We start from the raw sequence: 72,089 nt of genomic DNA, 5'->3' as shown, positions 1-72,089 counted from the left end.
GATTGGTTTGTCTCTTGGTTTTAATATCAGCAAAGTCTCTCATCCAGCAAGAAAACAGAAGCTTCGTACTTCTAAATACTGTGTGTATTTAACACCCTCCGATGTGTTAAACAACCTAGTCATAGGCTAATAAACAGTACTACTAAATATCAGTGCATTTGCTTTTAAACAGACATATTAACCATATCTATATTCTTTCTAAATCTGGACATTGCATTTGTTAGGCAAAGGAAGAAAATTAGTTTCACTACTTGAGACAGTGACTGCTAAGACAGCTGAGTTACAGCATATGTTAGCAGTACGGCTGTTCTCATTTAAAAGAGATATTTAAACCTCTAATAATATTCCCCTTTTAAAAGATTTTCTATACTAAAATACACGTAACTACCATGTACCATTGCCATCTAGTGGAAAGGTAAGAACATAGGTTTCCTTCAGTTTAGTAGCTAAGACTTGCCATTCATGACGGTCACTTACAACTCTTAAAAAAACTGGAAACCCTTTAGAAGGCTTACTGAAAAATCCATACATCTCTCAATGCCTGCCCTGCTCTTACAGAAACTGACAGCTTCATGTCCAGTTATCTTTTGGTATGCCTCTAAAAAGAAGTGTTTGACTTCTTAATAAGCTACCTTAGTATATGGAGTTTTTCTTACAACAGAGAAGAAACTTAGCTTGTGTCCTTAACTTTAACCAATCTAATAGTCACTAATTCACTGATCTAAAATGAAATATAGTGTGTTAGTGGATTTACATCGCTATAAGGATGTATTTGGGAGACAATTGCTGTGAAAGGGGAGGGGGCTGTACGGCAGAAATAGAAATCATGCTGTAGTAATGCAGTTTTCCCTTGGCTTGTCTGAAAGAATAAAATTAACACAGCTTTTTGCAATTAAAGGCATATGCAAGAGTTGGGCAGGCTGGCAGATTAAGCATTAAACTGAGAAACTTCTACACAAAAACTGGTCAGACTAAAAGACTTACTTCTTGTAGCCATTTGTTTAATGAGCTTACATCTGCTGTAACTTTCAAAGAAGCCAATAGAGCTCAAGTGTTTGACAGCTGCTCTTAAAAAAAGAATTCATGGAGGATGCACTATCTCATCTTCCTCACAGACTTTAGATAAGGATGAGAAATATTACAGAGATCCCCTGGAAAGCCTCAAAGGCAAAATACACTATATTTTACTAGATTCTTGATCATTTACAGTTCACCCTAAAACTCCCACACATTTGTTTCTTAATGTCCCTCATGCTCCGTTAAACCTCACTGCAGCAATGTTCCCATAGGAATGTGGCCACTTGCCAGACTCTCTCATGAACATTTCATTAATCTTCTTGGCTCTCATACAAGCTACAAAACATTATTTGTTAGCAATTTAACTGTTTTGCTCCCAAATGTGCCAGAAATGTGATCTTTGCTATGCTTTTATTCAAGAAAACATGAGGATAATTATATACTAAATTAAATGGGATTCTTTCATTTAGCAAGATATAGTGCCAAGAAAGGTAAAATGAATATATTTTGCTTCTGAAATTTATTTTCATGGTATCCTGAATATCCAGATTCTCACGTGTTAAGATCTAACTTATTTTTTATATAAAACATCAGTATATTACACTATGAATTCTGACTTTTTTGGTAACCTATATCAATTTACCTGCTTTAGAGAACTTAATAGAAAATACAAAATGTTACTATTTTCTAGAAGTTGGGCCTGACCCAAGTCCAGTGACAATGAGAAAAGACTATCACTGGCTTTGTAATTAATTATAAAGACTCAGTCAGCATGCAAGCTTTGACAGGGGACATGACTTGCTAGAGAGAATGAAAACAGTGTTTTACAGAAAAAGCAGCTCCACAGAGTGGGAAGCACCTAATGCCAGAAACACAGCTATACTTTTATTTTGTAAGAGGGGAAGCTTCAAAAAGGTACTGGTGAATAATGCTGTCTTCAAGAGCAATTAACTTTAAAAAAGCAGATTTTATTACTTGAATTTGACTGGGCTTTAAAAAACAGTAATTTTTATGGAGAAACACTGAGATAAAACTCTGTTTCCTGTGGGAAGTGTAACTTCTTCATTTTCTAACTTTGCAGTACATACAAAATAAGGTTAGGACCTTAAATATGCATCAACTTCATGTTTTTGTCCCTAATCTATGAGAAGTTAATTCCTCAAAATCCCCTATTCAAATTGCAATAATATGACTATTTTGCTTCCGTGGCACTTTATGCAAAGCAGAATGCTCCTGCAATTCAGGGCTGAACTGAACTTAGGAGTGAGTAAAGACTGTAGCAATTTAAAAGGACAGGAGTAAAGAATTAAAACGAGGGGAAGGAACAATAGCATATTTAGAGGTCTTTTTTGTTCTCTTCTGACTTCTGTAAGTGCACACAAGAAACCAAACCCTTTGGGATACATCCAAATTCAGACACTTTTTAGGTTTTCCCAGCACTTTTCTAGCTTAATATTGTTCTGCAGTATAACTGGGCAGAGAAACACAGTCTCCCATATTGTGCAGTCACTAAATCACAGCTTTGATGAAGAGACACATATTTGACCAGCCATGAATGAAGCAACAGCCTCAGGCTATCTGCTGGGTTGGATTTCAGTTTTCTTTTTCCTTAGGAACATCCTTAGGGGAGAAGAAAAAGAGTTTGCAGATTACATTGCAGGATGTGCTAGGTTAGGGCAAGAGAATCCTGATACGTGCTCATTCAATCCTCCCTTTAAAATTTTAGCAAGGGAAGAGTGGGACAGAGTTAAGTGTATGTTTGAGAACGGGAGAGGTGGATGATACAAATAAGCAGCACTATCAACTGTTGTATGCAGCAAGATGAGGTATCAAAGTCTTTAAAGTTCCTTGGAAAAAAGCAGTAGGAATGACACTATGCTTAAGATCAGGCTTTTGGTGCTGCATGATTTCAATAGCTTCAATGCTGGGTCAATCAGCAGTTCTAACTAAGGAGATGGTTAAGCTAAAAGGTGAGGTAGGTCATAAGGTTTGATCAGATGTAGGTGAGTTTGCTAGTTGGGCATTGATAGAGCCTTAAAGTGGGTAGGGAAAAAGTGAGTCTTTGGAAGGGCCCATGGGATTTCAAAAGGGTCAGTCTAGCAGATAACCAATGGAGGGAGAAAGGCACCTAAAAGGTTCTGTTTTCCTTAGATAATGGTGGGAGGCTCTTTCAGCATGGAAGTGAGCATCCTGGTCTGCAGTGTTGAAAGGGTTAAAACTAGCCCAGAGCCAAGCACATATGTAATTTGCCATTTGGAATCAGCAATCCCAATTTAGCTTTCAAGCAGTGGCAAATCCTAGTCATAGTGTAAGATGCCAAATATTAATTTAGGCAAAGCTACATGGCTATAATGCTCTTAGAAGCTGTATGATTAGAAGAAGTCAATAGAGTATAGCTGACCTAATTTCTTATTTCTATTTCATAACTAGAAGCAACTCAAGGGAATCCAGAACAAAGACTTGCTCTACCCACACCATAATTGGGCAGGCTGATTGAACTTGCTTGTTTGCTAAAACAGTATTCTGATTAAACTGTAAGATTTTTTTTTTCCAAATGGCAAAGCACTCCTCCCTCTAATTCTTAAGAGCTCCATCCTGAGAATTACGGAGTAAAGGGAACACAGTGTCAGACAGCCTCTGTTGTTCCCCTCAACAAGTTAAAAATAAATATAGGATACTTACAGGGCTCTGGGCTAGAGAAAGCCAAGATCAAGGCCAAGTGTCAAAATCCTCTCTGAAAAGAATTGCAGCATGCAATATAATCCTGCACACTCCAGCAATATGTTCTCTAAATACAAAGAAACAGGACAGCTCTGGATATGCGGGTGGTGAAACTCTACCAGACCCTGGGAATTTTATGTTAATTAAGAATGCTGATGAATAGAAAAAGGTAAATTTTAATAAGCCAGCAATAAAAGAGAAATTACATTTAAGTAACAGGCGTGTCTTGATTCCCCGGAACAAATACTATGTTTTTTAATCAGGGGAATTCACCTAATGGAAAATTTTGTCTGACTCGAGACGGAATTTTTCTGCTGGTGTTAGTCAGTAGAGTTTAACTCTTTATCCTGGTCTGTCCGGACAACTGGACTATCGGGGAAGAGGTCACAGAAGCAGCAGAAGTTATAGGCTCGATATCTAAACTGTTGGGTGAGGTCATGTCATACTAAAGGACAGGATGGAGGGTCATAAGACTTTCTTAAAATCCAGGTACATGCTAAGGACCCAGCAATGCAAGATAGTTTAGTTTCTTTCCTGAAGGTGCGTAGAAGACTAGTTATGTGTGTGCTAGGAAAGAGAACACTAAAGGTGATGGGACTGTGCTGCCCCAGTAAGACCTGCCCTCTCGTATCAGGCTACAACTGACTCAATTCCTTCCCTTTCTGCTAGTACAGCTTCACATAACTTCCTTAACCACAAAGCAAATGAGAGCTCTGGATCTTTTCTCTGTTGTTAAGAGCACACAGTGACCAGGACATCCTAAGACGTGAGTTTCCTAGCACAATTCCAAAGGGAGATAGAGCTGACTCAGGGAAGCTTGCCCCAAATTATCCTATATTCACATTATGCTCTGCATCCATGGTGGATCATATGGTACTTTCCAGATATAGAAAGGAGCTCTATTCAAGGGGAGGATGTTATTATAAGCATAAAAAAAAAAAAAAAGATCAGGGCAATTTTGATACTCTAACCTTCAGTAACATGAAAATCTACTGTAGCTAAGGAAGAATGAAGGGCAAGGTCAAGTTATCAGCAGGAGAATTTCAGGAACTAACATCCAAAACTTTCAAGTGAGGAATATGCATGTAACAGAAGAGTGGCATAACTGTTCATAATACCAGTAGTCTATGTCCTAAAACTGCTTATTACCAACATAGTAACTTTTCACAGTGAGTGCAAAGTGCTATTTGCAGCAAATTCATCACCTGACTATCTTGCTTATACAGGAGGACAATCTTACTTCAAGACAGAAAATCTCTAAATCCGGACACAGAGCTCTAGCTAAATAAAGCCAAGTCTGATTTGTGCCTATAATTTCTTTGCTTTGATGAACTGTCTAATGTTCAACTTAGGCAAGGTGAAGGACAGTTAGAGCTCTACTAGGACTAACTGGCAGCTGGCAGAGTCAAAGGCAGGCATTGCTTAAACACCCTAAGCAACTGGCGTTAGACCACAGGCCTGTGGGGTCTAGGGAACAATGGTCCATGCGCAAGTTTTCATGCCAGAGCTCCTCAAACTAAGTCCCTATTAAAATCTGGCCTTTTTCCTCCAGCTCTTCTCTTCACGCTACAAGCCCAACATCATCTGCCAAAGTAGAACACTAACTTATTAGTCACAGGGCATTTGGTGGCACACAACATACCTCTGATGAATTTATCTCTCTCTAGGTTATTTTACGGCCAGCTGGCCCACCCTCATGGTATTATACGAGCATGTTGCAAATACAAAGCGTTCACACAAAGCTACATTTCTCTCTCTTGCCCCCACGCTCTGCTCTGACTGACTCCTGACTCTCTTTGCTCTGACTCTTCTGACAGTGGTGTTGTGGGAAGGCGCCACCAAGAACCTCCTATGCCTGCTTCTCATTTGCATTGAGGGTTCCTATAGTGGCACGAAGGAAGTTTAACGTTAAATAAGAAATAAGGCCTTGATTTCTTTGAGGGTCAGAGAGGTTTGTTATTTTTCCTTTAACATTTCTTTGTGACTACTGGTTAAATACAATTAGAACTGCTTCTGTCTGGACAAACTGAACTCAGTAGTAGCTCAGATTACCCTCTCTGCAACTTACATTTCAGAAGTTTACTGCAGTGCGATACTGCTTCATTAAGAGAAGCCAGTGTAACTCACCTAAAAACAGTGATAGGGATCCTAATTCTTTTTTTTTTTTTTTCATTTTGTCCTAGAAGGGGAAAAAAAATACTTCCCAGGCACCAAAGTATGAAAAACACAAAGATAAATGCCATCTATGACTACACTTTTTGACTCCGCTGAAAATGCAGCCATCACAAACTTAGTTTTTACCTATTTGAATCAAGACTGAAATTTCTCAGTACGTTAAAATTATTTCCACTTGTTCTTTTTTCATAATTTTCTATCTTACAGCACAAACTAGTGGACTTATTACAATTTTAGCTGTCTGTTAAATAAGGCAATTTTTCATTTGTACTTTTTTAAGTTAATGTATTCTTCAGATTGTTAGCATTATCTCATAAAAATACATATGAAAGTTTAGCACAATCCATTGCATTGAAGACTAATCTGGTATCTTTGATTTTTAAGGAGGATTGGCCTTGGATTCAGGCCAAGTTAATTAAAACCAGCAAAGAAATGTGTTCGATTCATAGGAGTCATATACCTCTGACTCACAATAGAGTCTGTGCAGCTAATGGGTTAATCTGTGCTGATAATACTGGAAAAAAAAAAAAAAGAAGCTACAAATTATGACACTGTTTGAAGTGAGTGCTGATTTCAGACAGTAGAAGATTTTTAAGCAATTAAAAATAAAGATCTGCTGCTAATTAGGTTCAGGCAAGTGCTACTGCAAACAGTTAAGATGTGGAGGTTCAGAAAACTTGGAAATCCTGCACTGACACCTTTACCACTCTTCATTAAAACAGTATGCATATTAAATTGTTTGAGCTACCACCACGTAGATGAATGCCTAAGTTACACACATCTACCTTGCAATGCTGGCAAGGTCCTCCCAGCCAACAGCCTTGCATCTCTTCAGACTTCAACAGTCGAAGTTCGTTCCCAGGCACTCTACCAAATCCACACCCTTGCTGCAGTGGTTTGGTGCTGAGCACCCATGTATTTTTATTTCAGGCAGTGTGATAAAAACAGGACAAGAGCCTTTGCAACTCCTCCAGGCCCTTTTCCCCTGAGGAATGTCATTCCACGCAAGCCTCATCAGTCAGGCCCTTCGTAACTCCCCATTTTGCACCACAACAGTAGGAAAGACCTAAGCAGGGTACAGAAAGGGGAACCTGGGGCCGAATTCCTACCTGCCATCATCACCTGGGTAAAGTTAAAGCAGCTCACTCGCAGCCTTCCTCCTCCCACATTCCTGCAAGACTGCGAGCCTTTCGGGACAAGGGCTCTCTCACACCATGCATTCATGGAGCTGCTAGTGCACCAGACCCTGTAGGCTTGGCTATAAGGCAAAGAGCAAAAATAAGTGCACTGGAGTTATAGCTGCTGACAGGCTGGGCCAAGGCTGGAAGCAGACAACAACATTCTGCTGCTCTGCAGTTGATTCAGTTATCTGATCTCCAAGGGCCTCACATGAGAAGACAAATTATCTCGCTCTTTCAACCCTCATGCAGGTGAAACTCTTACTGAATACAAGAGTGGATGAGAAGCATATATCTTTTATGAGCTAATTTACAAAGCAACTGCAAGGGATCTTTTGAGAAAAGTAGGCCTTAAAAGTAATGGTTTTGCGGGTGTCATTTAGAGGGACATGTTAGGATGTGAAGACAACACAATGCAGGCCCCAGTGTAAAAGTTACAGAGGCTTCCCACAGCAATATGGATGTTTACCCATTTCTGGGTAGAACAAAGAAACCACATGGACCATTATCACATATATAAGTTAATCCAGGGTTTTGCTGGTTAGTTTCTAGTCCTCAGAACCTTGGAGGTTTCAGGCTGTGCGCAAGAATATGTGTACACACACACACACACACACACACACACACTCCTTGCTTTGGAGCATGATATTGGTATCCAACAAAGAAAATAAGGAAGATTATGTTAAAGAAAAAAAAATACTGGTCATAATTTTCCCTCTTTCCTCTCATAAATTAATAGCTCTCATGTGTTCCTCTAATATAACACTTATAAACTCAGCATATGATCCAATTGACTAATCTTTCGGAGACACAACTACAGTCAACACCACTGCTTCCTCTCAGCATCAAAAACTCTAAGCAGTGAATGGTGATGGTTCGTCACAGCTGAAGCGTATAGAGCTCCAACATAACAGTTAGTTCCACCTAACTGGAAGACTGCAAACATCCACGAGAGGGAGGAATTCTTAAAGGACATTGTCAGCTTTATTTTTCATAAAATTAAACTGAACCAAGTAGAAAACAGCCCATACGCCGTGCCAAAAGGCAGAGATCTCAGATCGGAAGCTGTGGATGCTCTTCCTGTCTTCCTTCCCCAGCGGCTGCAAAGTGCAGCACCCAACAAGGCTGACTCTAGCTCTTCACACAGAATAGAACCACCAAAGTTGTGAGGCTGCAAAACCTCTGTTGGAACTTCACCTCTCTCCTAAAGGAAGATCTCACCCTTGCTTTTTATATGGAAATTCCTTAGCATTTTATATCTGTATGTGTTCAGAACTGATCCAGTCTCAATAGGACTGAATCATTCTAGCGTTAATCTGATTGGGATCCAAAAATGAGATGTACTAGTATTCAGTTCAATACTCATGCTCAGAGAAAGCCCAAGAAACCTCAGCCAGATTCAAAGACAAAATGCAGTCGTGGCTGCCATTTTCTTTCAGTACAGCCTGCAGCTGAGGGGCTGCTCACCTTCCAAAGGGAGTTCACTCAGCCCCAAGTGCATTTGCTTTTCTGGAGGAAATATGTACCTAACAGAGGTTGTGCAGGGTTGGAATGCCTTCTCCTAAGGCTGTTGTGCATAGAAGGGAACTGCTGAGCAGTGGGAGATAGGAGTCAAAATGTGAACAAAGATCAGCATATACCTTGTACTGGAACAGGAGTCCTGCAGGTTCTTGTCCCTCTTCCAGTCTTCTGTACTTTATCACCTTACTAGATTAAAATGTAGAAATTTGCCTTAGAGGAGACCTAGAACATAGGTTCTTCCAGATAGCCCTTTTCTACCTTCCACAGTCTAACCACCAGTTATCCCCCCTCTCCTGTCATCTTTCAGTTACTGAATTTACACACAGAAGTGCAACTTCAGTGCATGGAGTGCCCCTCCAACAACATGAAAAAAGCTTATGACCTTAAAAGTCACGACAGGTGAAGACACTCTCCTAAGAAGGAGAAAAAAAGAACAACCCCACAGGCACAGTAGCTCATCAAATTTAGGCCTTGCATTTTCTGGATGAATGAGGAGAGAGAAATTGAGACAGACGGATCATCACCTTTGTGTGATGATCCTTCCTGCCGTGTTTGAAGAAAAGTAATTCTACTCGCTTATTTGGAACAAAAGTGGTAGGTGCTTACAGTGGGACTTAAGGCTGTAAGCTGATGGAGGTACCTTTTTTTTTTTTTTTCCCAGCTCCAAGTAACACATAGGGCTGTGATTGAAGAACGGCACTATAACTCACCCTGTCCTTAGCATTTCCTGCGGATCAGGTAGCTCTGGCTTGGTAGTTTCCACTTTACAAGGAAACTGAAAAGATCAAACGCTGACTTCTCAATTCATTCCAGTCCTGCAGTGGCTATAGGCTACAGAGTTTAGATGCCTGCACTTTTGACTGTTTCGAAGTCCTGCACTGAAACTCCTGCATTAAAGGATTATAACAAAAATAAGATTATAACATTGATCTCAAAAGCTTCCCAAATGCAGGCTTTTTTTTTTTTTTTTTTTTTTGTAATTAAGAGTTTAATTTCAATCATTTTAACTAACTTTTTTAGATATTAATTTAATCTAATATTGTTGAAAATTATATTACTGAAAAATCATCATGAAAGTTTTTCAGCAAAACACTACTAAGTGAAGGTACACTTTGCCATTTTGAGTTAGGTACAGCATTTCCCTAACCCACTGCTGTTAATCATTTCAAGTGTATGTTTACACGGCTGTTTTTGCCAACCCACTTTCAGCTGTCACCAGCCTCCACAGAAAAAATAATAAACACTGAGTACACCCACAAGGAGGTAACAGAGTGGGTTAGATGCACAGAGATGTCTGAAGTTCCAAGATCATAAAACCATATAGCCTTCCTAATTTTTCCCAAACATATCATAATGTAGTCCAACAGAAACATACAGTGTCGATTTTCAGGTGCAAATTTTATTGTGGGTCATAACAAAAGTTTCACGAAAAAGCACAAGAAAAAAAAAATCAGTGATGGAGTGTCTCTTATTTACACAGTACATAAAATTCTGTGAAAGCTATCAACTCTGCAGCTAAAGGCAAGGCAGGCTAATTTTGATTAAGCAGTATTTTCAGATATGTACTTTAAGTAATTTTGCAAATCTTTATTGTGTTGGGGGTTTTTAATGAGTTTGATCTTGAAATTTAGAATCAAATATTTAAATGACACAGTGTTTTAATGTGTAATATAATAAAAACCCTCTTAGTTTTTAAATAGAAATAGACGCTAAGATTGTGTCATCAAAATACAAAAGATTAGCCCTAGTAAATGGTTAATGAATCAAAATTTCTTTAGAAAAATCTGTGGATGCTAAGGTATGTATAATTTTGGTGCCACTCTACTTGTAACAGACTATGTGATACTTAAAATTAGTTTAAAATAGTATTTTTTAAGCTTCTAAAAAGGATTTCTTCTACCTTTAAGCATACATCAGGTGTAAAGAGAAAATCCACACTAATCCTCATAGTAAAATGACAGAAGTCTGCTTGGTTACAGGGAGGAAAATCTTGCACGAGGCCTCCAAGGCACTGTTGTTTTTTGAGTTCTTGTCAAACACACAGGCAACGCATGAAGACCGATTTGATAGGACAAGAATTAAAAAAGTAAATCTAAAGTTAATATATAGTATATTAAATATAATATCTTTCTCTCTAATGAAAAAAACATTTTTAGAAGCCACTCTGATTTACAGCTTTGCATTTTGGCAAAAAGTGTTTGCTAAATTAGAAATACAAGTTTTAAAGCATATTTTTTGAAAATGAGTATAAAAAAAGGTCAACCAAGTAGTATTTCTCTCAGTTCGTGTAGTTTGCTTGAATGTAAACCATACACAAATACCGTAAGCCTCTGTAAAAAAGAAGGGACCAAATGCTCTGTTGATGACATGCTATTGGTTTACATGGAGATATGCCAACAAGCAACTTGGTCCAGAGTCAACAGACATAGATTAGGACCTTATCCAGCATTTGTCAGTCCATTCAAGTCTCTGAACTTTGTGACTGCAAGGGCTCTTGTTTCCCCTGTAACTGGGAGATATCTCCAGACAATGAAATAGCTCAGACTAGGTATTCTGTGCTCATCTGTTTCAGTAACAGACAAGTGGAGTCCATAACTCCCTCTGAATTACAGAGTAAAAGAATTACGTGCTTGATGTGTGTGTGTCAGGTGAAACCATGCAAGGATTCCTTTGGCACCTTTTCCTGTTCTTTAAGGCAACTAAATGCCAGTGAGCTGGGAAAGAAATTTGAAAGGAGCTGACCTTAAGTTACTAGGATTTTAGATAACTATTTTGACAATCTCTGTTTGACATACTACAAAAAATTGTAGCTCCTCTTTGGAAAAAAAAATGCATGTGGTTGACAATCTCCTGGGTTCTGTCACCAGAGAGAAGATGCCTGTGTCCACCAGAGTTTGATACCACACAGCTACTACAGCAAATGGATGGACTGGAAGTCACAGAAGCAGAGAACACTCTGTTTGTTTAAAAGTTTCATAATGCCCTGATGGCAGAAATGTTTTTTGTCACTTTGCCTTTCATGCCAAGCCTCTGCCAGGCTTCTGTGGGCTCAGCAACCTGTGGGCCTCCATGAGACGGAACACCCCATAGAAACATATTGTTTTGTTGGGTCATACCCTGAGATCATCATGAGATCTTAAGGCAGTGGCCTGGGTTTGTGTCATTTGGCTTTAGGAACCAGGCAAAGCATAAAGAGAGCAGCCTCAAGATTAGAGGCTGCCTCTGCAGCCAGAGAAGGAACAGGCCTCTCCAGGTAGTGTTCAGATCTAATTTTGCGGGCTAAATCCATTGATTTTGATATTATTTACAGTAATTATAAATAAGACCAAGATTGACCTGAAACATAAACAATTTCTACCCTAATAGAAACAGGGAGGCAAATTCTGCATTCAGCCATACATTCATATACACTGTTGTGTATATGATAAAAGCATCCTATGTGTCAGCAGAATTTGCCCCAGCTAAGATTACATTTCATTTCCCTGAAGGAAGCCAACGGCCTATATGGAGTATTGAAGAGCAAACTTTCTACAGTATTATTCTATATTTCTATAATATTCTATATCAAAGCAATAAATATAAGATAGAATCTGTATATTAGTTTTTGTATTTATCTGATAGCTTGTTAAATCTGTACTGTCAAAAATATAAGCAGTGATCCATTCCTACATGGCAGGATATACTACTGTTTGTGTGTAGGTGTTAAAACTAAACTATGACATGGGTTTATATTTAGATATAATGCTTTTGTTTTTATAGCAGATTTGAATTTACATTAATTCCACGGGGCACTGCACTTTAGCACAAGTATTTCATTATTCTGTCTCATCTTTATGTTTTTTAAAGATGGAAAATGGAGCCTGACAGACTTCAGTAATTCTGTAGCTGTAGTAGTAATTCTGTACAGAATTCAGTAACTTCCGATAATGTCAGATTCATTTAGTACAGGCATATGTACTTTCAGGCCCAAGCAAAAACCCAGTTTCACTGTTCCTAACCATTTTCCTTTACCTGAATAACTCTCTTTAAGAAAAGCACACTCCTGAATAGGACATTCAAAATATCTTGGCACTGCTGATGAGATGTGAAAAAGCATTTCAGCTGAGTATGATCTGCAGAAAAATTACCACACATTTGTTAATGAACTATTACAATTACTGAAGTTTAGGTTTGCAAATGATCAGCTTAAAAGCAAAATGTTAGAACAATCTGATATTGTTGCTGGGATATACACAAGAAGTTTTGTCTCACAATTTGCTTAAAAAATGCTTGGTGAATTCCTAATATTTAGCTTCTCGAAAACATCAATAATATAATAGACTAATGAAAAATATGCTTATTTTCACTGAGATCAAAATGTCCAGTCATTTAGCTAAGGTAAGTAACTGTTCTTTTGTGCACCCCTAACTTGAGAAGTTCAGTTAAAAATATAGAGGAATCCAACATTTTAATGAAGGTATTTAGAACATATATAATAATACAAATATTGATTTCTGGATTCAGTGGACATTCAGGTTTATTGTCTTTTGAATTAATATTGACCTTTCTTTTGCTAAGGCTGATATTTATTTCTCAGGAGAATAATTACTATAGCCCCCTCCAGCAGAAGTCATTATCTACTTATTTCACATCAGTTAGTGTTCAAAGACAGAATGTAATTACTTGCCTTCACTCTACTTATGTTTTACTCAATATTTATACATTAAAAATTTACAACTGAAAAAAAAAAACCTGAACATTTGAAAAAATATATAAGCAAGGTCAAGACAGATGCTGACAGACTGCTTTCTCGTTCATCTATCATAATCAGAAGACTATTCAAAATTCTCTTTCCTGCACTAAACAGCCAAAAGATTTCTAAATAATCCCCTAATTTCTTCCTAATGACTTTTTCCCTTACTCTAACTCAGGAGCCCAAGAATCTGTGGCTGGAATAAAAACTTCTTTTAGAAAGCTATCTAACAGTAGCATCAAGACCTCTAGCAAATGATTAACTTACTCCTCAACTTATGCCACTGTAGTGTCTGATGATTTACACTCGTGCCAGACAGCCTCTATCAGGCTTCTTTATGGAAGCATGACTGGTGCTTGGTATTTGTCTGACGCAGAATCAGTTCCCAGTTCTGTTGTGTGGCTTTGTTAAAACTGAAACCAAAAAGATCACAGCTTTTACTTGGTCAAGATAAGCACAAAAGTTCTCCTCTTAGATCATAAAATGATCAAAGAAGCTTAAACTTTAACCGAGTCTTTACAGATGGGAGTAGCTTTGACCTAAAAGCAGTGTATATGAAATGCTAAAGGATATTTTTCTGAAAAATCTCTTTTTTTTAGTGTTGGATATTATACAGAAATATACATTCATCATAAAACCAAAGTGACAGACTCGAAATCCCATTTAGTAATGAATCTAAACTGGCATCTTGCCAATAAACTACTAATAAGGAAAAGAGGCTACTCTCTTGCTTTCTAATACTATGCCAATAATACAAACATTATAAGGAAACTGCATTATAGAGTTTTTGAGATATGTACTTTGCAGAAAATATCTCTTCATTGGACAAAACTAAGTGAACAATCTTAAAAGTGTGCTTATGGTGAATGCTCAAAAATATATATTTAAAGCACAGCATCACATAATAGTAAGTCTGAAGAACTAAATAGTCTCTTCAGTTTGTACCCATAAAATTCCAGTCTAACAGCACTGGAAATACAAAATAATCAGGCTAAGTGCTTGAGAAAGTCCTTTCTCATTAGGTGTGATGTGAACAAGAGTATTGAACTGCTTCTCTTCTGTTCTCACAAACAGAAAATAATCTTCCTCTCCCTAGATTAGAAAAAAAATACATGTAAAATATTAAAATAGACATTCAAAACAGAAGTTTCCTATGGTTGATTTCAAAGTCTGATATAAATTAAAGCGATTAAATCTTTTTGATTGCTTTTCTTTTCACATACTGCAGAACAGCATGAAGACTGAGAGATTATTGAGACAGCGATTCTTGCCGAAAATACCCAGGTAGATTCCTCTAAACCTCTTTCTTCATATTTTAGATCAGTTTTACACAGCCTTAATTGTAAATTTACTATGAAAATACTAGTGCAAGAATAATCAATTAAAAATTCTTCAGATAAATGCTTCAGTTCCTTTTAGGTTAAAGATGCACAGGAATACCGACGAAAAATATGCTATGATGATGCTTTCTTTGTTAACTCTCCTTTGGTGTCCCAAATCAATTCTTCACTCCACATTCCTGTACTTGGTGAATAAATTGTACAGTACTCTCAGTGTAGACTTCAAATCACAATTTACAATATCTAGGAAAAAAAAATGTAAAAACCTATTAGTAACTCCATAGGCCCAATACATTTGCAGATAAAGTGTCCATTTTTCTCTCCCTTTCATTGCTCAGATGCAGATTCATAAGCATTACAACCACAGATAGTAATAAAGAGTAGAAATAAAGAGGACAGTTTTTAAACTCAATCAACTCAACCATATGTTTTTCAAAGACTTGTAGTTAAGGATACAAATTACTGTTGGTACTGAAGTAGAAATGTAACCAATGTAACCAAGGTTTAGATCCCTACAGGGGATAAATTGTACACAGGGTCACATATATTTACAAAACTGAATCTTCAGGTGATTGTGGCTGAAAACTAACGGTTTTGAAAAATCAGCTGGCAGCAACTAGTGAAATTCTTCTCCTGTGTAAGGACTGCGGCGCATGGCCCATTCTGAGCTACAACTTCCTTTTCTAGGCGTAATTTCAGCAAGATATTTGCTAAGCCAAGCTTACTTTTTCTAAAGGATCTAAAAATGTGCAGATGGCCCAGAAGATATTTCTGAAAATTATTTTAGTTAGCTGATGTACATGGCTGAGTCCTTAGACAGTCAATATCTCAAGTAAAGGATTTCTGAGTAAGAAAAAGCTAACGAATACCTGCTGTTTCCAAGAGAAGTTGTAGAGAAAGTCAATATTATTTTACAAGAAATCTTTAAAACAAATTGACATGAAATACTGCAGGAGTATATGTTAGTGCATCAGAGAATATTCACACCACTTCAAGCAGCGCCTTTGCATTGCCCATCAGAAAGGCTCCATTTCTCTCTCTCTCTCTCTCTCGACTGTACAGGAACTTAATCTCATATTTTGGTCTTTGGAATTGAGCATGAAGAAGTGAAGCAGATGGTGTGCAAGTGCTCTTATCATCTTCAGATACAAGTAAACCTAGCAAATTGTATAATTACCAAGTAGTTTTGCCATTATATTTATCTACACTAACGTCTTAGTTTACTGTGTCTAAGTGGAAAAGCTACAGGAAGGGCATATTGCCCCACACCATTTTCCTGTACCTTGCAAATCTGTTGCATAAGTCTAAGCAAGTTTCCTCTTTCTTGTCAGTAGCGAGTCACACATCTCCCTCATTTCCAAATAGATAAATTTGATAGTCTTTGCAAGGTTATTGTAAGATGCCACTATGAAAACAGAACTCAAGAGAAAGCACTATACTAAAAAGAGGCATAATTCCAAAGAAAGAAGAGACATTTCCTTTGCTATATTATGTTCAATTAACATGTATAAAGTTTTACTATTTGCAATTTTGAAAAAGAGAAACTTCATTCTGTTTTGATGTACGTGTTTCAAGAAGTTATTTGAAAGAGCTCAAACTGCAAATGAATTCATTATAGACTTAGTAGATTCATGTTCTGGACACTTAAAGTAAAAGGTCATAGAAAGCTTTTTAAAACATTTTCAATTATATTGTAAATAATCCAAATAAACTGTTGACCTCATAAAAACCATTAGTTTTCATATTTATTTAACCACATTTTCTTTTGCATTAAATATGTTTTTCATATTCTGAAACACTTTTCAGTGTTTTTTTCCTCAAGAACATCAAAGAAATAGCACAGGAATTTAAAGAGTATTTAGCATACACATTTAGAGTAAGATCCTTTTCAATACTCTTTTGCTCACTGGAAATTTTAAGTATGGGCATTGTGCCCAATGTAACAACACATAAACCAGATGTGTTTTTCCATTCACATTGAGCAGGAAGTTTCATATTAAGTATTTCAATAATTGCACAAGAAATGTCTTATATATGCTGAAATATCCTTATGGCTTGATTTATACTGGAAAAATTAGCTGTCCCCTTGAGCAATAAATACCTGAAAAATTAAATGCCATAAGAATTTTAAACCTCCATGGGGAGTAAGGGGTCACAGATATTCTCTGTTTTACTTGGATCCCTAGATTTCAGTATTTCCCCGTTCTCTCTTTGACTACTTCAAACACAAAAGTTAGTGATAGAAATACCATTGATGTAGTTAACACAGGGCTGTGGATAAAAGCTCAAGCCACCAAAAGTAGTAAAAAAGGAGGTTGACTAAATCCAAATTAAAGACACAGGCAGTGTAGGTTGAGTCCTGAGACCTGTGGTCCCACCAGGCCTGGGTTTCTCATTTTTGTTTTGCTTTTGAAGTATATCTGTTGCCGTTATGATTTGGAGGTTCGGAGGGATGGAAAAGGAACAGAACAGTGCAAAACTTGACTCAAAGATGTGAGCCTGAATCTCCAGAGAAACTAATCCAGAGGATTAGGAGTAATGTTCTAAGCATTAGCTTCATATTGACAGCATATTTCCTCCAAGTCCTCAGGAGGAGGACAATCCTTGACAATCAAGTCAGTATTATGGTGGGAAAGGTCTGTGATTCTGCAATCAGTCTTGGAAACTCAAATAGATTGATTATTATGGTGGGTAATATATGATGGGTAATAAGGCGAAGCCCAGCTACTAATTCTGCTGGGAAGAAGCTGTAAATCCAGTTGCTGCATGGTGAGCAGCAGTAACCTCTCATGAGAGGAATCACAAGAGCGACCCATGAACAGCATGGTGAATCAATGTCTTGTAACCAGTGTTTAATCAAACAAACTCTTCTATGGCTATGCAAGTCAGGAAGCTTCACAACATTTGAAGCAGTCTATCAATCTTGCCAAACACAGAGTATCTAAGCACTTCCAAATGTATCTTGTCTTTCTGTGTTGGATTGCCCTTCAACCTTCATCTTATTCTGCCTAGATCTCAATAAACCCTAAAGTTTTCAGGAGATAGAAAAAAAGTGAAATATATACCTTCTGGTCTTGGCTTTGGTTTTTCCAATCCACCATCTTGCATTAGCTCAAATGCAAAGGATACATTAAGGACCTAGTAATATAATAAAGACAGTCATTATCAACTATATGCAATACAGCATAAGTTGTCAGAACAACTTGTGGTTAAAGCTACAGACTCAGAAACTTAGAAGAAGAACGTAAATAGAGCTCTGTCTATAAAGGGAAGATCTAGTCCATGGAATCTAGACAATCCATTGCGGATTGTCATCTTTTTTCCTGGGTGGTGAAGGTGGTACTGCTGGACATTTTTGTTTATTTGTTTTCAAGAGAAAAATTAAATCCAATTACCTTTTGCTCAAAACTATCAGGAGTCAAAAAAAAGCTGTGTAGAGGAACAAAATAGCCTTCAAGGAGACCCATCAGCAGGACTAAGTACACACCATCTGCAAACTGTAAAAAAGACATTTTTCACTACACTGTCTGAATGAAAACTCATTGCTGTATTGAGCAAAACACATATTGTCTAATGCAAAACAGTCAATAAACTATCAATACAAATATTTTAAACTGCATCCATACATTTTATTTAGTTAGTACGCTGTGTTGTGCCCTAACCAAAACTAACCTCATGCTAAAATACACACGCAGAATAAAGTTCCTGGAAAGACAGGTGGACTGAAAGCACCCTTGCTTTTATTTATATCTGCTTAGTTGTAGGGAATCAGAACAGGCACCTTTCCAGTCATCAACATCTTTTACTCCCAGAGGTGAGAAAAGCAGAATGATGGTGCAATTTTGCAACTGCACTATAATTCAGCATGTTGAAAGAAATAAAGGAACAAGGAGTTCCTTTGTTCCATGGTCTCCCATGTTCCACAAGTCTGTGTCAGTCTAAATTTCAGTATATGCGATCACAAATGGAAGATAACTAATCGCTATGATGCATGCATAGTTCAGTCTGAAAAACAGCAACATACACGGATATTTTGTAAATAGTGTCTCACTCATTTCTATGGCATCAGGTCTCTCAGCGCACTGATAGACCTCACAGGCCCACTCTGTTCATCCATTTCTTTGGGTTATCTGAAGCAACTCATCATCTCTTTGAAGTAGCTCATTTTCTCTCTACCAATAAATACAACTAATCTATCATCTTAGCAAATGCTGTTTTGGATAAATGATTAAGTACTTTCTAGCCACATTTAAACATGTGGATTTTTTTTTAAGTAAACAATGTAGTAAGTGTCTAAGTCTTAATTTTACCTTTGAAAAAATCTCTTTATATTGGCTGCATAGCTACTCAAATAACCCAAAGTTATACACTTGAGTACTATACACTTGAGTAGCTTTAGTCTCATGGACCTCTCTCACTGAAAAAGTCATTGGAATCCCATGAGAATATTGTTTCTGTAAAAGTAGGCAGGAAACAACTATTTAACTTGAAGCTGGACCAAACCAAGTGCACAGTTCTTTCCTGACAAAGACTGGCACAAAGTCTTCTTACAGCACTTAGTAACATAAAGAAGTAGCATCAGTTAATTATGCCAATGAAAGTACACAAGTCTTCTAGAGAAATGCAATCGCCCTTTTGATATCTTTGCTTAACAGGTGAAGTTTTCTTCTAATGAACCTAGTTAGAATCAAAGGGTTTTCAGCTGAAATAGCAACGTAACCAACCTAACTGATCATTGCTACTAATTCCATTGTATTTCTGGAAAAATGTGGGACCATAGCGTTTAACACAGTACAGCTATTTAAGCCCTTTAAGCAAGGCTATAAAACTCTACCTGGGTCTCCAGTTCAGTGACCTCCAAATTCAATTTGTTGAGATGCTTGTTCACAAATGTGATGAGAGTCTGAAACATGAGAACAAGTTAGTCCATATAGTATAAACTCCAGTCAGAAGAGAATCTGCACAAGAGTCTGCATACTACTCTTAAAACTGGAATGTGACATTTTAAAAATTCCTGTTTTTTAGAATGAAGAACAGAAATACAATAAGCATGATGCAAATACATAAAAAAATGTTAAAAACAATAATTCTTTTTAAAAAAGCTAGTAGCAGACTGTAGAGAACTAGGTAATTGGACTCTGCTCAAATCTGACAGCAGCCAGAATACTCAAGGTGTAATACCCTTGGCAGTAGTCAAATCGATACCTCTTTGATATGAATAAACTAAATCTACCAGTTCAGTTCTATTCAGCATATATTATATGAGAACTTCTTTATGATGGAAATTATGACAATTACATCTTGTTCTGTGTTCCAAAGTTAAGTTCATGCTGGTAACCATAAAAAAGTAACATTATCATGGATAGGGTATTTTAAAAATAAAAACCTTCTAACCTTTTTCACAACATTGAGCTTGTCAGGAGCATGGTCAAATAAAGTGTCAAATGCATCTCGTTCTGAAAAACCATTTGGAGATGTTAATATACTGCGCAGCAGTTTTCTGACTGCATAATAAACACTTATTAAAGACACAGTTGTTGAAGACAGAGTCAGCAAAAGGTTTCAGTATATTCTTTTCCAAGTACTGTATATTTTGCACTTTTTTTTTCTTGTCATAAGCTGTTATTATTCTCTATTTAATTTGCAGAAAGCATCATTTTCCATAGGATTCAGAGTAACTCTGCTTTTCAAAAAAATAGCAAATAAACAATAACAAATAAAAAATAACAAATACAAGTATTTCAGTACATAAAACTTTAAACAGTCAGATACAGAGAGCTAGGAAACCAAATAATTTTTTCTGCACAAGAACATGAATTTACCTCTACAAAAATTTTCCCCGTGGGCCACAGTATGCATGTAATGATGAGCTGACAGCATTTATAGTTAGCTATACTGTAACTAGCAGTGGTAAGACCTCTACATTAGTACTATCTTCTAAAGAGAAGAAAAAAAAACAAAATAAAACAAAAAACACTCTAGCTCCAAATTTCCATTTGAAAATTGCTCAGAGTGATACAGAGTCTCCTGAGTGCTACAGAGTGATTCCACAAAAAGCCATGCTTATATTCATCAATAAAAATTGTTGATGTAGATTCAAGGGCATTTGTAGAAGACCTATTACACAAAGCAAGACTCTGCTCATCAGGTGTAAGACAATTATTCCAATTAAATTATTAGCAAATGCTCAATTCTTGGTAGGATCCTGCCCAAGTTCCTCAGGCCAATGTTTTCTGTTGGCCAGGCATTTAGCCTGGCTCAGTATTGGACAATAAGCAGTAACTAGCCATGGGAACTTGCATTGAAACTGGAACTGCTTAAAAATGACCCAAATTCAATATGGTGTAAGCAGGCAATGTATGCAAAAATGGCAACAAGTTTATCAGCTGATTTATCATAATACATGATTTTGTATTATAGAGGGAACTGCTGACCGTTAATGCTATTACAGTAATGTTCTGGAGGTTAAACAAAACAAGGGCCTGCAACTTAACACGTACTGAAAAGCACTGACAAACGTTTTAGAGATGGCAAGACTGATTTGATGCTTTCCTCCTTGTGTTAAGTACCATAAGAGTCTGCTGTAGACATATTTTATACATGTGTACATGTATATTTTTTCATATACTTTTTTTCATATGAACACACACTATATTTATGTATATGCCAGGAAAAATAAAAATCTTCTCTTTCCTTGCAGTGTGATCAAAGTGTCTAGCCATACAAGAACTGATGTATACTTCGGCTGCCTGAAGAAAAAGATAATAAGCAAATGAACTTACCATGCCTTCCTGATAATGCCCTATAAAACAACAACAACAAAAAAAAAAAAAAAAAAAAAAAAAAAAAAAAAAAAGGAAAACCAGTTATATGTAATTCACTTACATACATTGTGCTGCTAAAGAAAACAGCATATGTGGCCAGATCTTTGGCTTGGTGAAAACTGGACTAGACCCATGGAATTAAAAGAACATTCAGCAAGTTGTTCTAACTGAGAATCTGAATTAGTCTCGACTCAGTCAGCATAATATCTCTTGGCTTCACTGAAGTCTCATGGTGAGATCACATCTCAAATTTCCTACTGTTGAACCAAATCAACATACCTTGCCTGTGGAAAAAGGGCTTTTTCATGTTTATTTTATGAAAACTTTTTCCATTTGTAGTTTCCACATCAACTGCAAAACAATTCCAGTCAAAACAATGCTTGGACTAAGTTCTGAAAAATTGCAGTGCTTTGCTCCGCTTGATACCTCATATAAATGTTACATATAAGTAAATCCATAAAGACTAATAAGTCAATCATCCAAACTCTCTAGAATATTCCACTTTTGCTTTCTGTTGGTTTTGAAATAACTTTTCCTTTATAAATTGCCCAGTAAGATGGTATGTACAAGGCTTAACTACTGTCACTTTCCATCTCCAAAATCCAAATGGCTAACAAAATACTAGTTGTATTGTATTCCCTTCTGAAATAATCTAGTTGTTATCAAATAAATTTCAACATAAAAGAGTAGGACATATCATTCTGGTTTGTTTAAAGGACTTTTGAATACAATATAGTGTGTATGTTACTTGAAATGTTGCAAAATAAATTTCGTTACAGAAAACATTTGTTTTCTATGTTTCATGTTTTCTATGTTTCAAAAACATAGAAAATTTTCTATGTTTTTCATGTCTTCTCATTTATCCTGTTGGTCTCCTGCTTTTAGTTTCTCAGTTCCGCATTTCCTAAACCTCTTTTTTTTTATTATTTTTAGAAGCATGTTTGCAGCTCTTGCAAATGCTAAAATATAATCACTGACTGATGCATCATTTTCCCTGGAACCCCAATACCAAAAATCTAAATATCAGCAAATGGTTGAATTTCTGAGATGCATCTGTGTTCAATTATTGAACTGCTGGCAGGAGTGGTGTTGACATACTCAGTGTTACCAGTTATTTCCTCTTGGATTTGTCGAGACTGGAGGATTCCTTCTCGTTTCTGGAAAAAATAAAAAGTGACATTTTTCTCAGTAAAGTTCACTATGGTATGATCATGGTAAAATTTTTGATCTACACATTTAATAAGATTATGTATGTTTTACTGTATGTTTTACTGTAACATACTTTTTCACCACGCAAACATTTTAGAAAGCTCTACTGTATAATAACAAGAAACATGAAACTCCACCTGTACAAGGAAGTATTTCTTTCTATTGTTCTTGACTGACTTGTCTTTCAAAAGGCCCATTTCAGCAAGACATTTGAAACACCTAAGCACATATGTAAGTGTTTTAGTAGAGGTATGTCTTGGTGGGTCAAACTAAGCCTTGTATTTCAATGAACAGCAACGCTGATGGTGCCAAGGTTTCATCTTTGGCAAATCTGTCCTTCTCCCACCCTGGCTAGCTGTTCTGTCTGTACTGTTCATGCACATCGTTTTCTGCCTCAGCCATTCTGGTTTTCTTTTTGCTTCTCTCCACATAGAGGGCTAAATTGATTGTGAAGGAAAACAGAAAAGGAAGATAATCCATTCACAGTCTGATCCAGACTCCAGCCCTGTTGCTGGTTATATATCAATTGACGCCAATGTCCTCTTGATACAAGAAATCTCTTGTATGTGAAGGTTAGTGGCCTGTGCCTAGAAGCAGTACATAAAATGGCAGGAGCCAACTCAAATGGTCACCACTTGAGTCAGCTGGGTAATAAAAAAGCAGAAGCAGCTGCTTCCAGCATGCAGATCACAGTCATCTGCTGGTGGTGTGCGTTCTGCACATGTTTTGACTCTCTCTGTGTTCTCTCTGCTAATTCTGTTCACTGGGATTAGTGAAATTTTGCAATACAGACAGGAAAGTAAGGCAAATGCTGATGACTGCATGTAAAGTCTAGACAGTAGACAATTATTCAAGACTTTCATTCCTTGTTATATAAGAAAATGAAAAAGATATATTCATGCTGGTCTTAGACGTGCCTTCTACATGGGAGAGAGAAAAGTAACTTTTTGGAAGAGTCCTTAATGCAAACAACTTTTTCAATTTTTTCTATAAAAAGGAAGGTTAAAGACCAGATGGCTCCTGCCCCGGTGATGAGGCCCATGAACTGGGCTGCTGTATTTTCCTGCCTTGAAAAAGATTACACATCTCCTTGAGCAGATGCAGGCCTGGGTTTAGAGGTGCATGATGGTCTGACAATTTGTCTTGGCTAAAACTATTCTATACTACATCAATAAAATATGAGGATCAAACTTACTTTCTATAGGAAAGCCACAAGGAACCTTCTGAGTCACTCCAGTCTGGCACTGGATTTATCCAAGACCTTCCTTTCAGCTAAATGATAATCGGGATGAGGCATGGGAGATATTCCTCTACATTTGTTACAAACCTGTTACTAAATACCTTGCATATTGCTAAACATTTGTTAATTTCCTAACTTTTTTTTACAGCAGTAGTGCACCCAAGAAAGACTGTTCCAATGCTCAAAAATTCTAAATCCATCCTGGCCACTCTGCAAATGCACATAAATTATTATGTGCTCTCACTCCTAGCTCTAGTACACAAGCAATTTATCATTTAACTGTTTTTGTACAGTACCAAACAAAAAAGAGGTAAAATGATGGCCAGATCCAGCTCTCCACAAAAGCTCATTGATTTCAGTACAAATTATCAAATAGAGCACAAGCTTTGTTTAAGGTTATTTAATCTGTCAGTATGGAAGAAAAGCAAAGTCACATAACAAAGTAACCACAAAAGGTCCAAGTATCTCAAATCCTCCCAACTCAGCTTATAACCCAGACTTCATACGACTCCCATCATTAACTGCCAAAGGCAACATAAGCTTTCATGAGAAGCATGTTGGTTACTTGCTGGGGATGACAAATGTTTTATCAATATCTTTGCTCAATAAACTCTACATAACCAACACTGCAACCCTCACATATTTCATGTGTTTTTAACCCTAACAAAATTCTGCAACATATTAAGGTAGTCTTCCTGTACTTCATGCTTTGATTTTTCTCTCCCCTATTACTACTTCTCTCTCTAACAAATCCTACGCAGGAGAATGTAAAGGTAGATACCACATAAGTCTATTGAGCCTCTCTAGGCATGGTGTTACTGTATAGAGTCTATCAGGCAGGGTTTGAAATACCAGCCTTGCAAGCTTAAGCACTAAACTAGGCTTTTGGTTCTGCTGATTGCCGATTAAAACTTGCTTTGAGTTCAAAGAGTACATGATGAATAATACAGAAACAGTCCCACAGGATATCAAAGACTGATTTATTTATGTATTTTAGGAGGGAAAAAAAAAAGCTCTATAAAATAAAAATAAAAATGTCTTAAATACAATTACAGTAAGAATACCAGCCCCTACTCTCAGTTAATGGGAATCAGCATAGTCGTGGAGTTCCACTGATTGGCTTTCAGCAAGGATTTGAGTCTGCAGAGCGAAATCTTCTGCAACATTACTTAGATTTTCTTCTGGTGCAACTGCTTTCCCTGCACTATACTGGCGCCTGAGCTACAGCTGTGTAGCTAAGAGGCAAAACAGTGAGCCAGATTCTCCCACTACTTATTGTTTTTAAATTGGTTTATCTTTACCGACTTCAGTGGATTTGCTGTTGAACTACATTAGCCTATTAAATGAGAATTATGTCCATTGACTTCAATGGGAATTCTGTCTGAATGTAGAGAGAGACAGCAGAATGCAAGATGTGGGGTTTTTTTTAATGTACACATTCCTCTTTTTTGTTTAACTATTTTTTCTTTCTTTCTTTTCTCCCCAAAGGTGCCCTGACTGCTGCAGTTTTGACTTTTTAGGCTGATTTTGGTAGAGCTTTGAGGAAAAAATGAGCATGATTAATATATTTCTATTATCGAAAAGAAATTGCTTGGAAATAAATTTTGTCTGAAGCCCTAGGCAAGTTAAGTACAGACCCGCTGGGGTTCTCTTTCATCTCTATCCCATGTGCACAAACCCACCAAGGGAAATTTGAGAGTCAAGGAATTGGATATCAGGCTTTGGAGATGCATCTAGGAGACTGAGACTCTCCTTCAAATTTCTCTCACAACAAGTTACCTAAGTCCCACACTTGTCTGATGTGAACACTAGAAAAGAGTGGTTAGTTTCTGAGATCTGCCTCACAGATTTTCAATCATATACAACCTGAGTAACAGCTCTTACCAGCAGATACTTCAGGGCTGCTTTGGTTAAAAGACAAAAATAGACAAGAAAAAAAAGAGAACTGCAGTGTGAAAAATAAAAGCTGAGTTAGTTACAGTGTGAAAAATGAAGGCAGAGTTTGTTGGAGAGAAAGAAAAACAAATTAAATGGGAGGAGAATAAACAAGATAAAGCAAACAAATCCAACTGAAAGAAAAACAACAAACAGAATAGCATGAAAAACTTAGATAGATGAGACTCTAAAAAGGACACTGGCAAAAAAAATTTTTTTTTTTGCATGCTTATGAGAAAGCCAACACTGTAATCTAAATTAGCACGCATAAGGCTGAAAGAACATTTAGTCACCTAACGTGAATGTGAACACAATAAGCAGTGACAATTCATTACTCAGTGCCAAGGATGACTTGAATCTACACAAGTGAGAAGATCGTGAAAAATAATCATTTTAGAGATTATACTGGCTGTTAAATAAATACATTACAATAATAACAATGCTTCAAATATTATAACAATATGCTTCACATATTTTTAATGTTAATCTGCCCACTTCTCTATCAAAGTAGGACAGTCAGCTCAAACTACGAGAGCACTTCTGCCTTTTTCAGGTTGACGTGTACATGTGTGTTACTGGTGAGCCAAAAAGAGAGACATATGCATGAGCAAACACCAACTCTGTCAGGAGCTGTTCAACACCTCTTACCTGCACAACGACAACCTGAATGGACACATGATCTGGGAGTCTGATTGGAGCTCGAAAATACTGTGACAGTGCAACCAGAAGATGAAGTATTGCCACAAGACTTTTAGCATGAATAGCTGAAATAGATAGCAAAAGCACAGGTTACAAAATGCAAATTAACTGGAGAAAATATTTTTGATTTTCAGGATACAGAGGGTTATAGGACTTTTATCCTCTTGCTGACAGAAGCCAGAGGGCATTTTCAGGCACTTTTCCTTTATGTGTCTTCTCCTGCTTAGCAGCTCATGTGAATGTAGCTCATTAAATAATGGGTGTCAGTACCACAATGTTAGGTTTTGCAACATGTCTGGATGCCTTAGGTTTGCGCAGATGGAAAGCTAAACCTAATGCAAAAGCCAGATTTCACGTACAGCAGCTTGAAGTCTAGGCACTCTCCTTGCTGTTCCCTTATTTCTTTTATTTCAATAAGGATTTATGGACTATCAGAAAGATATTTTTGTATTCATAACATGCACTTATTCATTTTTAAGTGTCACAATGTCTGCAGGATGATAAACGAGCCTATTTTGGCAGAAGCCTTAAGCAATAACTTACTAAACTCAATGACTCAAACATTCCTCATCAACTTGTTATAGTTCTTGTTATTGAAGCTTTTTCACAGACGGATTCATATGGGTATTTAACACTAACACGACTTACAAGATATCAAAAACCATTCTGTGGGAAATATTTAATCAAATATCAACTCCCTAGCATAAAAGTAAATCTTATTTCTGATTTTTAGCAATTCCTTTCTTCCTCCTGTTCCTACCCTCTATAACTGGTAGAGCAGCAGCATATTCACTAAAATATTATTTTCCTTTATTTTTCCAGTCCAAATCTCAACTACGCAGTGGAGGTTTTTCCACCTACCTATACCCATAAAATGCAGCATTGCTTGCAAATTTTGCTGGGGAGAGCTAGGGGTCAGGGACGAGGTGCTTCAAAAGAACACTACAGAAAAGTTTGTCTGCCTTGCATCGATATGTACTACAGCTGGCTGCAGCTGCTGCTGTTTCTCTCTTTAGCTTTGGTTAAATTTCAGTTCTCAAGCACATGTAAAATTTAAATTTAAGCTAGAAACTAAATTGCCAGGCCCCTCCAAATACCCCACATCCAGCTGCATAACAGAATGGAAAAAAATGGGAGACTGGGGAGAGAGAAGGGGACAGGAAACTCAGTGGGAACCTATAAAGGGTAAAGTCAGCCATGCCTGAAGTTCGCTCTTCCATCCTGGAGCTATTTCTCTCCTTGTTACAGATAGGTTGTGAATGACGTATCTGATGCAAAACTGCCCAAGTCAAGACAGGTAGACAAGACAGGAAATACTGTTACATTTTGGTTGAAATATTCACTGGTATCAAATGATCCTGAAGTAGACTGAAAAGGCTAATTTTCTGAAAGGGTTGACAACCTACTGCCTGCAACACGTTTCCACTAAGATAACTCCTGCTGTGCTCCTGGTGGCCCTTCTATGTAGACATTGCTATATTCACCATTAATGAAACAAGAATGCCTGAAGTCCTGACCTTGATGAGACTTTTGTAAGCAACATTAGTGGTTTAGCTTTTATCTATAGCAATCAGAAATACCATCCATATGTACATTCCACATTTTATACGAAAGAGAAGCCTCTGGACTCTTCCTTCAGCCTACTTTTTACATTCAGACAAACAAACTTACTAATAGAAAACTTCATCTGTTATGCATACAGACTTAAGAACAAAAATACTGGATTTTAATAGTTCCTAAAAAGGCATCGTTTTGTTCAAATTGGAGGTCGAGCAGCAGTAGAAGTAGATTATGTTGCATCTGTTCTCATTCCTTTTATCTCCCTCTCTCTACTGTAGAGTATCTTCTATTATAAATACCAGGTTTCTGTCTACCCTTAACACCAGATATTCAAGAGTTCCAGATAGAACCTATAACCTCTTGGCTGTCAACAAATGAGAACAACATTGGGAACATGCAACTTACAGTCAACATTCCACTTGATGCTTCTTGGTGGGAGTTTAAGTGTTTCATTGATCTTTTCAAGAACTGTCTGTAGCTTCTGTTTCTGAGCAATTTCAGACTGTGTAACTTCAGCAACATTCAGCTTTTCACTTTCAAGTTTCTCTGAGTGATTGTAGAAGAAAAAAAAAAGCAGTCAGTTAACTCTATGAGAAATGCGAAGACATTCCACGCACACAGACATACGTTCAGGAGATATGAGACATTTTGGTTTTAAAACAGCTGGTTCTCCCAGCCTTTCCTTCCAGAGCCACTTTCTTCTGCACTTCCTCTACAGATACAGTCCACATTTTCCCTTTATCTCCCCATTGCCAGGGGAAAAGCAAAGTATTAATAGAAGCCACGGTACCAAACAGTAAAGACCTATTGCAACTCCCTTTAGTACGTATTAAACTAGAAGGTAAGTGCCTTTACTTCTGTTACTACTGGATGAAGTGAATTCTCCACGCTAGCTGGCTGAAAACGACTTGTTTCACCACTTCCACTCTTACTGCTTCTCCCTCAGTCTCTAGAGATTTACAGACAGTACTTGGTTCACTTGTGATAAAAGTGAAGTGATATCACATTTACATAGGTGAAAGATGCACCCTACATGCAAACAAGTATCTTTAGAGGCTTAAAAGCAACTAAAACCATGGACAATTCTTATCTATTAAACAATAAGCCCTCTTCTGCACTCAAAATTTAGAACAAATTTTAAAACATTTTATGAACTAGTTTATTAAAAATGGGTACAGATTGCTGGGCTTATATAAACATGACTTTGCTTGTTTGAACCGTATTTAATCAAAATCAGTAAAAGTCTGGTATGAACTGTGTCCACACGTTACTTTTCTTGTTTAGACATATCATTCAAGAGGAAATGAGTTTGTTAAATAACTGAGAGCATGAACGTTTCAGTTAACTGAGGACAGATTAAGATGTGCAAGACGAAATTGGGTAACCTGCCTGGAACATGAAAAACACCTAAAAGTAAGTGATGTTTGTCCTAATTCAAGAGTAGCAGCTCCATGGATTTAACGGATATCTGAGTGAAAAGATAAACAACGTTCATTATTATTACCTAGAAAGCCAATGTTTGCTAATGCTTTTGTGTAACTGTCGGGAATCTCACAACCATTAACAGTAAGTGAAGAAAATTTAGCAATAAAGCCTCCCTGACAACAACACAGAAATAAAACACTGTTCTCCTATGAATGTGCTTCTACAAAAGAATATATTATTAAGCTTTGTAAGAGTTGATCTTGTTCTCAGATCAGCTGAATATCTTCCCAAACATAGTGAGGCTGAACTACTAGCATATGAATGCTGCCTAGAAGGTCTTTTAGGGTTTCTTTTTTCAGCTTTGTGTGAAGTCACTGGAGGTCTGCCCATGAGAATCAATTTGCCCAGTCTGGGCTCTATCCATTCTACTGCAATGTATGTATTCAATAGCACAGTCATTCATAGAGGCAAACAGTCTATATAGCCTTTATTGGAAGTGCTCACATGATGTTTCAAGATTGTTTTAAGACACTGAAAAGAAATTTACTAGACACTTTGTGAGCTGTAATAACTAAGAAAGTGGCTTCCAAGCCAAAAGCTAAAAATCACATGCCAGCTCTGCAGTAACGGCCTCTTTTTGCTATCTCTCTCTTAGCTGAAGCTCAGTTTGCAGTCCACTGAGCATCATTACTTAGTAACATTAAGGGCCAGACATCAAATTAGAAAAAATCCAGCTTTCCAGAGGAACTTCAAGGTGTGAATATACTAGTGTGGAAGTAAATAGTATGGAACCAGCACAGATTAAAAACATCCACCATTGTACTTAAAATATCCTTACTTCCAAACTTACTTTCCACTTGTAATATGGTAATGCTTGTACAGCACATATGCAGAAAATAAATATAATTGGAGTGAATTCTGCTGCCAAGACCAGAACCCTCCCCTCTCTAGCCCCGCAGGTAGGATTTACACTGTTCTCACCAACTAGAGAGCACCACACATCGCACTGTAGCTATGAGGATCGTGCTTCCTCTGTACTGCAGCTTGCAGCTTATTGCTCAAGAGTCTCATAATACACTGCTATTTTTACATCACTTAGAACTCTTGGTATCATCTTACATTTATCCCACTAAGTAGGAACAAGTGATCCACTTACTGACAAAGTACCCCAACAGCATGCATATATATTTTTTCTTACCAAATAATTTCTGCAATACTTGTCCGTCATACAAGTCTTCAGCCAAGTCTTTCACAATAATCCTCTCTCCTACCAACACATCATTAATCCAGTCAATTAATACCTATATGGGAAACAAATTTGGCAGAATTATACACTATTCATTTGCAATTTAAAACACATGTCATTTTGTACAACGATGAACAAACTTAGCAAAAAGAATACCAAAGCTGCAATGATTCAAAACACAGGCAGTCTGAAATGCCATCAGATAAAATCAGTAAGGATTTAGGTTTATAAGGTGGTAAGAAGTATGTGCTGTTTACACCAACAGTTTTGTCTGCAACAAAGGTATATGACCAAATTTCTACACCTGAATACAATATTGATGCAGTAGTTTAAGTGAAATTTGTACTTTTAGTTCAGTAGTATGTTAATATTTCATTGGGAGGTCAAATAAATTGAAGTCATTTCTAATGAAGGTTCTTGCAGAAGTCCCAAAAGCAAAGAAGCCCCGAAAAGCAAAAAGAAGATGGCATGAATTTAGATGGCATGAACGGGATACGTTCCCAATGTTCCCAAAAAAATGACTTTGAAGTGCTCAGTGAAACAGGCAATGACTCCATTAAAAAGTGTTTCACTTTCTTGAAAGTTTTTACATGCTTTTCATTACCTTCATTAGTTCTTGTAATTTTGGGTCATTTCTGGAATTTGGATCAACCATTGTTCGGACTTCATTTTCCTCTGTAAGGTTTAAAAGATAGATATTAGAAACTATTACAGGCATAACGCTTTATTTTACATCAAGCCTTTACGTAGAGATGTAAAATTGTTATGAATTACCTAGCATAGTGTCCTCAGGGTCTAGTTCGAATGGAATTGGACTCAGAGGTAAGTTAATGGCATTCATTCCTTCTTCCTGTAATTCAGATACTAGCGGAAAAAAAAAAAAAAAAAAAAAGCTTGGTCAAATTTCACTTCAACTTTACTTACTATTTCACTCTTGCTAAAAATAGCATTAATTGCGATAATTTCTCTAATAGAAACATGACTATTAGATAAGCTAGTAAGTATAATTACAGCAATAAAATATAGCTAATATGGGAGACCCAGTCAAACAAATCTTTACCTCTAAAAGTAGCTTCTACATGGGAAATGGTACAGAAGTCAATACAATTTCTTTCAAGTCTTTTCAGGATAAGCTCCATTGCTCCTCAAATCTTAAAATATTCACATTTTAATGATCTCATCACTTAAAAACCAAACCATTTTAGATGAAACAATTACTCCTCTCAGCTATGTCACCAATGTTCTTAAGACGCCTCAAGCTTCACTGTTTAAGATGGCCTGGGTTTAGCTGTGCATCTGCAAGGGACCAGTCAGAGTGACTATTTCAGCCTGTAGGTGCAGCCATAGCTCACACTACTCTGGGAGACTGCTCCCTCCTTCACTCAGGTCAGAGACCTCAGAGCAGACTACAGATTGTTGTCAGTGGGAGTTTTTGAGTTTTCTTGGGCAGAAACCATGGCAGTGGGACATTGGGAAGATAATGAATCCTCAAAAGTCCTGCCTCTGCATGCACTCCAGACATCAGCCACAAAAGAACTTGCACATGGGAACAGGGAAATAATCCAAAATCCCACCATTTGAACATGTCCACAGTTGTCACAAATTATCACCCTAATTCCCCTAATGCTGCAAAAAGCAACATCCTAATGATGCAGGCTCCGTGAGCAGTAGGAATGGAGAAATCCAGAAGTGGTCTAAAATAATCCTGCCACTAGTTCTGCACTGCACAGCTTCTCTACCTCCTACGGTTTGCAGCAGTTCCGTTCATGCCACCAGATGACCCCATTTTTTTACAAGCCGCAAAGACGGAGCGATGCCTGCCCTGCCCAAGCAGCTTTCTCTAACAGGAGAGAATCAACACAAGCACCACGGCTACGGACACTACTGCACATTGTGCACTGCACAGGGAGAGTATGGGCTTCAGTGACTGGGCAGATTTGCAACTGCTTTGTAACCAAGGAGTCAGTATAAACCTGATACACAGAACCCGAAAAGAGGCTCCACTGTCTTCTGAATGATAAACAATTTGGTCTGTAGCATTCACCTTCCAGCATACAGATTTTCAAAATAACTGGTGGTTAGCACACCTATTATTTAAACTTAAATAACTTAATGAATCAAAATACATGGTTTACAGGACATACATGCATTTCAGATTCACTATCTGAAAATGACCAGCCTTTCTCCATTTATTTTGGGGGGGAAAAAAAAAAGTAAAAAGTAGAAAGTGACAGCAGAGATTCTGTGTTTTGCTCCCAGCCCTATGACTGCCTTGTAATTTAGCTCTCTCCCTTAGCTTCATGTGTGCAATAAAAATAGCTCAATTTCACATGGTAATGATCATTAGTTAGTGTGATAACAGTACTTAAAACTTCCCAGATATTTCCTATGCTTTGTGAAAACGCTCTGCCAGATGAAATGCCTATACACATCTTAAGAGTCTGTGTAGCAGTTCTCATCTCATCTATGCAACATTCTTAGCAATAATTAATGCCTGTTAGAATGCTTACTGTTTTTAATTGCATAAAACAACTTTGAAAAGTCCACTACCTTCCATACTAACCTTGTTCCATACACTCATCCTGCTTATGTATCTCTAAAGCACAATTACTGAGCAGCTGTAAAGAGCAATAAAATAATGTTGACAATAATAGTTCCCTGGATTGTTATATATCCTCTAGAACTGAAGGCTGAAAGCAATGGACCAAATTAATCCCTCATGTAACTCCCTCAAGTTCTGAGGAGTTACAGCAAGAATGAATTTGGTCTAGCATGCACAATCTCAGGAACTGTTTACACTTAATGGCAAATTTTTGAACTGCTAGCACTCCCTAGAGAAAATTATTGTTGGTTTTATTATCCTCTTTGATTCTTTATTTATTTATTTTTAGGAGGGTTCAAAATTGTTATGGACATAAAAAAACATAGTGGACAGAAAACTTCCTTATGGGGGTCTTTCTGTTCTGAAATCTTATAGAAGAAAGATTCCTAAGCAAAAAAAACTTTTTAACATCAGTCCCAGGAGGGAGTATAGTAAATAAAATCTGTTCAAGCTAGATGGCTCCACTGTGGTCTGCTGTCCCAAAGGGCTGGATGCTCAGCTTGGGCAGGACCCACCGGAGGAAAGGGTCAGCTCATTGTCCTAGTGAAGGATAGTCACGGAAAGCTTTTGGCTCCTATCTCCAGGAGGAGACCTGATGGCAGAGCTTGCCAAGACTTCTCCAGGGAGACTGAGTGGACATTACAAAGATGAGTTCTTTATAAGGCCTTCTTTACAAGGCAGGTGCCCATTGAAATTCTCTATTTTTGTCTTCTAATGCACATGGCAACTAAATATCACTTTTAAAAACAGCACCATCACTGTATTTATCACATTCCTGTGAAAAGGGGAAACAAACAAAGAATATGTGATCAAAGAAACACATACATTCTCCCCAATCCCCGATTTTTAATCACATTATCAAGTAAACAATTCATATTTTTGGGTGTGAAACAAAAACATTAAATCTAAACAAAACTCCATTAAAATACATCAATTCAATATAATCAATCTGTTCTGGCACATGCTGTATCTGTGCAGTACAAGTTGCTCCCCGCTTTTGGTAGGCAGGCAGTGATGTTGTTGGCCCGAGCTCCTGCTCTAGCCACGTGCAGATTCCACCCAATCCAGAGCACAGCTCTCAAGGACTGAGGAGCCCAGGTGGACCCCAGCTGCCAGACAGAGAGGTCAGAAAAGCTCCCTGCTCTCTGCCCTCAATGCAGAATTCTGCAGCGCGCAAAATTCTCCAGGTTGATGCTAGTCCTGCCACAGACTCCTTCTGCCCTGTCCCCAGCATGCTGGGGAAACCCTGAGCCCGAGAGCATCTTTTGCATTTCTTTCCCAGAACAGAAAAGGAAAGATTTTGCCACCAACTAATAACCTATTAAGTGCACCAGGTATATCAAGCTCTATACAAGGAGAAAGAAAATATATTATGTAATATCGCCAGAGATTTCTAAGAATTTCCATGACAAACCACTACACTTAGCTTTTTACAGGGGAACCACAAAAGCGTGATTGACGTTATGAGTTTGCATACCAGTTTCAGCAGAAGAATCCATTTTTCAACTGCTTTTCATTCATTTTAATTAATTTTCTAAAACTCAAATCTTGTACTTTACTAAAAACAAAGTACACAGGTTTTGGGAGACCTTTTGCAGCTGCTGAAATTAAAAGAACATCCTCTCATGTCTCGAAGGACTTTGAAGAATGACTTACAACATCAGCAGGTGTCTTAAGAGTATAAAAACTCAGGAAGAGAAGAGGGTATGTGCCTATGGCAGGTATGTCCAGGAGGAAGAGTTACCCTGTGAGACCTGCAAAAGGATAGCCAAAGGAGCATGTCCCCAAGGATGTCTGCTCCTTGCCAGGGCTCCCCAGCCACAGGACGCCCCCTGCAGCAGAGAAAGGCATCTTCCTTCTCTGCGGCTGCAGCCAAGATGCAACCAGTGTATGGAGTACCATGAGGCCAGTTATCCTTTGTGCTTAATCTGGCTTAATCAGGGGCTTTATACCTTCAGACCTGAGACAAAAACTCAGCCCTAAAGTTTTTTACAACCACTAGGCTGAGTGGAATTGAGGGTTGAATGTACTTTTAATGCAAGATCCTTAAAAGCAGTGGGAGTTGCACACAGCACTAACAAGTCTTTGTGCACTGGCAATGTGGAAATCCTAATTTTAACTCTGGCTAAGGAACAGATACTTTCCCTGTCAGACTTCTGATTAATCTCCATTTGCCAAATTTGTTATGATGTGATCAAGTGCAACTCCATTGACATCAGCTGTCAACAGACTTCCTCGTATCATGCCAGCACTAGATTTGGCCCCGGAGCTGGGGAGTCCACAAACTTATCAGTAGCTACTTTATGCTGGACATAGTAGCTACTTTATGCTGGACAGGGTTCTTACTCTTTCCTATAATCTAGGACTGCAAGGTCATAAACCTACACTATCAAATGAATGTGGGTGCTAGGAGCCAAACTTTATCCTTCGATGGTGGCATCCAACTATCCAACAACTATCAATGCTGTTGGAAGTTGAGCACATCTGAAAGGCGACTGCTGCCCATACTATTTAAATTGGCTTAATTCCTCTAGTACATGCAGCCTGTTGCTCCACATTGTATTTATTAGACAGTTTCATTTGGGTTTTTTACTTGTTTATTTTTTCTGTTGAAAGCTTTGTCCTGCCCTGTTTAGTATTCAGGGCTTAATAACATTCTGATTTGAGTAAAAACACATCTTCTAGTTTAACTGAGTCCAGAAATACCACATCAACCAATGTACTCTGTGGCTTATATGTATTTTATCATATCTGTCTAAATAATAGTTAGACAGATTAGGCAAGATGCAGTGTTAAATGGTCTCCTTGAGAATTACACCGTGTATTTCTACATCACTGATTCTGTAATTAAAATTAAACCACTCGTGCTACAATTCCAATAGGTCAATTCTGTAAATTTGTGATTATATAGAAGGTTGAACATTAATGCTGGAAGAGCACAGTGATACAATATTTTTAAGTCCAGTCTTTTACTGTCACTTATTTTTTAACTTCAGTTAAAAATTTAAATACACACACACTCACACACATATATACATACTTAAGTATACTTATGTATATACACACTTTTGCATTTCTTTAAATATGCCTTATATAAATCCATTCAAGATCTCCATTTTTAAGTCTACAAATACTTTCTTTTCCTTGTAGAAGTTGATAGTTGGAGATATCCTCAAGACTCCAGAAATTTGAGCTTTACATAAAAAATTAAAAGAAAAACTACCTGTTATTGTAAACTACCTAGCAGACAAAATCTTTATGCAGTGTCTCCATTGAAGCTACTTTTCCTGGAACAAGCACAACTAGGAAAGCCAGCTGCAGACAACATATTGCCAGAGTTACACTGGATATTTTTACATACACCACCCATGTTCAAACATGCATGCATATGCTACATACATTTATAAAGCCAGAAATTACAGTCTGTTTAGAAAACGTTGATTTCCAATAGGAAATGTCTTTGCCGCTCTTGTACAGACAGCAATATCCACTCAATTACAGCAGAGCCAAATTTAGATTAATTGTTTCGGATTTCATATTCTCCTTACTAGGAATAAGTTTCTGACAAATGCTTGTGACCTTGATGGCTTGCTTTTGTAACCACTCATGCACAAGAGTAGCTTTACACAGCTTTACTTCTTTCATTGACTCGAGAGTTTGCAATGCAGAGTATAAATAACTGTAGCTACATATATTTCAGCATATTTATCCTGATTTATACCAGCTCACTGGCTCAGTATGATTTCAGTTCTCCCTCACAAACTCCACTTTTATATTCTGAATATCATTCTAGTGGAGTAATTCCAAATTTGTACTAGTAAACATGAGAAGAGATCCAGACTACCTAACATGGTCAGGGAGAGAGAGAGAGTGTGAGTGCGCAAAAACATTTTCAAAAATTCCAAGTTTAAGTTTTCACAAAATGATATTGTTTATTCAAGCAAACTTATGCAATTGCTTTCTGGACCACATCCAGAATGTTATTTTCTAATGCTAATGTGTGTGCATCTTGTGAGTCCACAAAGAGAAAAGAAAATATTAATCTAAAATGGTACTGCCTAATTTTCTTGAATACATAATTCATCCAATGTGCATTTTGGCAGCTCAGCTTTAACTCTGAAACAAAAGAAATCTGCACAAGAGACAATAAATCTGCATTACACATGGTACTAAAATGATCCAATGGATTTATAGATGTTTACAAGTTTGCAGAGTGTGACACAGCGTCCACCAGAAATTCGATATTCACAGCACAAAACATCATAAACATATGTCTGCAACTACAAAAGGGCCTTTTTATGTGGGGATCATTGTTAAAATTGTCTTCAGAACATAAACCTTAAGTTGTAAATGCTACTCCCCATTTATTCTCCAACACATAACAAATGAGGAAAGAAAAGCAGAGATATGTTTGTAATTGAAAATGTTTCTCAGGAAATGATCTGTACAGGAACATCATTCTCATTCCATTAACTGCTGACTCCAAGCCAGCCATTTGTAAAAGTAAATAAATATGCAAACAGGCTGACAACAATGTGCCTCCCTTTAATGTTACTGCATTAGTAGCCAGTCTCCAAAAAAGATTCTATTTTCTTGTCTCATTTTTCCATTAAACTAAACATGGCACATAGGACAAAAAGGACAAAAAGGACAAAAATACTATGCACAAAAAAGGGAGAAATGTTATAATTTCATTTTAATGTATTCAGTACAAATTAAATGTTCATCACCTTGAACTTTCTTGAAAGTCCAAAGCTGCTCAAGTACATCATTGTTCTACCTAGTATTCTCTTTCTTCTTTCCAATAAATTGGAAAAAAATATTCCATAGATTGACAAATCCTTGGTCTAAGTAGGTAAAAAAAAAAAAAAAAAAAAAAAAAAACACACAGGAGCAAAAACAATGTTTTTGAATTATACATGCGATTTCTCATTAAACCTTACATGCTTTCACATTTCATTTGGGAAGAAGGCCCTTCTTCAGAATTTTCCGGTAGTTTCTACAAGGTAACAAGTGGTGTCAAGCTTAAGTAGATGCCTATCATTCCATTCATTCCTTCACCATATTCTCTCAACACATCTTTTATAAAACATAAGCAGTATCTGCAGATATTTTGTAAAGCCTGTGACCTTACAGAAGTACTTCAAAGATCACTCAAAAAAAAAAAAAAAAAAAAAAAAAAAAAAAAGAAAAAAAAAGCACACACACACACACACAAAGAAAATCCACACGACTGCATTAGGAACAAAAGCAGTTCAAACTACTCTGATCTTCCCCCACACTGAAAACCTAACTATGTATGCACCAGATCTCATGTCCATTCCTGGACCTTATGAGAGTTTGCTATGGCAAGTCTAATCACAGCTTGAAACTCCTGAAATGGTCTCAAATGCCATGGCAAGAGCCTTGTGCAGAAGTTAACTGCTCTGCACATGGTATCCTGACATGCAAATTACTTAATTACAACAAATGCTTTGACAGTTAAGAGTTCTGATTTATTAAGGTGCCACACATCTCAAATACACAGATTGCTCAGGGTTACATGGAGACAAGGGGAGAGAGTTTGTATCCTCCACACCAACAGCCTCTATTTCTTGAGTTATAAGGAATTTAGAGGTAGCAAAATGTGCAAGAAAGTCAGATTGTTTGGTGCAGTCCTGACCCTAACCAAGGGGAGGCAATGGTTCTTCTTACATGTTCACCAACTGCCTACAAGAGTTTGTTTCCAAATACTGTGGAGAAGCTGATTTTACAGGACTGACTTCTGCCTCATGTTCTCTGAATCACCAACCAGCCAACAGTAGCTCTTCCAACATCAACAAGGGGCGCTCATGCAGAAAAGACAAAACCAACGATCTGTTCCAAAAAGTCTTTCCCAGCTCCACAAGTTCTAGCTTTTCCTAAGGGAAAACCCCAAAATAGTTTTTAGGAATGTAAGGGCACACTAGTAGCAAGCTGACAATTTCCTGAATTTCTTTTTCATTTCTTCTTGTATATATAAGCCTTGTTTTTGAAGGAAGAAAAAATTAAGTGCCGGATCCATTGCATCACAAAAATCTAAATAACTTCTTCTCAGAGGCGTTAGAAAAATGACTACATTCTTTGGGAAGCTAACATTTCTGTTCAAAGACAGAGTAATAGCTTACATATCACATACAGCCAGAGTTTTCAAACTGCAGCTTACATAAAAACATCTGGGGGTGACAAAGGATTAAAAGCCCTCTGGTAGGCAGCCAGGTATTTTTTTCAACCCAGAGAGAAGGAAAAGAAAACAAAGAAAAAAAGAAAGAGACTTTTGTTTATTCTGAGGAATCTTCGTGCTTCAAGTTCTTTCTTAGGTATCAAAGTCAACCAAGGGAAAGTTTGAGTATGACACCAAATCTGGACTAGTAGCAAACACAAGATAACAGCCTGAAGAGATAAAAAGAATAGTGGCTACAAAATGTAGATTTATGACTTATGTGCAGAACTGAATGTGACTGGTGAAAGAATTGCTCTTGTGCTCAGCAGTCCAGACTGAAGAGTCATTTCAGGGACAAAGAGGAATACACAGTTGCTGCAGCAATTCCTAACTTTGCGGTAGCCCTTTGAGGCCTTTGGTCGGCTGGCATGGAAAAGCACAGCGTGGTGTGCCCAATCATATGACTGGGGGAGCCTCCTAAAACGCATTTGCACAAAAGCCTAAGACGATGATGCAAGACAGGGCATTGGTAGCACAGGCTAGAAATTATGTTTGGCTTAAGAAAGCACAGTAAGCTCTCAATCTGCCTAAGAATGTCTCCATTTTACAGAAAGAGACGGAATTTGAGATTAAGGGATACATTTATACATTTTCTCTCTACTGACACAATCTCAGTTGTAAAAGGGAAACTAGGTACTTAAAAACTGAGCCTTGATAACTTGTCTGTGATGTTACAGTAAGTCTGAAGTAGAATGGACAGTAGCACCCATACTCTTCATTCCCAAACACATGTCACAACGATGAGGTCGCCCGTCCTCTCGTGATAATCAGCAGTAAAAATTTTTAACTAGCCTGTTCACTGTCCTTCAAGGACACTTGCCTAGTACCCTACTGTGCACTTCTGATCTTGCTCTTTTCCTTATAAATCTCAAACAGATGCCCCAACTTCCAAATGCCCTGTCTCAGAAAAATTACCTGACTGAATCATTCATCTGATTATGGTGAAATTTATTAGGAAATAAAGGGCAAGTGCTATCAGCAGCAGCATTGTAAGGCTAAACCCACAGTTTACTGCAAACAAGCAGTAAGTTCAGAGCAGCATTTGCTACCATCTGTCAAACACTGTCAGCCCCGGAAACACCTCGGCATAATATTCCTGTTAAATGTCTTCCACGGGTTTTTGTCACTACCAAGTTATCAAGTTCAGCATCCAAAACACTGATAGTAAGCGTAGCTGCAGCACAGGCTTTCCCATTTTGGAAGTGAATACATCAAAAATTACAATTCAAGCATCCAAATAAACAAACCTTCAATATGTGTGGATTTTTTTTTATTTTTCAAAAACAGTACTCATGCATTCAGAATTTCCCCAGAAACAAGCTGCAACCAGCAGTTCTTGGAAGAACTGCTTTGAATATATCTGTTAAGAAGCATTTAATAAAATGAAAATGATGTAATACTAAATATAAATATTGAACTTGTTTGCTGCATGATACACAGCTGACTTGAGAATGCCTATCTAAAGCATGCTTTTCATCACAAATGACAATTTTCCCTAGGTGGAGATTCAAATGGCAAAAAGCACTGCTTATCATATCAGATCTAGCATTACTTAGGGGCTGAATCTATACCAAACTGATGTTAAAAGCATCACATATTCATCTGAAATACCCTCTGGGATGAAATTCTTAATTTAATCTCATTGATATTGCAGAAGTTATTTTCATGGAGCAGCATTTGTAATGAACGGGCTACAGTGTTATCTTCTGTTAATCACGTAAAGCAACCTCTAAGAATAGCAAGATGAAAATAACTTCCTATTCTTCAAAATACTAGAAAACAAACAAACAACAACAACGAGCAGAAAGTAATACTCCTAAGAGTATTACTCATAGAAATCACAGAAAAAAAAATAATGAGAATGATCTAGTCTCCTACCTTTAGGGCAAAATGCTCCACAGCCCATCATATGGTCGCCAGGCCACCTTCATAGTGTATCTCAGGCAGAACTGTGGTCTTTAAGGTGTGCCAAGGCCCCGGCTCTGCAGGCCCCTGTGCTCTGCCCTTCTCAGAAGCTGTGTTAGCTTTGGAGGCTGTTTTCCGACAGAATGGTCCAAGCACATCACAACTCTCAGCTCACAGCATCGCTTCAGAACAAGTGACTGACTGCCTATATAATTTAATATGATGCCACATGAGACTCATAGACCATCTGCAAAAGAAACTAAATCTGCTTTTTGCAGCTTGGTAAGTTGCATTCTAAAAGCTGAGATGCAGTTTTAACTGTGTGCTTTTGTTATCTGTCATATAACTGAGTGAAAGGCTCAAATGGCATGTGTAAAACACATGTTTTTACCAATCTCCCAGGCAATTTCTGCTGTATATAACTTTCATTTTCCCCCTGCACAGCTGACAAGGTCACCATTCCTTTTAAAGTATAGGAAAGGTCTGGGCATGGACATGGCAATATTGAAAATGTTTGGGGTTTGTTTGTTTTGTTTTGTTTTTGGAAAAACAAAGTTTATTAAAGACCTAAGTCAATGTGAACCACAAAATTCTTCAAAGACTGTTGCCAGAACTGAGATACAGGTATACTGGGATCAAATTCAAGTTGTAGTCACTGTACTTCTTCCTCTGTAAACACTTCTTCCACTAAAACAATTAGCAGAACTCACATGGAAAAAGGATTAAACTCTAAAACAGAGAAAAGTATGTACAAAACTAATAAACAGAGGAAAGGAGAGTCATGAGCCATCAAAAAAGTAATAAACCACTAGTAATAGATGAACTAGTGTTACAGGCTGTGGACCCTTCCAAAGAAGGAGGTAATCTAGAGCAGTTGCTCAGGATAAAAATCAAACTGCTAGGAAGTTTCCTACAAACTAAAACTTTTCAAAAATTGTAAAACTTTTAAGAGTCTGTTTCAAATCGGATCAGAATGAGGGAAATGACACATCCCTGGCTCACTCCTAAGTGCAGGAAAATGGTTACACTTCTTGTTTCCAGTTCAGCTTCACTTAAATAGGAGTGCCAAAAAGCAACTATGGAGAACTAAGATCGTTATTTAAGCTACATGGCATTCCTCCTCCAGGTTTTGTTTCAGATGTGAACCTTTGCAAAAAAAAGTCACCATTTCATCATTTTTCTGAAACCACATTCTCTGCCAGTCCTTGAGTCTCTGATACACATTGGTCTGCAGTTAATGGGTCACTCCTAGAAGTAGTTTTCCCCTGCCAGAAGTGCTATTCTGTGTTGTATTTGCTCTCAGCAATGGGGCTCCCCAGTCTGACTTCTGGATTCCCATTGCTTTCTGGAAACTGTAATGCTGAACTGCTGAATAACAGCATTCAATTATAGGACAAAACTGAGCTGCAAGTTGGTAACCAAACCTTCATTTTCTTAATTTCTGAATGGAACAGTGAGTGTCCCAGATATCTCCAAAGCAGAATGGTCCTAATGAAATAAATACTGCTAAAGAAATATCAGTTTCCACTTGGAGCATTAAGGAGGATGTTGAAGATGTTTGTATCTGTCCTATCAAAATTCACAGATGGAAGCCATAGCAATCTGCAACATCTATAACATCTACTGTATATGTGATTCCTTTCATATATTTTTTCCATGTGCACACAACTAGTTATTCTTCAAAAATAGTGAAAGTTGGGGGGAGTTTTTTGTCATGAACTTTTATATTACAGTAGCACCCAAAAGATAATGTCCATGTAAACTGTTTTAATGACTGTAGTTACAGTACTAACTGCTAAAGCACAGCTGCTTTCTCAAAGGGCCTAACAAATCAAGAAGCTGACAGTACACAGTCTGAAGAGCATAGTTTGGGGACAGAAACATCAAGGAGATAAATTTCTAAACATACTTTGTGCAACCCATTTTCATTTCTCACAAGCATAAATTCAAGTGGGACTTAGCTTCCAATTCCTGTAATCTAACAGCAGTAAAAACAACAAAATTGTCACTAAAAAAACCCCAAGCGCCTCCCCCTTTCTTCTGTAGAAATCACCGCAAGGAAAAACAGTGCAGTGGTACGATGCTCTGGGCCTAGCACTTCCCAAACTGTTCCTAAGGATTCCAGCCCCACAATTTTCAGCTTTGCAAAACCAGAAGTATAGCTAGGGAGGAGTGAAGTATTTTTCAAGAGGTTTTGGCCAACAATACAGGAAACAATTCAAAGGCAACATGACACTGATATCTTAATTTGTGAAAATGGATAAATACCATATCTGCCACATAGCACATTAACCCATGCAACAATAAATATAGAAATAGCACTGCAATGCTTGGTTAAAAGGTTTTGGTTCACAGAGGAGGAAATTTAATTAAAGTATGTAATGTCAATTACTGTCATTTGTAATTGTATTTTGCTTCCCTAGAAATAATACAGATGCAGGATTCTAAAGTTACCTGCATGCTTGATGCAAATAGGATAAAATTATCTAGGTTCTGAGAAAATCCAGAGAGTCGTAGGCAAAAAAAAAAATGCATTTTTATCTAACCTCATTCTATGATCTTCTTCGAAGTGTCGATTACATGAAGACTGACATGCTTTCAATTTAAACCTATAAACCAACAACCCAGATCTGGAATGAAACTTTTATATTTAAAAAATTGCGTTAAATCATCAGAACGGGATCAACAGCCTAACTCTCAGCTACTGTAAATGCGTGCAGCCTTATTGAAGCCAGCAGAAAAGCCCTAATTGATATCAGAAGAGATTCTGGCCTAGTGTTTATACTGATTGATTTTAATAAGAAAATTATAGGGCCAAGTCTTTAATACTTCTGTTTCCTTCACTTTGTTCTATACAAAACGGACAGAGACCTGTGGGCTATGCATAAGACAATAACCACCAGAGCAGTGAACATTTTCAAATCTCTTCCACTCCTTTTCTTCCTATTCTTTTCTTCCAGTATCAGCACCTACTTCTGTTTTCACACATGCTGCTTTTCACTGGTAAAGCTCAGGGCTGCACAGAAGTATCCTACCCACATCCTATTCTACTGAAGTCCAGAAACAATTCCAGAAAGAGTGAATAAAACACACTGTCAGGGAAACGGAAGTCAGATTTATCTCTACCTTGCAACCTGTCTTCTCAGCAGCCACTAATAGTAGCAGGAAAAAATCTGTTGGAAAGATTCCCCCCAAGCCATTTTCCTTTAAGTACCACGGTTTCTAAATATGGCAAGCACGCTGCCCTTAAAAAGCATACCTTCCTTAACAGTGCAGCACTACAATACAATACTGAGTAGAATTACAGCGCAAAAAAAAAAAAAAAAAAAANAAAAAAAAAAAAAAAAAAAAAAAAGGAGGAAACCAATCAAAAGCTTTCTTATTTCTCTAAGTGATGTACCTAAATTGCATCTATCAGGTTCCCCCAGGCAATTTAATGAGTATGTGGAACAAAAAATGATGCAGATTCATTACAAAAAGTCTAAATCTAATCTACTTAGATTTAAAATGCCAGGAATCGCATAAATGGAAACAGAAACAAGGGACTTTCAAACTGGGAGTCATAGGAAATGCTTGGTTATCAAAAAATTGCAGGTCAGATCAATGGCAATGCCAAACACCATTGGCATGTGACTGCAGTAACAGAAAGGTCTCTTTCCTCACATGGTAGACAGAATACTGATATAGTTTTTAAAAAGTGCTTTAAGAGGCTGAGTAACACTATTTTTTTTTTCACCAAAGGACTCAGAAGTGCATTACACCTACTCAAGTCCACCACTTCAACTCTTTGAAAAGTTCTTTGCTTTTCACAGTCATGAAAACACACATGTAACCTTTTGCAATCTGGGTCTAGACTTCATGATGCTGAGGGAATACTGAGCTCTTCCAACAGATCTGGTTTAAAGCCTCTCTACATCATTTTCACAACCAGCGCAAAGGCCTATGAAGTACAGCCAGGAAGCTGCCTTGGAAGACATTGTTAGCACTAGCTAACAATTTACTTCAACATTTGAACGTGAAGATTTAATTGCAAATTTCAAAAGCACTTGCTTTTGGCTTAACTTTGCTTTCCTGGAAATCATTAAAAAGGCATAGATTTTAATCTATATGCTTACCCCAAAGCTTACGTAAACTTACCCTGCCAACTCCCCCTCCTCCCCAACATTTACCAGGAATCTTAACAAAGGCTAAACATTGCAAGTAAATCATTCCAAAACAGACTGTAATGCTAAGGGAGGGGGTAAATATCAGTTATATTTTTAAATGTGCAAAATTATCAAACTGTGTCCCTCCCAAAAAGCATAGATGAATGTTGGCAAATGTAATTCAAATGGGGGCAACTCCAGATAGAGCTAAGCAACAATCAGAAAAAATTACTGTTGACAAAAATGCAAATATAATTGACATGGCACAGTTCACCTGTACTATAGCTGACAAATTGCTCAAAAGATGCTGACAAGATTCCTAAACGTTTAGTGCTCCCAAGATGTTACTATTATTTGTCGTGCATCTTGTAAGGTCTAGGTGTTATTGAGGTCAGCCTCTATCTTTTTTTTTTTCTTTTTCCTAGCAGGAGAGAGTATAACATTCCAACTCTAAATATATGTGCTTCTTGATGCCTTATACCATAAACAAAACTGGAAACATACACATGCAAAAATTAGATTATTTGGAATGCGCAGAAATACTAAGCTCCCTCTCCTGATGAATACTAACTTCCATTCCCTGCCATTAAATTAGGGCATACTCAGCTTCAAAACTTTCGCTCAGAAGCAAACCTGTTAAATGCTGACTTGAATTAATTGAATACTGTAATTTTTCTCTTCATTTTCTGAAGAAGTTATGGTGGTTCTGAATCTACACTACAGAAAATAGAGAAATGGCATTAAAGCCGCCAGAGTTACAGTATGTAAGTCAGACCTAAATTGCAACTCTCTTGTGGCACAGAATTATTACTCAGCAAGAGTAAAACTGATTACTGAATAGTTTGCTCAGTGTCATGATCACACTTCTCAAGTGAAAAACTATCGAGTACTGGTTTACATCAAGGTCCAAAATTGGCTCAATGCTTGTGCTAAAGGCATGAGGAAAATCCTCTTGATTCACACAGAGGCCGGCATATTAACAAACCCCTCTTTCTTGTTACTCTGTCACTGCCTTCCATTTAGTCTTCGTGTTACTTGAGTTGGATTTCCTTCAGGTTTGGGTCTCAGTCACAAAATTGCATTAATACGTCAGTTCCAACTTGTGCTCTCTTTTTCCAGAATATTGCCAAGCTGGCAATATGGTTCCTAAGAGACTACTTTCCCTTACCTGCAGTAAACTATTTACTGACACCCCACCGTTCCCATGTAGTTTTGCACCTAAGCAGTGAACTGGATAGCAGTTCCATATGCTGCAGTTGTTACACTCTGGAAAATTGTATTACCTTGGGTAAATAAAAAACTATCAGCAGCAGGAAAAAAAAATACCATAAAAATGCAGCTGCATTTGTTTCATCCTGCATCCATCAGCAAATTTGGTCTATGGCCTCTGCAGATGAGTCATGAAAGTGCTTTAAAAGTTGCACTGGTTTATATTTTCAGGATAGGAAGTTGAAAGCTTAAATTTCAATTTCCCAGCCATATATTATTTTTCTCCATACACAATTTCTTGATGATTATCTATGAACTAAAATACATAGGCATCTCTTTTTTTCTGCTTTGTGGTGCATATTAACCAAAACCATTCATCTCAAAATCCAGTCTCTGTATTCTTGGCAGATTTTAGCAGATGTGTAGGTTATTCCTGGAATCATTACTAGGTAGAGACTCTCATCATGGCTTTAGTCATGGAAACTGGCTTCTACCAAAAGAGGCCTTGTTTGTGAAAAAAAAACAAAAAAGAAAATTCCCAGCATATCTACCAGGAACAAGGGACACTATGGTACACCACTTTAAAAATAAAAGCACCTAATTCTTACATAGTGCTAGTCATCAGTAGACCTCACTGTTTCACAATGCAACTGTCACTTGTTAGATTTTAGGGGTCTGGCCTCACTGAAAATGTGCTCTCTGTCCTGACAATGCTACTGCAGCAGGACTTCACTCCTGGAGCCCTATGTTTATAAACAGAGGAAGAGCAGCAACAAGTCAAAACACCACAAAGCCACCACCAAAACACAGATCTTCTTTTCCATCATATGCACACAGACTATTTTTGATTCCACTTGCAATAACCTAACTTTCCATTAGATTTTTAGGTAAAGCATCAATACATACACTACTGCTTTGCTCCTTAACAGAGCCAGCAACTAACTCCCACTGAAGCAAATTTAAAGCGAGCAGGATTACTTATGGACTTCCACAGGCCTTCACAGAATTGCACAAAGACTGCAGGGGTCTGCACTACCTCTTTGCAAGAGCCTACAGCACATCTATTGTGTGGGCATACTGCGGAATGGAGAGAGAACAAAGTAACTCTGCAACTCACATTGCAAACCCTGTGCTTATCCTACATAATTGCAATCTGAATTTTAATCCAGAAATGTTAGTGCCACTGTTCAAAGCTCATAGTACATTCAATCCAGAGCAATTCAACAGTCAGTAATTGAGTGACCTAACACTTCACTGTGTGGTCTTATTAAGATCCTATTTGAATTCACAGTCTGTTTGGAAGAAAGTTAGCTGAAGAGGCTACATTTCAGCTTTTCTGCATATTACCTGGGGTCTTGGTGCCACAAACCTGATCTTTGTATTTTTTTGACCTCCATGCAATGGTTGAATAGAAGAGATGAAGTAGAAGGTCTTATCCCTCAGGGTATTTTTTTTTTCCAACATTTAATATGGTTCGAACTCTAAAACCTGGTTTATTTAAACTGCCAAAGTCTAGCATAAGGTTCTGAAACAAATCATCCATTGACTTTAAAGAGATTATTTATTTTCTTCATGATGCAAGCTTATGAGAATGCGAAATACAGGGATAAAGATTAAGCAATTGCCACCACAATGCTTCTACCATGCTGATTTTTATCTCCTCTTTTGAATTATTTTATAGAAACCAGGTTAGGAATTACTATTTCAGTTAGTTGCAACTGTTCTTTGCACTCTTCCTATAAAGCTTAATATATAACTCTTACAATGCATAAAAGTATAAAAATCTATCCAAGTGAATTCTGTAGGGGGCTCTATGTCCTGAGCATATATGTCTAATTTTGCTGTTGCAAAATAACTTACAAAGTGTCTAGGATGTGAGAATCTTAACTAGGTAGGGTGGAATCGCCGGTCTTCCCTTGCTCTCTCTTCAGCTGGTCCTACCCCGATAATGAGAACTTTCCTCTCTTCTCTGGAAAACTAACAGTAATCAATATTTTTACTTTATATAATGGGACATCTGTACCGTCTCATGGATGATGTGTTGGCAACTAACCTGGACAGAAATCTGCGTTCATCCTTGGAAAACCTCGCTTTAAAATTCTCTTTTGAAACACTGACTTTAAGTGATCTTAATATTTATTTCCAGTTTGAATGACTTAAAATGCAGATGAGAATTCTCTGCTGAATGAAGGAGAAGCCCTGTATTAAATGCAATCACAGTGCCAGATCAATCCATTTTTACAACTCTGCTGCAAAATGTTAGATTTCTGAGCTATATTTGTTTCCAAATACAAATGGGGATCTGAAAGATTATGGTTTTTTTTTTGTTTTGTTTTTAATATCTCCACATTCATTGATACTACAATGCATGACAGGCAAATTCTGTCCTTTGTTATGCTTGCTCAGCCCAATTGCAATTCAGCTAACAGCTGAGGTTGTTAAAAATTCCTAGAGGTCTTTTCTATAGCAGACAGAATCGTGCCCAAATTCTCTTTCTACAGCTGCCATTGATCCATAACATGAACAGGAAGAAGAAAGTAAAACCTGACATTTGTCACTGAGCATCTTGGACATCTACGCATCTTGGATACAAATAAAGAACCACAAGTCTCTGCTGTGAAGGGGTTACTGTGGTACCTTAAGCCTCGTGATTCCACTTTGGTATAGATAAAGTTCATCAAACAGACAACAGCAACAAAAGGAAGAAATTGCCTGCAGTTTGGTAACCGCCTCTGGGCTTGCCCACCTTGCCCACCTGTCCCCCCAGGCCGCACTGTGGTCCCCTCCCCACTTTCCCACCCTCACGCTATTAGTGCAGCTACTTCCTCCCCACCGGCACTTTCATGGCTCCCCCCTTCTTCACCCTGCCACTGGGCCAAAGCTGCTATGCCCAACACACATGGACTTCCAGACTGGAACTGCTGTGCCCTTCCACCCATACACTGCAGAGAGAACACCTTGAAGTTACGTATCAAAAGGCAGTGCTCCTTGCTGCCAAGTCAATCTATCGTATTAGTAATCAATGCTTGAATACAGGCACTAAAAATACTTTAAAAGCACTTAACTCTTGCCCCACTTAACAGCATCTTAAATTGACTGCATGAATTTTCTACCTTAGAAGTTGGTTTTCTCTTCAAAAGCAGAATGTATTAACTGCTGACTTTACACTAGTAGCTCCCTAGATTGGGTAGTAATCTCAGCACAATCTCCAACCTCCTGCGATTCCTGTAAGACACAGATACTTTCTCATTACTTTTTTTTGGTGTTGTTGTTAAGTCTTTGGAAAATGTTAGAGATACAATTTGTGCTTTCAGAGACCAATGCTGTCAGAATTAAGTACAAAAGCACTACACAGACAGAAGCAAATACCTCCTGGATCAATCAAGACTTTAATCAAGGCTCAGTGTAAGAGGAGGATGTTGCCATTAAGAGCCACAGGAATCTACCATCCTGTTTTCAGCCACATGTCAGAGTACAAACTAATCCATTTCGATGAACAAACAGGAGATTTTCAGATTGTGGGCCCTCACATGATAAACCTATTGGTTTATAATTATAACTCTCTTTGCTTTGTCAGGGCAGGGGAAGAGGGCAGGCAAGTGAGGCTGCTGTCGACCACAGTAGCACCTGCATGCAAATGCTGTGATATCAGCTTAGGGGCTCTGAGGGGAACCACTTGCCCTAAGTAAATGCGGTTTGACAGCAGCTCCTAATAAGAGGAAGGAAATGAGAGAGAGAGAAAGAAAAGTGATAGGAAACAAAAGGACTTTACAAAACAGAGCTTTATTGCTTTCATTTATAGCATTCTCTCTTTGTTCTGTTTAAGCGCTGAGCCTTCCAATTCCAGATACCACACAAAAGAGCTACCTGTCTAAAAAAGTTTATTTCAATCTGGAACTGTCTTGTAAGATGCTTCACAGACTCAGCAGTCCATTATTACAAGTAACAATAGACTACCTCTAATTAATTTGGCACAGCCTTTGCTTCTGATACCAATCAAATCAATATTAATGGGGAGTTTGCATTCTCTTGTTACAGCGCGAAATGGGTACCAATCTTCTCATGAAGATTTTTGGACTATAAGCTCTTTGAGGGCAGTGTAGTTGGCTTCTCCCCCACCCACCCCCAACCCCCTTTTGTTTTAAACAATGGAAAAACTACATAATGATGTGCTATTTAGTACCTGGATAAAAACTCAGAGTGCCTACACTGAAAGACTGAAACCAGTTCAATGTGAGGAAATCTCAGTTTAGGAAAATAAAGATTTTAGTAACTCACAGTGCTCAAATTAAACACTTAAATAGGTAACACTAGATATTTCTCATACTGCCTCACATTTCTCTACTTATTTTTATCTTCAGGATCAGGCGTGTTAGAGAGGGAGGCCTGGTAAGAATTGCCTCAGCCATCATTCTTGGTTACTTACATCTGTGGTCAATTTTCCACACTTTCTTCCATAAAAGGTAAACGAGGCACTGTACTTGCAACAGGATAATCTAAACAATATGAACAATGTTACTGTTAAAGACCATCTGGCTCATCAAGCACAGCTCCAGACTTTTAACTCCTTGAAGAAAGTGTGGAACCCTGCAGTACTGCAGCATATGTTTTTAACCCCAAACTCATTTTTAAAATGAAAAAAAAAAGAAAAAAGTAGGACTCGGGAAGGCACAAGGGATCCAGAGAGCAACAAAGTCAATTTTCTATTTTTATCCTGCAATCTAGGCTAGAATTAACATGTACATCTTACATTTTTCTACAAAGAAAAAAGTCCAATAGAATTTTCTTTGAGAAGCCTCTGTGACTAGGTGGTCTATGTGAGGTTGGTGTTTCAGTGAGTAGAGAAGGTTTGAGTATTTCATAATTCACTTCAACTTAACAGCCTGATCCTGCTACTTCTTGAAAGGTAATAAAAGTCAAAGCAGGGTCACTAAAAACTTGAAAAAAAAAAAAAAAAACCCACGGGGCGGGGGAACACAACCAAAGGCGGCTTTTGTTAAGATCATGTACAACTTCTTAGTTGATACATAAATTAATAAGTGGTCGGTTTCCCACAAGAAAAGCCTTAAAGCAACACAGGAACAAAAACCCTTGAAAGTAAACAAAAATTAGAAGGGAGAAAAAAAGAGTCACTGAACAAGTCAAAAGGCAGTGTATGGTCAAGAGGACTAAGAACCTGCAGCACGAAGTCTTGGGCTTGGCTGCTCTCAGGGCACCACGCAGCTGTATCATGGCTCCATGCCTTCATTTCCCCACCTAACTGAGAGCACAGTCAAGACCTGGGATCTTGCATTCTCAGATACTAAGCATCAAAACAAAACAGACCCACAGACATGTAGGGGTTAAGTATTCTTATACATTTACAAGTCTACAGACATCAAAATGTGCTGTTTTCAGGCGAACAGCTGGAACTGAATCCTGTGATCAGTCCTCACTCAGATGTCTCTCAGTTTTAACCCTGCAATTGCTGCACAAGGAGTGGGTTAAACACTGCTGTCAGCTCTGCAGCCCTGTCTTGCTGCGCTGTAACAGCTCAGGGTATTGCACAAACTGAAGAGTTTATTTCTCTGAAAAAGTTTTAATGACATTTTAAAAAAGACAGATTTGTTGAAATATTTTAAAGACTTTTTCAGTTAATTTCTAAAAATATTTTTGGAAGGCAGAGGAAGCAAACAGAGCTGGTGCATAGCTGGAGTCTTTTTTGCAGGGTAAACAACACAAAAGCTAATGTTGTATGTTAATGTTGTTGTTAATGTAATTCATTGGTTCCTGCATTTAAATTCTTTATCACAGCTTTGAAGAGAAACATTGCCTTGTGTGTTTTTTTAGGTAGAATTGCACAAATAAGGGAACCTTCCCTTGCACCCACTCCTAAAACCATGTGTCCACAACCTTCTCCTACCCTCTAATGTGGATCTAATTTTCAGTGAAGCTATTATATAATAAACTCACTGCACTATGTACAGACATATACATGCTAAATTCTTAGCTTTCAAAATCTCGTTAAGATGCAAGCAGCTGTTGTGGAGTTTTTCCAATTTTAACAAAATCCCATTTATTGTGTGCTCATGACTCATGAACTAGAATGAAAAGCAGTGTTACAGTAAGCAAGATAGGTCAGGCAGTTTTATGATTAATTAGGCCAAAGAAAGTTAGGAACTACATTTAAAACTCTAGTTGCTCACACTGAAACAATTCATTCTACCTAGTATCAATTTCATATCTCTTTATGTAGCTAAAATATGTAAAACTTAGATGACAAATATTATCACATACAAAAAATAATCATTTTAGTTTGATACAGAAAAACAAAATCTCCTATTTCTCGAAAATTAAGTGCAAATTCTCCAAAAATGGCCGGCTTTTGAAGTGTAAATTGTGTAAAGTGCGTAGATTAGATATGCTCTAATGGCTCTCCTGCAAAAGCATCTTATTTTTTTGTGGTACCTCCTCTACCCTCTCTCTTAATACTAAACCGATAGCATTACTATTTGGGAAAGGAAAATCATTCTATCAACAAGAATGCTCTTGCTGAAAACTCTCCTATATCCACGATAACATCATTACAAAAATGTCTACCAATTACGTTTTAACTCAGAGAAAAATAATTCTTATTTTAAATTTATTTTTCTGCTAGCTTGACCTAGCAAAACTCAAAAAATAAGCATCAAATGCAATGTAAGCAACTAATGGATGTTAATTAAGAGCATTCCACGGGAATAGTACAAACACATGTTGAGTGATAAGTGCATATTCTTGAACACTGTTCTGTAAAGCATTAAATGATAGACTTCAGTCTATCTACTACCCTAGCAGACAGTGGCACCAATTGTTGGGACTACAACTTTCAATTAAGTCTAGAACTAAATCATTCGATTTCAAACCATTTATTTAAACCACACCTGCCCCACAAGCCATTCACCACGTTCACACTTAATAACCCCTAGCACTTCTCATCTAGAAAGCTCAAGTGGTCTTTCAAATTGAATCCTCATTACCAGCCTATTTCACATGCATGGAAATCGAGCCACACAGCAGTTAAGTATCCAAATTTAATGGAGGGACCTACACCATAATCTGACCAGCAGTTTAATCTGACATAAATTGGTGCTGCTTTTGAAAGGGGTAATCATACCTTTTTCCAAACTTGCTGCTCATTCTCATTCTCACAAAATCTTTGTCATGGCACAACCATTCACATGACCTTATGGTAAACCAGACAAGTAAAGTATTTCATAATGAAGGAATCAACACAAAAAGGTTAGTTCTACCCTATGTCAGTTCCTTGATCTCTTTCATTGCACAGCCTCGCACACTGGCTTTGGCACAAGGGAGGGGGCACCAAGCAAGTTACAGACACTTGAGTCTCCATTTTGAAGCTAATTTACAGGACTTACAAACTACAGCATTAGCACAAATACAAGACACAGTATATTCTCAGTACCACATGACTAGGGTACAGAAGGACAACAGAGAATGTGCAGCCAGAAAAGGTGTGAGGGTTTTTTTTGTTTGTTTTTTCCAAAAAACACATCCAAGATTAAGAGATGGAGCTTCAGAAAGAACTGAGAAACTCCTTATGCAGCACATGAAAGATGCTAAAAAGTTCACTGTCAACAACTGTCAACAGCAAAATGGAAAGAAAATCTTTACAGGCAAGTTTAGTAAATATGTATGCAAAAGTTCTTAAGTGACAAATTGTCAGAGGCCAGCAGAGCATTCCCACACAGAAGTACAGGCTTGCCCGGTTCTCATCCTTCTCTCCAGATACACAGCACTGGTCATTAATGCAGCTGACTCTGACGAAGTTACTCAGGAGTTTGCCCTAGACAGGATTTCAGAGCCAAATAGGAGACTCAGTAATGGAACTTCTAGCAAGTCAGTGCAGCAAAATTCTCTTCAAAATTTTCTTGGTGGCTTTACAAACATCAGTCATGCACTTTCAAAAAAAAAAAAAAAAAACCTAGAAACTCCTCCCTCCTGATCTAGGACTGTTCTTTAATTGAAAGAGTGGCTAAATCTTTTGAATAACATTAATAACATGCCCACGTTTTCCTAAATTCATACTCTTAAGCCTGAATTTAGGAGTTGCAGGGCTACTGTGCAGGGTGAAAGCACTTAGGAAGCACAAAGGAGCTTTGCACTTGCACTTCAGAAACACTAAGGACACAGGCAGTGTAACAGTAGATGGATGGACACACCACCTATTTCCATCACCCTTCTCGCCTCATCCCAGTTCCATGGCTTTTGCACGCGTAGGGATTCTCCAATGCAAAAATCCTCAGAAGTTTTAAATACTGATACAAACCGAAGAACTTTCAACGCAAGAGCAAAGAATTGAGGTCTATCCACAAGGCCATGTATGCTTCCTACCACTCTTAACATGCAAAGCCATCAAAAAATATTTCATATTAAGGAAAAAAATGTGTATATATACAGAAGCACCTTTTTTTTTTTCTCTTTTATTTCCTACAAAGAGACAGATTCATTTAGAATCTTGGTAAAAAGTGGTGCTACACAAACACAATCAGGCACAGATTTTGTTACAAATCTGAATTATTAGGAGTTATTACTTTTTCTTTCCTCTGTTATATAATGTTTTATATATTTCAATATGTACATCTAAATTCTTTATATGTCAAGAAATAAATGGCCTGAGTCCTTTAAGAGTGTAATGCTAACATAGATGACTTATTTATTCCTCTCCTTTTCTAGAGACTGATGTCACAAAAATGGGTGGTAGCTTTCTGCAGATGAAATCCCTGAAAGCAGCAACTGCACATTCTGTTCCATACTCTGTGGTAACTGCTTTGAAGCAGCAGATAAAAATGCTTGTTGCTGCTGCTTCTCCAAAGGTTACTGTGATTTTTAACAGCCATGTATGCCAACACTTTTAAAGCTTGGTGAACTAAAGGACAAGGAAGACTCCCCTAAACACAGAATCCTCTACTGTGCCTGGATGAGGCAGAAGACAAGAAAATGCTGCAGCTGACTGTGCTGTCTCTAAATCTTGGCATTCATTATTTAAGTTCAGTGGAAACTGTTCAGCCTTGAAGTAGACTGACTCATCCACTTTAACTTCCAATTTCCTGTAAACGATCCATTAGTTTTTGGCAAGTTTCATACTGCATAGTACTTCCATCAAAAGGGCAGTTCTCAAACTCTTGATTTCAACAATGTCTTTTGTAACAGAATTTTAATGAGAACAGAATCTGTAGATACTTATGCCCTTACACAACTGAATATTGATCTCCATCTGAAGATACCCAACATACTCTTTATCACAGGCTAATGAGTTATTTTGTCCCTAAATGTACTTTTCAAATATAATTGCTGGGTCAAATCCTATTGGGCTGCACAATGCTCACCAAGTGAGGTAGTGTAGACTTATCAGAGAAGAGATGCTAGGTTTTGATGTGGAATGCAAGTTTTATTTGACTGGAAATTTTAAAGATGTATTTACACAGTAAATATTTACAAAAATATTTGCCTACTACCTATACATCTCAAAAAAGTATATTTCCTATTCCTATAGTTCTTTTGGCTTATAACAACTGAAATCAGTCATAAGATAAACAAATGCTACTTCTGTCATTTGCAACTAGGACTGTTTTAAATTTACCATTCTGGGCAAATATTTAGTCATCAAGTGGTATCTGAAATATGCCAGTAACTCAGAATGGAAAATAACTGTGGTATCTCCAGTGCCACCATTTGGTAACTGTAGATAAATGTGGTCTAGTAAATGGTGACTAGTAAAATTCTTCTCCCATCCTCAGGATATAACTCCTTAACAATAATAAAAGTGTGTAATGCATCTGTAGTTACATACATATTCAGTGATTTATTTTCCCCAATACACCTTTTCAGAATATTTAGTAGGATACCAATGTGTGTTCTATGCATGTGTTCTAATTGCAGCTGTTTTCCCCCTTTTTTTCTCCCCCTTCCACCTTGAGAGTGCAGGGTGGGAGTCCTGTGCTTATCCATGCTCTATGAAGGCACAGGGAACAGCGGCAGAGATTTTATTACCACAGCATATTGTGTGGGAATCCTAAGTAGGCTACAGAGCTTTTCAGATTGATTCAGTCCCCTATTTTGGTCTCCTGGAAGTGTAAGTAGAGATTATTAACAGAGATTTGCAAGATACTCCAATTCTTCTCAAGAACTCATCTCACCCAGATAATTTTACCTGCTTGGTGCAGCCACCAAACTTCAGGCCACTGTTAGAAAGTTTAGATCTGATAAGTTTTAGGCAAGATACTCTAGGAACAAAAATGTTTTATAAAATTTAAGAAAGTTCCAGAGTTTTTCAAAAGAAAATACACTGTTAGATTCATAGGAGATTGTGAGAAACTGAGCATATCTTCAGGCACCTAAGCCTGGTTTGTATTTAAGTTTCAAAACATACCTACCACTTCTATAGGTGCATGCAGCTCTACTGGTAACATCTACCAAATAACTAACTCTCTTCTTCTGGATGTGAACGCAGCTGTTCAAACCCAGACTCAAGCATAATCCTGACTCAGAGAAGATGAATTACATGCTCCTTCAATTTAGATGTTTTCAAAAGATGTTTAAGGCCATTCAAAGCAAATGAACATCCTCCCTTTACCCAACATCTCAGTCAATACTGAGGTCACCAACAGCATCCGCTTCTTCGGTTTGAAGTAAGAACTCCCATCTTCAGGTGAACACTACAATCACCAGCTTATACAGTAGCTTAAAGTATAGTTGTATTCATCCTTTCTGCTGAATCCATTTCACTTTGCATAAGATAATTCTATGGAATATTCAATAGAATAGGCAATGGAAGCTACATTTTCCTCTCCAGCAACAGTTCAAAAGCCCTAACTGAAGTCATCCCTCTTTCTGACCCGAAGATCCAGAACATCCATTTAAATCAATTGCACGTTTCCTAACAACTCCAAAGGGCCAAGAGATTCCCAGGCTAGACTTTGCACAAGTATTTCCACTGTAAACAAGACATGCAAAGATGGAAACTGACAGATCCATTTCCACTTCACTCTTTCTATTACATTTTCAAGTATTAACAAAGCATGTAACTATGGTTCAACCCTGTGCACTCTGGCCTGATCCACGTATGCACATGAATGGTTTCTTGACTTGCCTGCTTGCATGCTTATTGTTAGCACAGTATTAAGTGGTTTGTCAGATCGATCCCAAGTGCTTAATATCTGAGCAGTGTGAATTTTTACTTAGTTTGTACAGGAACACTTTCTTCAAAGCTTCCTGTCTCTGTCCATGCTAACTGCTAACACAGAAGTCTGCTTTCCAGATAAAATAAAATTTATAGACATCCTTATCTCTTTTTTTTCTTTCTTTTTTTTTTTTTTGTTGTTGTTGAAACTGCAAACCAATAGTGTGATCTATGGAAATGATTGAAGTAGAGCTGGCATACTAGTCATTTAGGGGTTAAGCTAATTTGTTAGTGCCCTTGCTGTTTCTTGCTGTCTGCCACTATGCCTCCAATCTTGAAATTCTAAAAAGAACACCAACCTTTAATCTGTGGTATTAGTTCTTTTGACAAAACGGAAGATTACGCCTTTTTCCCCATAAGCCTTCATGTGAAGCTTAGCCAGCTTCCATCTGGTCTAGCTAATTAAATGTAAGTTAACATTAAGTTAAGAGCCAGCTCCAGCCCACAGACCTTCTATTCTGTGACTGCAGATTTATTAATTGGCCAAACTACACAACTATTTAATTCCAATTTTGATTACTTTTATTTTCTTCATTCTCTCACGAAAACAGGGAAATGTTTTTAAAGACATATTTGCATATTTTCAGCTCAAAAATACAAAACACTAAGGCATGCTAATAAGGTTCTAAAGAGCCATAAAATTGACAGCCTTTTCTTCTGTTTGACATGTTAATAAAGCACCATCATAACAGTGTGAAGAATCTGCCTATTATGCATGAGATCTGGAGTCACTGGAGCTGTACATTTCTAAGCTGGCTGTGACCCACAATCTGGCCCTATATGTCCTAAAACTAGAGCCAGTTGCTGTATTCCTTATTCAGTCAAAACTTGCTTTGACCTTAACAGGCATTCTGTCTGATGAAGACCAAGGGGATCTAATATTGGAAGTTACTAATTGCATTCTTGTCTACTGTTAACTTTGGATAAAATAAATTTTGAAAAATGAAAAGATGGAGAATATATAAAGTAAGATTTGTGGGTTCCACTATTCTGTTTTGACTATTAGGTAGTTATGTCTTGTGTATTTTCTATATTTAACAACAGCTGTTAGAGAATAAAACTGTAAACTTTTAAAGACTTCCAAAATAAATTAGTAGGCAAAGTTAGATTTACGATTTTGTTTTAACAAATGCCATTACAGCACAAAAGACCTAAAGACAGTTATTAAGCAAAACTGCTTAGACCTCTTAACCAAATCCTTCTCCCTGTGATAGAGGCAAAGTACACATCAAGAAATGCTATTGCTTTATTTAATGTAATGACTGCCTCAACAGTACTTAGCCTATAAAAAGGTCATAATGCAAAATCACACCAAAAAAAAAAAAAAAAAAGCAGACAAGCTGTTGTTAAATAAAAGAATACTTTGAGATTGCATTTAAATGTTCAGATTTAAAGTTTAAAAATTTAGATTTAAAAAATCTAAACTCTTTCAAGTCATGCAACAGAATTAAAAATAATGAAACCAGTGAATAACAGGACAACTTCCACTCCTTATACTGCATAAGGTTATATAAGCAAATCAAATCCCTTCACCTTTCCCTGCCTCAGTTTCTCTGTGCATCCAGACAGGTACAACATTTCCCTCTTTTTGACTTCATCTGAAAGGTCTCAAATGCTCAGATAAAAATTTAAGGCACGTTTCTAGCCACTATTACTGCATTGGATATAGAAACAGCAAACTAAATCACTTTCAGGAGATTCTGAAAATAAAAATGCTGTTACAGAGTTCAAGACCAACAAGAGTCACGTAATATTCTTTATTGCTTTATGAGATTTTCTACTCAACTCATTTTGTTTCCCCCAAAACTCTCAGATTTTAATGATCTTGAGAAAAGCTCTTTTATGAACCTTTGAATCTCTGCCTTATCCTTCTGCCCAGCTTATTTTCATCTCTGCTCCAAAAGAACACACATCAGCTCTGTTTTTTCTGTAACATACCCTGGCAATACCGTTCTCTACATAGAGTTACTGCTTTTCACTCAGAACAATAACAACTTCATTCAGAATAGCCGACAAAATCCACTGGTCTAAGTCCTTCAAAAAATGAAATTAGAGAAGCAAAACACGTTAAAAATTTACTAGTCCTGCCCTAAAACTGGACACAAGCTTCCTCCAAACAGAGCCATGACGGCTCAGTTCACATTCAGAATACGAGGTCTGCAGCAGAGGGAAATGCCGCGCGCCGCCCAGACACCCGTGAGGCTGATTCCTCCTCACTCCCTTCTGGCCTCACTGCACTCTCGCCAGCTTTCCTCGTCAACTGGAGCCACCTTGTGCCCTACGGAGCACCTGCACCCTGCTGCCCCTTCTGCAAAACGGTTACTGCCAAAGCGTGCTGGCACTGGGCAGGAACTCCTAAAATAACATTTAGGCAGATTCTATATAAATTGTTTCACTGGTAAGTAACAGTTTCAACTTTTCAACTCAGTTAAACAATAAGAAAATAAATCTGCTGGATGCTACTTTTTTTCAATCCAAGACATAAATGAAATGAAACAGGTAAGTAATGAACAAACAAAAAAAATCATTATTTCCCAGTTTATATCTGTTCCTATCTACATTTATGAATTACAATAAGGCAGTGAAAAGAATCTGACACCATGAAGCAGAAGCACTTTGTTATATGTCTTTTTTTTTTTCTTTTTTTTTCCTCTCTCCTTTTCCAATAAGATGGTAAACTCTCATCCTCTATGGTAAAAAACTCAAGTGAACAGCATAGGCCTTAAAATGTTTACAAGTATTGCTGTGCAGATTTGGCCGTTAGCCACAAAATTCAAATCAGTTTTGAGACATCTCCAGAATTCAAGAGATTTTTTTTTTTTTTTTTGACTTATTATAAACAGCAATCACATGCATCAAATAGATCTGGACTTATTTCCAGAGGTTACTGGGGTTGGAAATATTGCTTTAGGCCCAAATCTACAGTATTTATATTCTTTTATTCTATTTTTAATAGAAACAATATCAAATGGGTTGAGGATAAGATGGTTCTGAGAGCCAATATCTATTTCCTTCCCTTCTAAAAACAACGATCATTTTTTAATTCCAAGAAAAGAAAACAGATGTGATCACACCTTCCAGTAAAATTAATACCCATCATTTAAACACATGGCAGCTGACATTTCTTCTTAAGTCTAAAAAAAAGTAGTTGCAACAAGAACTATTCCGGTCTTTTACCATTCTTCATGTACTGACGACAAGTTAGGCATATCATCTTGTGAATCCAGTACTGCAATACATTATACTGCATTTACACTGAGCACTCTGACATTATCATTATCTCCTTTTGTGCCCAACAGCAACTGCAGCTCCTCTAATGCCATTATTGTAATTAAGAACAATCTGAACCATTGACAGCCTTGCCTCGTTCGCTCTAGAATCCCCTGTACATTAGTGTTCTTCTAAACCAATATTTCACTATTACTAGTTTTCTGCTTTAGAACTGCCTAAGGTTAAAAGAAAAAAAATTATTAAGCCTCAGCCTAACTTGATGGAAAGGAAGGAATTTTTTTTTTTTTTTTTTTAAGGAAAAAAAAGTAAATGAAAGGCTATACACTAGCAAACTGTAATGCTTTTCTTTACACACATTGGAAATGGATTCACACCCTGCCAACCTATTCAGACTGTTGCCCAGGTGAGGAAGCTTATTTTGGCTTGCTTCAAAAGGGCCACCTGTACAGACACAAAAGAAAACATCTCTCTTCTTCTACTAAGTGTACCCAAAGTACCTCTCTGTCCAAACTCTCTCTTTCATTAATACAGCTCACAGTTGGATAAGTAGGGCACAGCAATTTAGACACTCTTGTTTGGGAAATTCTGACCTTAACACCCACACTCGCTGCACGTATGTGGTCTCTAGGCTGCCTGTACTCTTGTCCATCTGTTTTCAAAGTATGATGCCTGCTTGTTTGCTGAGCCAGGACGCTGCTCCACCACAGCCCTGCAGTCACCTGACACCCAAGTCACAGTCTGTAATTCCATGGACACAATCAATGGAAAGTGCAAGCATGACTGGCAGGAGAGCACCAACATAATTACTTGTATCTGCTATGAGCTAGGGCCAGAACATCTATGGCCAAGTAATAAGAAGCAACTTGCTTTTTTTTTCTCTGGGGAAATGAAAGACTGGAGCATTAAGTCTTAACATAGGTGAAAACAACAGTCATTTCCTACATATTGTCTGAAGAGCTCTATATTAGCTTCATCGAATATTACATACAGCTCTATAAATTTTTAGTTGACATGACACACATGAAAGCACTATATGAACGTAAGCAGAAAAACACAGCTATTAGAAAAGGCTGATCTCTCCAAAGGAAAATGCAGAAAAACATGTATTAAGAAAAAAAATCACAACTCCTTTTCCCCCTCCTGCCTTTCCAATTCACCTGAATTAGGTGGGTGTTTTGTGCACTGGTGCAGTACCAAAGTCAATAGGTCAGCTCCAACTGTAGCACTTGAAAGTTCTTTTACTGCACAGGCAGCCAAAGGAGATTCAAGTACAGCATATTATTTCAGTACAAATACCAGAGATGTGGTCACAGATTTTTCTTATTGTGAATACATGTTGCCTTTTACATATATTTATACACACACACAGCACAAGAAACATTCAGTAGGGAAATGATTATGTTTAAGCTACATTTAATATTTTGGATGCACTCAAAGCTTTTGCAATGTCAGAAGGTATTTTTGTGTCTAAGGAATCTCTGTGGTCAAGATATGAGCAGTTACTCTTCACTATTCCACTCCATTCCATCTCCATTCAGATGGATCTCCTGAATGGAGATGCAATGTCCAGGATGGACATTTCTTGCAGGAAGGCAGCAATTGCTGACAATTTTTATGCCCCTCTCCTACCATCCCAGTTAAGTCTCTTTTTCCAAAAGGAATTTCATAGTCTTCGCCTTGAACACAGCTTAAACCTACCCACCTCTGTGTTAGTGTCACAGACCACTCTCTCATTCCAATCAAAGGGAAGAGGATAGAGTAAGATTTACATTAAATAGAAATCACAGAGGATAAAAAGCCCCAACCATGGCTACAACTGCCAAGAATGTCTCACAAAAATATTTCAGGTTATTTGCCAAAATAATTGTCTAAGGAAAATGACTAAGGCATCTGTCAACTAAGGCACACTAGGTGGTAGTCACTACCAACATCAGTAAGAAGTCCAGAAAAAGAAATGAAAGACTAAAAGAGAAGCAGCAGCAGCAGCAGCTCATAAACAGCTTCCTGAACTTTGTATTTAATCCATACCTACAATACTTTATAGGAACATGTGCAGTTACTTCAGAACATGTGCAATTATTTCACACAGCAACTACTGCAAAGCTAAAAGGAAATTAAAACATTTGGGAGATTGTACAGTCTTGTTACTTACCCCTGAAATTCTTTAATATTTTGAGTAAGATCATCACTTGGTTGCAGAGTAGCACAATCTACAGTCAGGTGCAGAGTTAGTGTGAACAGATGATGGTTAATCTTCCTAACACCTCTGCCAGTGCAACTCATTCTTGACCATTGACATCCATGTTTTTTATTTTTTCTGGTCCTTGGTTTTCTCTGACTTGAACATCAGTTGCCAATGGGTAGTTGCACAGAAGGCTAAAGATTCACTTAAGGCTGATGATCTGAATTTGAATTTGCAGGCTCCATACTGCTTCCAGCATAGCACTCTCTGCACCTGGTACAATATTAACTGTCCTTTCAAGGGTCATCTCTTTCTAATTTTGGCTGTATTTTAGCTAAGAAAATAACTTACCTTCAAGACAGATTTATTAAATGGCAAAAGAAATGCTTCAGTTTTAAAATTACAGATTTTCTTGACAGTATGCTGACTTAGCTGAGAATGAAAAAGACAATTTGATATTTACTTTAACAGCTCATTTGTTTATATCCATACTAACATGGAAGTCTGGATGTGTGTCTTTATAAGCCTGATACTACAGATATTGTATTTTAAATCTGGAGATGGAAGTGAAAAATTAACACAGAAATAAATGCACATGAGTCTAAACTGGTCTCTAGCTATTCTTTCCTTCTTTCTGTGGCTCTGTCTTCTATTTTGGAAGAACCTGAGGTTATTCACCAGCTTGTGGAATGCTGTTTTTTCTTTACTGCTTTAATCTTTATTTTTACTTTTCATCTAGACAATCAATATTTATCTAGCCAGCTAGAGACTGAAAAGAACTGACAATATGCAGTCTCCATGCCTTCCTCATGCCTGGCCAGTCAGACATGAGTTTAGGGAACTAGGCCACCCCACCATCCCTCAGCTGAGATCCTGAACCTTCAGACTACCTAGACTATCTCCAGAGAGCTCTTCCCATCGCAACCAGTCTGCAATTCTGTGCCCCAGGCATGTCAATCTACCCAACAGCACTGCCCAGCTGGCAGCTTGCAGCCCAGCACTTCTTCCCTGCAGACAGGGAACAGCTGCCACAGCAGCAAGTGCTGCCAAACCACCAAGCATCCTATCATGCCCACCCACCGCAATCTAGAGAGCTCAGCAGAGACTGCTGCCTCACCCGCGGCACAGCTAGGAGCAGCGAGAGCAGCTGCTGCTGAAGAGACAGGGCAGAGACAGACATGGCCTCCCAGCCCCTACCCCTTGTCTCTCCTCCCAGCCAGCAGCACCAGCCCAGCACTCCCCACTGGAGAGCAGCTGCTTTCCAGTCTTGCTGCACATCTCTGTTCCCCTCTCCTCTTCACCTCCCAAGAAGAAGCCACTCTGCTCCAAGTGGCAAGGGCACAAAGATGCAAACTGTAGCTGATATTTCCTTTAACTTGCTCTTCACATATTTAGTTTTATTCTGTATGAAACCTATAGGCTCAGAGAATTAAGAAAGAGCTCAAATGGGAAACATATAGGAAAAAGGCATACTTTTGTAGCCTTAGTGTGCAGATAACTTGGCCACCTAATCTAAAGGTCAATTTTACAAGCTAAATGCAAAGAGACACCACTGAGGTTCAACACTTGCACACGTTTCCAGAGCACAACGGAATTAACGGCTATATTAGGCCTGAACTGATGATCATTTAAGCCCAGGGTCCTGGCTCTCCATCTACATCCTGGCCCTCTAAGAGTTGCCGGAGATGGTTTCTTAAGGATACAAACATAAAAAAGCAAATGCAGTTTTTTGCCCTTGGTAGACTTTCCTGACATTCAGGGATTTCATGAACTGAAAATTACATGCTGGCCAACACAGATATTTTTTCTTTCATCTAGAATCCATACAATCCCATTTTAAGGCCTCTCCTTTGGCTCCTCCTCCCCTCAGTATCAGCCTTTTGTTTTTATTTCTGCTATCCAAAGCATCCTGCAGCAGTGAGTTCCACATCTTAATTATGCATTGAGTAAGAAAACATTCCAGGACACTACAGTTACTTCAAAAGCATCTGGAAAGACCTAATGGCTGCAGTTTTCTTCCAAAACGAAAGAGGATCCAGGCTCTACATCTTCTTCCCACATATGTTTCCTACTGCGTGCCTGGGTCCTCCTGCCCTAGCAACACTGGGGCCTCCTACAGTGCTTTGCTAGCAAAAAAGAGGGGTTGGTAGTGTCATCAGTTTCTTTGACAACGTCAGTGCAGTCAGTGTGTTTTACATATGCAATGTTTTACAGTTCTATGTGGTCTAATGCCTTTCACAGACTTACACACGCACCAAGACATACGCGTAATGCTTATCAGCGTCTTAAAGACAACAGCCAAACAATGCTGAGTGGATCATGCATATTGCAGAGGGTAGTACTTGTGGGAAGAGGAGACAGGAAGGTCAGAGACAGAGACCCAAAGATACTGGACACGAAACTAGCTACTCTTTCACTCACACGCAAAGCCTGGCAGGTAACAAACAGCTTCAAGAACGTCAGAGCTGCTGCTGAAGTGCACCTCTAAGACCACACATACAGAGAGCTGCTGCAACAGTTGGGATTTCTGCCTATTATTAGAAACATTTGAGACAGGTTTTTTGGGTTTTTTTTTTTTTTTTTTTTTTTTTTTTTTTAACTACTGAATAATCTGTTCAATGGCAGAGCAGAAAGCCCTCCCCAGATACCCCCAAAAACGTAGGTTCAAAAGAGAAAAGGAAGACCCGATCCCAGTGCTCTTCTCCTTTCATACACTGCAGGTGTTTTCAGAAAGGCTATTAACAATGAAATTACAATAAATAAAGCAGATGAATCTTCCTTCTGTGATTCTTCTTTTCATTTTTTACGGTCCTTCCACCCAACAGAAGTACTTTATCTACTTTACAGAACTTGCCCCAAGGCAATAATTACTTCAAGGGTGGTACAAATAGCTTTTGTCCAACATCAGTTACACAGGTAGTTATAATGCCTGTGGCAGTACACCAAGAGCATGAGAATATTTAAATATAGTTTGCAGGAGAAAGAAAACTGTCAGTTTATTTCAGTTGCTACACACTAATATAAAGCACCTCATGTCAGACATCAAAAAATTATTCTGCTCTTCTAATAGGGCAAGATCATCTAGCATTGACATACTGAGCTAAATATAAAAATACTAAACTGATGCTAACACCTACCATTTCTTCACAGAAAATGCTATATGTATCTTTGAAACACAAATATGAAACTAGCATATGTGGACCTGTTTTGTTCATATTATATGTTAATACTATCATATTTGCTAATTTCCATAGGTAAGACACAGCAGCTCTGCTTTAAACTTCATTTGCACTTTAAATACCTAAGGAAACAGCAGTAGTTTAAAAAAAAAGCTTGCAAAATAGTTAAGCTAATCTAGAAACCGTCAGATGAGAAACAAAGATATGAGCAAAAGACAAGTCCTATTGTTACAAAAACAACCCTTTATATCTATAGCTCAATACTCAAAGAAAAGTCGCAGAAACAGGTCCAAAGAAAATAGTACAAGTACCTCCTCAAAATTCATCAGAACACTTGTATACTAAGAAATTAATTCTTTTCACAGTAAAATGCATATAAGCCACATCAAGGCATGACTTTTCCTTCAGTTATAAAAGGTTTTTATTGCAAGTATCTGAACAGCTCCTTTCACTCTATACTTATTTTTAATTTATAGTTGTTCCATTTTTTGTATTATTGTTTAAATGTACTATGATAACAAGACAGAGACAAATAAATGGAAGGAAATTATCAAGAAATAGCAAATCCACTATTTTTTATGCTGTTACTATCATAACTTTCCATCAGGCACACATAGAAATTTCAGACTTTTGTAGCCTCACATACTGAAATGGAATAAAACCAAAACATATGAAAAATAAAGAAGAAATATAAGTGGAAGCTAAAAGAAAATTCCATTCCTTCTCTTGCCCATCAACATCAAATAAGCTAGGAAGAGCAGTCAAATTACTGAAATTGATGTCATATCAATTGGAAAACTGGCTGAGCCCATACAATGAGCAGTAATTGCGCTCTACCCAATTCACGGGTCCAAGCTGTCTGTTTTCCATCTGCTCCTATGCAATTTAAGCTATTCTGAACTTTGCTCTCTGTTCCTGAAAGTGTCACGGATGTATTAGAGTGTCAGGTTCCAATTCTTACAACTCTTGACAGAGGTAAGCTATTATGAGGAACGAAATTTGTATGTCTATAAATGTCACGCCAGGAAAATTTAAGGAGGACAATCACACATGACCTTAATGAACCCACCATGAAAAATTCATAAGATAACATAATACACACCCTCACCCCCAGGGTGGTCATTCCGTTCTCTCCTTGCATGTGTATAAAGATGGGCTTGCTACACAATACAAAGCACTATGAGAAACTTATATTTTTGAAAAAATTGTTGGGGGCTTTGGTGAGTAAAATTAACTTCCCAATAGTTCTTATCTCCTAATAGAAAAGGACTGGAACCCTTCAAAGACATATAGGGAGTAGCTTAATCTTTGAATTCTTTTCATAAATGACAGATAAAATCCTATAAAACAAACTAAACGATGCACATGATAGTTACTTCACTTGTAAACAGGTCATCAAATATTCTGGTACTATTTAAACCTTTTTGTTGGATAAAAAGATGCAAAATGCAGCTTTTTATGTCCTCACAGGAAAGACAAATGTACAATAGTCACAACTTTGAATTAGACCAACGAAGATGAGATATTCTAAGAAAAATCCAGGCCACAACCCTGCATGGCATAGGATGCCCTAAGCAGCTTGGCCTTTGTCACCTCAAACTTTGTATTTCATAAATATTCTCTAATAAAGAATGACAATTTATTTTTGCAAATTAACATACACCTCAATATATGACTAATCCCCACTTATACCACGTGTGATATATGAAGTAATGGTATGTCAACTTCTTTGTTCTGCTCTCGCATAGAATAAAATGATTACCATAAAATAGATATATATTATACAATAGATGATTAACTTTCCCTCTGCTCTGCCACCAACTTGTACTGTGTTATCAGACAACTCACTTCACTTCTAGGCTGCTCAGTATTGTCATCTGTAGCATGGGTAAGATAATCATCACTACTACCAGAAATTTTGAAATACATAATAAAGGGCTTGCTATACGTAAATCATATTAACAAAAAACTGTTTTATACTGTACTGTAAAGAACTTTTGCTGCAAGTAGATTTTATTCTTTCTGTAAGTAATGTGCATGACTATACCATTATTATTTCAGATCTTACTGGCTCTTTATTTGTTAGAATTTCCTAGCACTGCTTCTATTACTGTAAGGTAAATATATATATATATATATATATATATATATACACTTCTGACAATGATAAAAAATGCCTTTTACGGCAAAAATTACAAAACTATATATATAATTACATACTGTCTATATCAGTTGTTTAGATATATAATACAAAATAGCACTGAAATTTAGTTTATTACATACAACAGACAAAACATTTTAAAAATATCTAGAAACACTAACTTTTAAATCTGCTAAAATGCTAAAGAAAATCACTAACTTTGTTTACTATTAGCAGAGCATATATCAATTAGAAGAATTTACCCTTATTAATTTATTTTATTATTTATTTATTATTTATTTAGAATTTACCCTTATTTATCTCAAGAGCTCAAGTTCCACTGACTTTCTTGAGCAGCCACTACTGTCTAAGACCTGAGCTTTCGGTTCCAGGTGTGCAGTCAGAACATGCTCTGGTTTAAGGCGGGACTAAAACAGGGTGGCAGAGTGGCATTTAATAGAAAATATTTTTAAAATAAAATTACAAGATCATAAATAAAAGTAACTGCTGTCTATGACAGTCTCCTGGAGATTTATGATATAATACTGTACGTCACAGACAAAAATAGCTGTCTGATACTAATACTGGACATGCTAAATCTACAATGAATAGGCTAAGTTAAAGGTCTCATAACTACAATATAGGCTCATTACAGAAAATTGGTTTTAGTCCATTGCGGCTAATGTTCATCAATACTCTTACATAAATAACAAAGAAGTGGATACCTAATAGATTTTTCCAGTTACTGTTTCATAAATTTCAGAGTCAGGAGAAACTGAATAATGTGAGCACAAGCATGTAAAATACATTTAATAACGAAAAAAAAAAAAAAAAGACATGTATCCCAAAGAACAGATTTCTGAGACAGCTAAAGCAATGAATGCATTCTTCAGAGTAAGGTGTTATCATTCTTGTCCATAAAATACCATACATGGTTTTACTATTTGTTGAGTGCGACTCCCTGTTCTCAATAAATATTACTTGGTTCGAAGTGGACACTGTTATAGCTTGACTTGCATATTTGAAATAACATGAACTGCAAACATAATGGGTGAGTGAGGTCAAATTCCATTTCTCTGTTTCATAGGATTTTAAATAGGCCAATTCAGTAGGGGCTGCATATTAATCTACATGTACAGACCAAGAAGCAGACCTTTGGCACATACTCAGTATTCTTCAAAGGACTACTGTCGTAAGGCAAAGGTTTTCAACTTAGTCAAAGACTGAGTTAAAATTTAAACCTTTAACAAGTGGATATAATTAGACCATTCTCTCAGAGCATATGTGAGCATGCTGTGCACCGATATAAATTGGTGCACTGCAAGTGAAAACTAAGAGGACATAAGCACCTTTAGCTTCGTTTGGGTTTTTTTGTTTACTTATTTTTCCTCACCACAACCTAAAAACAGGTAACCTCGCACAGGCCCCAAAATCCATCAAAGACACACTGGACACACACGTCGACTAGGCTGGAGAGGAGCTAACCTCCGCAGGCACCGCGGCGTGCCTGGCAGGCCGCGGCACCGGCGCAGCCTTGCAGGCGCTGCCTCTCCACTGCGACCCCCTGCTTGTGCTCATATCCCTGCGCCCAGACCCCTGCCCGGCTCGCAACCTGGGTCCTGGGACACGCCCCGGGCCCAGCCCTGACCGCAGGGCACCACTCCGGCCGCCGGGCCGCGCCCGCGCCCCTCCGCGGCCCGCTGCAGCTGGCGGCGCCGTGCGGCCCGCGGGCGCAGGGCAGGGGCGGCGCCGTGCGGCCCGCGGGCCCCGCGTCTCCCCGCCACGCGCAGCGCGGCGCCCCGGCCCCGCAGGGGGGGACGCCGGGGACGAGGCGGCGCGCTCCTCCCTCGCCGCTCGCCTGCCCACCGCGCCCGTCCTTCCCTGTCAGCCCCTTCCTCCCGCTCCCCAGGGCCTTTTCCTCTCCCCCAGTCTCCTCCTTCCCCCTCCCCCCCGCATTTTAAGGTAACTCCCAGGAAACGGGCAAACCTGCAATTTTTACCTTCTTTGGCTTTTTTCCTCCTTGCCAGCGTGCCGCCAAGTTTACCCAGGAAGGAGTCATCTTTCTTTCTGGACGGCGGCGATTTCGGGGTGGGGGACTTGGGGGAAGAGGGGGACTTCTGGGGGGAGCTTGCCATGGTGGTCCCGGCCCCGCTGCCGCTCAGGGTTGAAGGGAGACAGGTTTGAAGCCCAGGCGAAGCGGGAGGCTGGTCCCGGCTCTAAACGGAAGCGGAATTATTTCAGGCATTTGAGGCAGCTCCTGCTCCGCTCTCTCCCGCTCTCCCTCTCCTTCCCTCCCTCCCGCCCGCCCTCCCGCTCGCTCCGCGCCCGCTGGGGAGGGCCACGCTGCCCTCGCCTCACCCGGACGGCGCCGTTTATCCCAACGGCTCTCCCTGCCCGCGCAGGCCGTTCACCCCAACGGCCCTCACCCACCCAACGGCTCACCCTGCCCGCCCGGGCCTCTTAACGGCCCTGCGCTGCCCGCTCTCGCCGTCTCCCCCACAACTAAACGGGGGGCGGTTTAGTTCAACGGCTCTCACTGCCCAACGGTTCCAACTGCCACGCGCGCCGTCTACCGTAACGGTCGCCAGAGCCGCGCGCGCCCTTTCCCTCAGCGCCCCCTCCCCCCGCCCCGCCTTTTACTTGAGCGGCGCCCAGGGCCCGCGCGCCCTTCACCGCGCTCAGGGCCGCTCCGCCCCGGCCGTTCACCCTAACGGCCACTGCCCTAAGGGCTCCAACTGACCACCCAGGCCATCACTTCGAGGCCCCCCACTGCCCAAGGGCTCCCCCCTCCGTCCCCGGATCCCAAATGCAGCGCAACAGAGCCAGGCCGAGGGCTGAAATGACTGGAATTCAATACATTTCCCTTGCTTGCCGCACTGGAAGGAGGCAGCACGGGGACAAGCGGATATTTCCGCACTGCACAATCAGCACTAATAAAAGGGAAAGAACTAAACCATTAAAAAAGTGCCCTTAGATAACTGTAAGCAGGTTGAAGAGCAGGTTACCACATAGACTTGGGCCTCCAGTCGTGTTAGGGGAGCAGGTTGGCTCTGTAGGTTTCCATTACAAAAGAAGCCCACCTTTGTAAATAAAAACATGAGAGGAAGGTTAGCTAGCACAGCAAACCATCGCCTCTACCAATCTTCTGCTGATCTGCAGAGGAGTAGCTGAAGAGGAAAGCGTCTTTCTAAAAGAGATAACTTGCCGTGACT

The 72,089-nt window shown here is 38.2% G+C and overlaps 1 protein-coding gene across 2 annotated transcripts; it reads right to left on the bottom strand.

Annotated features, from left to right (window-relative positions):
* Positions 1 to 13,624: 13,624 nt before the first annotated feature.
* PARVA (parvin alpha) lies at positions 13,625 to 71,032 on the bottom strand. 2 transcript variants are annotated; one of them, XM_026034747.1, is made up of 13 exons: positions 70,877 to 71,032; positions 31,597 to 31,686; positions 31,427 to 31,497; positions 30,775 to 30,877; positions 28,557 to 28,697; positions 26,541 to 26,656; positions 22,607 to 22,665; positions 21,467 to 21,486; positions 20,079 to 20,140; positions 19,519 to 19,587; positions 18,080 to 18,181; positions 17,750 to 17,822; positions 13,625 to 14,927 (listed from the first exon to the last, which is right to left on the bottom strand). In XM_026034747.1, exons 1-13 carry the CDS (start codon positions 71,010 to 71,012, stop codon positions 14,851 to 14,853), a joined length of 1,119 nt encoding a protein of 372 aa, XP_025890532.1. In that variant the 5' UTR covers positions 71,013 to 71,032; the 3' UTR covers positions 13,625 to 14,850. The 2 variants fall into 2 exon arrangements, with proteins under 2 accessions (XP_025890532.1, XP_025890533.1); XM_026034748.1 differs by lacking the exon at positions 70,877 to 71,032 and adding an exon at positions 41,544 to 41,574.
* Positions 71,033 to 72,089: the final 1,057 nt, after the last annotated feature.

The sequence above is a fragment of the Nothoprocta perdicaria genome, unplaced genomic scaffold (assembly GCF_003342845.1).
Source record: "Nothoprocta perdicaria isolate Ctin4 unplaced genomic scaffold, notPer1 scaffold_15, whole genome shotgun sequence".
Classification (NCBI taxonomy): Eukaryota; Metazoa; Chordata; class Aves; order Tinamiformes; family Tinamidae; genus Nothoprocta; species Nothoprocta perdicaria.
Note: the sequence above shows the minus strand (reverse complement) of the source record. Positions and strands in the feature narration are given on the sequence as shown.

Bases quoted from the DNA above. Each gene is read 5' to 3' on its own strand.
- PARVA (XM_026034747.1), bottom strand. From the start codon at position 71,012: ATGGCAAGCTCCCCCCAGAAGTCCCCCTCTTCCCCCAAGTCCCCCACC. The intron at 28,698-30,774 runs GTAAGAAAAAAT...ACAATCACTCAG, and splicing joins AGTATTGCAGAAATTATTTG to AGAAACTTGAAAGTGAAAAG. The intron at 20,141-21,466 runs GTAAGTTCATTT...ATGGTTTTTCAG, and splicing joins GGCATTATCAGGAAGGCATG to AACGAGATGCATTTGACACT.